We start from the raw sequence: 72,089 nt of genomic DNA on the forward strand, positions 1-72,089 counted from the left end.
TTGATCAAATACAATATAACGTGCACAAGAGAACAAAGGGGATGTAGATGTTCCCTGAAATTGGCAAATATCACAGCAGTCAACTCAGTAAGAGTTCATCCAGTACTTTGTGAATGTCCACAAGTCACCGTGACTACCAGCGGTATCACTGTCATGTTTTAATATTTATGTTTATATAGACTTTGACTGTTACATTCTATACAGCGCACCACCAATGCGATGTCAAAATATTCAATGTGACACTGTAGATATCAGGTTACAGATAAAACACCCTGTATTATTCAAACTCTAAATCCCAAGAGTTCGAATATTGGAGATGATAAACTTGACGTCTAAGATGTTGAATGTATCTTGCGTCAAATTACAAAATCAGACCAGCTTGTTAAACATAACCATAATAATTTATCATTAAAAAAATCACTCTTCATTAATTTTCAATGAAAAATGTACATCTCTGAACACGGTACTACCACTAGACTTGCAGGGCATTGTACAAAATCGACAGTCAAAAACTTTCTCCTTGGAGATATCGTTTGATCTCACACAAACATTGTCTCAGTGGAACACAGTTTTAGATGATAAATCTCTTTCAGTGTTTGACAATTATAGGGCATATCAGTTCGTTAAATTTCGATTCCAAACTTTTGCATTTTCACTGACACGAAAAGAAGAATCACACCCGACCCAGTGTTTCTTTCCACAAAAAAAAAATATTGCCAAAATATTTAAACGGTTTAGTCACTACATATTCCATTTGATAAGCATATCCAGAATTGCTACATCTTCGGCATCGTCCACGTTTTTATACTCTTCCTTGTTCCGGTTCACAAGTACTCGTTCAACTTTGTACGTACCGGTTTCAGTCTTGAGGAAGTCGACTACGTAAATACATATCCCTGTCCAACTTCGGTGCAGGTACAAGGTATGGCTGTTTTCTCCCATATAGATAAACCATTTATCTTCCATCTCCTCGGGAATGCAGCCGTATGAAATTTTCTCAAACTCTTCACTCGTAAACTCAGCATTGTAGTTTAGCGTCGAATGTTGGTCAGTCATGGGCTTGTTGTTCCACGTTCCTTTATGTGCTTTGACACGGTTATTCATTTTGATGATTTAGAACTTAGAAATTTAGATTTTCTTTCTGTGATTCTGTTGTCAAGCAAAAATACCTGTCCAAGGGTGTTGTCGAAGGCGGAAGTGATATGCAGATGGTACAGTACCGACCTGAAGTCGAATAAATTCTATTTTTAGAATTTTACGTCATACGTATCAGTGTATTTATTCGTTAAACGGTTAATATCAGCAACATTGCCAACCAACATTGCCTTTACTAGATTTACATGTGTTGTTTATTTTAACTATGTTTCGCGAAGTGTGCCAATGGGAATGTTCCGGACTCGACGACCGCAACACACTCCGGCGCACAAGCTGGGACTCGTCTCGCATCATTTACGCAAGCTCGCGAGCGCAAAGGGAGCCGGGAACCAGCTTATGGCCTGTCATCACTAAGCTTGGCGCAAGCGTGCCTGACGCGCCAGCCAATATAACCACTTAATCCTCCTATCACGTGACCGGACTTATTTTTCTTTGGCAAACAGACGCGCGTAATCTGAAATCAGAGCTGACTGTATTCATTGAACACACAACGTCGGCAAGTAAAGACACAGTATGTTTTCTCCTACCTTTTGAGTTATTTCCCCCTCTCTCTTGTAAAAAGTCCAAATATATTTTTTGTATATCAAAAGCTGTCCCTAACCCCCACTCCCTGAAAAGCAAAAGGTATCTCCTTACCTGTATGCCAATATACCTTGACATTGATAGATATAGCTAAGTATACCTTGTGATACCCTAGACGGACCTCTAGTCCTGAACTAGAACCAGAAAATTATGTACATAAATTAATTAAATACTTTATTATTCATGTAGGTGTTGCAACATATTTTAACACTGTCGTGACATGGTGATATGTGTGATAAGAGGATGCATTCAACTTCCAGGAGGATTCCATTTAAATGGCGGAGGTGAAATAGGCCTTAACTTTGCATTCAAGATTATTGTACACATGCATGCGTTCGTTCGTCACGCCGAAGACCCGGGTTCGATCCCTCACATGGGTACAATGTGTGAAGCCCATTTCTGGTGTCCCCAGCCTTTATATTGCTGGAATATTACTTCACTCACTCACTCACTCACTCAGTGACACCTACTTGTGTAGCAAGGTTCATGCATGTGTGTGTGCGAGGGAGCGTGCGTGCGTGCGTGCTTTTGTAATGTACAAGGCTAATGCCGGTTTGATAATGCTAAAAAGATTCGAGATACCAGGCCACAGTTTAACAGGAATAGGTTCTTCAGATACAGAAATATGGGTCCGAGCCGACCAGCTTCTATTTCCATTGATGTCGAGTGCCAGTCATTAAGGTGACTTCACGGAATTACTGTCCAGGTTCTACTATGTCCGACTTCCTGGCTGACTTCAACCACCGATCACGAGTTTCAAGGACCAGACCTGATTATTCCCAGGTCGGGTGCGTTTGTTGAGTATCAGTAAATCAAACAAACACACCAACCAATTGCAACCAGCCTGGTAGACTAACGCTTTGTCTCTGAATATAGAAAAATTTGATAGAAACAAACAATTCTTTTTCAATTGAAAAGGAGCCCCAGTGAGAAGGGAAATTCAGACCTGAACCTGAGAAAATCTAGACTTGCTTCATTTAGGGCTTTAGCATTGCAGAGAGTGCTAGGGAGAAGGGAAAATAATATGGTTCAAGGGCTGTGAGACTGACTACAGTCCGTTTGATTTCATTTGAGACCGATGACTTGCTAACTAACACAAAATCTAATAATTGCAACAAACCAAATTTTGCACAGTCACATGAAATCGACAGACCAATTCTGATGAATTGTCTCGTAATTTTGGACATCCGAATAAAAATAATGTTTTACAAACGATCATTATTTTGTTATCACTTTTTGCTATTTTATACGAGGGGGAACCACTTGCTGGGAGAACGGCCAGGTAATCAACAAGCGTGTGTAGTGAAATTTCAATTTCATACGTTCAGCTCGCAAACCTGGCTGTTCTACCAGCAAGAGGCCCCCCTCGTAACAAAATAGCAAAAAGTGAACTCGGGTCTTCGGCGTGACGAGCGAACGCTTTAACCACTAGGCTACCCCACCGCCCCTCTTTCTACGAGCAAAGATGAGCACATAGGTGACATTCCATTTATGGGATGGAGACTCCCGATGATCGACCGTTTCCAGTAAAATGATGCGTGTCGTTAGAGGCGACTGGGGTCTGGTCAAATGCGGTTGTTTGGTTGATCGCGACTCAGCGACGGGGGACGTTGTTCATATTTCAACCACTGGTTTCTTGGGTCCAATCTGGATTACATGCATTTTCATCCGGGTACATGACACGCAATCAACAGTCGCCAAACAATTCAGCATAGTCCATCTATAGTCGCCCCGGGGCGGTAGGGTAGGCTAGTGGTTAAAGCGTTCACTCGTCGCGTTGAAAACCCGGGTTCGATTCCCTACATGGGTACTATGTGTGGAGCCCATTTTCTGGTGTACCCCGCCGTGATATTGCTGGAATATTGCTAAAAGCGGCTTGAAACTTAACTCACTCACTAACGAATATACTCCGATATAGGGCTGCGCAATATAAACGGTTTACCGGTATTTACCGGTTCAGACATGAAAACGATACGTATTGCGATACGCTGATCGAAAACCGGTATTTTGACTTGCATTCGGAAATCGTCGTAACACTCGGAAATCTTAGGATATTTCCTTGTTTCATTTGTGCCAAATATTATTCACATTTTTATTTTATCATGATTAAAAGTTGTTATTAAAGCTTAATCAAGCATGGTGATTTTGTTGTGTTTTTTCTCTAAAAATCAAGCAGTAACTCGATTATATGTAGTGTTTTGTTTAAAAATATTTCATGCAATATATTGCAATACATATCGCAATACATGCTTTCGCATCGCAATATATCGCAATATGAATATTTGCTGCAATACCCACCCCTACTCCGAAACGTCTCGTCCCTCATATTAAAGATAAAGAAGTTGACATATGCTCACCACTGTCATATACAGAACTCCTCTCATAGGTCCTCAACATGGTGGGCTTAGGCTAAACTACACATATAATATCGACTTTCATCCACTCATTCATTCATTTATTAAACAGACCAACTGCGGTATTCAGGGGGACATACTTCACACCTGACGATTTTACGTCGACATTTTTTTGTAAAAATATTCCAAGCGAATTTAAATTTCACACTGACCCTGTCTGGTTCCAATAGCTTTATGAAGTAACTATGCACATTTGTAAGGTGTCTCCAGATATAACTGGTGCATATGAGCAGTCAAATGTCAGCCATACCGCTTCTATCGTTTTGTTGTACAGCTCACGTGCGTAGATATGTAGGTTTTGGTTCCCAGTACACGTGGTGACTTATATTAGATTACCGCAACGATACTATCGTTGACGTTGACGTATTAAGGTTGGATGTGTGAAGCAGGTGTTATACTATATATATACACACACAGAATGACGTACGCATATGATGCACACCAACCCATCTTTCGTTCTCGTTGACGTACATGCAATACATGTTATACACATCCTCCTTTGCCTTTCATATTTGTGGGTATAATGTGTGAAGCCCATGTTATTGCTGCAATATTGCTAAAAGCGGCGTAAAACATACTCACTCACTCATTTTGAATGACAAATAGGTTGCTATGACATCTGCATAGACTGTCTTGGGTACTACTATATTTTATAATGTGAGCTCCCACTGGACGCAATTGAAAAATGGTTTCAAAAATACAGCAGTGCATGTATATTTCCACTCGATAGAGAAAGACAGTAGCCAGGGGAACAACAATGCTATATTCTGAACCGGAGAAACGCTTAACGGCTGTTTTTAAAAGGGTAAGATTCAGAAGAATAATACATTTAGAAACACCTTTCACTTTGACACCACACCAAGATTAATAAGTAAATGATTAAAAATCACTTCACTATTTCATACAGCAATGAACTGTAGAAACTGTTAAAAAGCGACTGAAAAATACTATAATCATATTGTTTCTTATTTCAAGGTTCCTACGGACAATCATTAATAAAAAGAGTTATTTTCAATCAATATTTGCTTTCGTGGTCATGCAACCTTCAAATTAGCTCTTTCGGTCAGAGGTGATGATTTAGATTTTGATCCTTTCATGGCGCGTTTGGTTCATATTTATCCAATTCCAAGGTGATCCGGGTTAGAATTGGCCAATTAGAGGCGACTAACGGGATCGGGTGGTCACGCTCGCTGACTTGGTTGACACATGTCACTGTATCCCACCCCATGGCTTATAGATCGATGCTCATGCTGTTGATCACTGGATGACCTGGTCCAGACTCGATTATTTACAGACCGCCGCCATGTAGCTGGAATATTGTCGAGAGCGGCGCCAAGCTAAAAACCAACAACAACAATGCCAAGGAAACTATAATATCCTTACCACCTAATTTCGAGATACCCATAGATTCTTTCCGGACACTTGGTCAACGCATTAAAAATCTATATAAAACATCGGCACCCACTTTTGAGTAAAAACACAACAAAGGAATAGGAATCAGGTTTATGATTTCTGCACAGTAAGGTCATACAATAAATAGATGATATTATTTGAGTGCCCATGTCATACTATGTTTACGACGCTCCTGCCTAAATATCGGTATATTCCTCGCTCCCGCTCGGGAAATACCAACATTTAGGCACTCGTGTCGTAAACATAGTATGACATGGGCACTCAAACAATATCCTCTATTAAAAAAACATAAAGAAGGTTAAAATTAAGACCTTGTACTACTTTAACGTTATGTAAAACAAACCCAAAATGGGAGAAGAAATTATGATATGAAACATTAATCACGCCGCTATACATGTATTCAGTTGTTTGGAATGTAATACCCGTAACAACATATAACATCGGTCAAAAAAACTTCATTTTTTTGGTAAACGTGCAAGGGACTACTCCTAATAAATATGTATTGTTCAAAGCTAGCTTCAAAAGAAGCTCTGTAATTGAAGCTGGTTAGATGTTCCGTTCGCAGTAGGGACAACGGTTATTTCTGTTAAAAAGTAATTGGAAGAATGATAATGGATCATAAACAGTCTCTCCCAACAGTGTCTTTTGATAAACATATCAACACAAGACAATAAACTTTAACAAACATATGGCTTTTTTATGTCATCGTATTATCATTAAAGATAATATGTATTTGTTGTGTTTATTTTTGTAGCAACAGATGTCAATGTTTGTGATTTGATTTACATTTAGACAGGGAGCTGTCAGTTCGTTAAATTTCGCTTCCAAACTTTCGAATTTTTCACTCAAACAAAAAGAAGGATCCAAGCCGTCTAACAGTAATACCGTGGTCCTGTTTCTGCATTGAATTTCTCATCCGTTAGGTCAGTACAAAAACCGTTTGGTAATAATATCCAGTAATTTGATATCTTTTCGATCGTGAGCACGGCTATATTCATCCATGTTCCGGGTGGAAAGCACGTGTTGATCTTAGTACGTACCGCCTGTGCAGCTGTAGTTACTGGTTACTGTTTTCACAAACACCAATTCGAAAATTCAAATCTGTGGCTTACTTCAGCATGTTCAGTGCGGGTACAGGGTGTGACCGTTTTCCTTATATAGATAAACCATTTGTGTTCCGATCTTCTGCCCTGGTGTTTGGAGATATTATCTCAAACTCGTCATTAGTATAACATTATTGAATGTTCAGGTTTGGACTTGCTCTTCACCATTCTTTATGTCACAAAATGTGCTCAGATACGGTTATCAATTAATTTAATAAGGGACCGTTCATAATTTATGGCGGGTGGGTGGGGTGGTGTTTACATGATTTTTAAGGGGGTGTCACCCATTTTGTTCTGGGGAGGTAGGGGGGTCATCAATTTTGTACACATGTACTAGGAGGGGTCATCAATTTTGTACATAAAAATATTGAAAACTTATGCTTAAAAATTATGGGGAGGGGGGGTCATTGATTTTGTACATGATATGCAAGGGGGGGTCACTTACTTTGTACGTAAATTTTAGGGGGGTGTCATTCACATTGTACATGCTTCTGCATAAAAATCATCATCACCCCTTTGCCATAAATAATGAACGGTCCCTAATGTAGATTTTTTCTTTTGCGTCCTTATTTCAAGTATAGGACGTAAGTTATCTCATTCAGTGTCGATAAAGGTACAGTCAGATTGAATATACTCTATTATACAGAATTGATTGTCCCCGACTGATTCAGTATTACGTTCAAGATTGTTCACCTGCGGATAACAACTCGCAATCAGCCTTTTTTCAATTTTTTGATTGTGTGCGTCTAATATCCGGAAGATTTGTGTTGATTTTCTTAAACATATCTCTTACATTTATTGTGGTGTATACGTCTAATTATTCATATTTATACATGGTTTTTAAAGCTTTATGTTAAGGGATAACATACAGTAGGACATGTTTTCTATCATTGGCATTTGGAAATATATTTTCTAAGATTTAACTTGCTAGGTTTCCAATGTCTACTGATTAGCCATTGATTGACTGAAATAAACATCTGGTTCAAATCTTCAAATCAAACTTGAGCAAATCTCTCTTACAATACTATATTTCATATTACAAAACTATATCACTAAACAGCAAACCAAAGTGTTCAATTTATATAACCATGTGCAAATGCAGTATGTAGGTCATAATTTAATTAAAAGAATGAACTCAGAAGCTGTCAAATTGAGGCCCATGTAGATCCGTTTTTGGATTGATCTTCAGCAACCCATGCTTGCGTAAGAGGTGACTCAAGGGATTGGACGGTTATGCTCTCTGACTTGTTTGATGCATATCATTGTATACATAGATCGATGCTCATGATGTCAATCACTATTTGGTCCAGACTTGATTATTTACAGACTGTCATCATGTAGATAGAAAATTGCTGAATGGGACATTGAACAAAAAACAAATCTGTCAAACTGACATGGTCTCTTAAATGAAATTGTTCACTCTGGTAACTCTTGATACTTCTAAAAGTAGTGTAAAACCATACTACAGCTTTCAGCATGCCACCCCAGAATTTGATACTCAGAAGTAAACATTTGTGGATTTGTTTGTTCAAATCTATCAGAGAAACAAAGATATTTTCATATCAACAGTTGAAAGATGTATTATGTCTAAATTGACTTTGTAATCTGCATAGCATAGTAACAAAAAAATGATAAACATTTTATGCAAAGTGTTAATTTGTGTTTCAACCAGAACAGTATCTAGTAAATAATACTCAGTATTAAGGGTCAGTTACTAAAGAAATGCCTGGCAAGATATTGCTAAAATATTGCTAAAAGTAGCATAAACCATACCCACTCATCATTAGACATCCCGTCCATTTAGACATTAGGCTCAAAGAGCACAAAATACCGATGGTGAAATCAGATCTGAAGTCGGCCCTTTCTGAACACTTTGTGAACAATCCATCACACTCCATTGACTGGCAAGCAACAACCATCATAGCATCAAACATCCATGATTGGTGACGACGCAAGATTGCAGATTCTATCAGCATTAAAAGATTAGAGCCATAAATGAATAGAGATCAAGGAGTTTTCCTATCCAATGCCTGGCAAATTAAATAGACTCTATGGCTTAATCCACTATAACAGCACCATCCCTACTTTGTATTTGATCACTCTAATCACCCAAAATAAAGAAGAAGTTGACATCCATAATATTTTGTCTTATATATAATTAACGAATTGAGTCTGAACAGTGGGAAAGTATTTTGTAAGATGGAACATAATGTGATGATGTAATGTACAAAATATGGTTAAAAAAAGTTAGTGAACATGTTGAAGATGAAAAGTATATCCTGTTGGTCTGTGTTCTTTATTGAGTAATCAGTATTTTAGCATAGTGGAAAGGTCATTTTAACATTCAGTATTGTGAAAACTTGCATTTTCCAACATGCTTGAGAGCTAGGTGCTTACATATTATGTGGTTTGAATTTGAGAAAACAATGGATTGAAAAACTCTGATATTAAATTCATATCATGTATATTGATAGTGATGTGTTGGATGTAGAAATGCAGACCATCATCTAGATATTCATTTTTGTTTGTGAATTACAGGCTGGTTTCCATACAGCTAGGAAATAGAAATAACAAGCATTGTAATCATGAATAAAACCCCTATTTGTTCTGTGTCACAGGTTTAAAGAATCAGCCACGTAACAATGCCCAACCCACGTGTGTTCTTTGATATTAGCATTGGCGGCTCTGTTGGTAAGTTATCACATTGTAGTTTATATATGTTATGCAAGGATGACCTCAAGTTGACCACAGGAGATAATAATTTTAATATCATGATGTTAAGTTCTTGAAATGAGAGACTTAGCTATGAACTTACTATACATCCATGGGCTTAGGATTCAGTATATCCTTGGAATTAGCCTATACAAGTGCTAGTGCTACAAGATTATGAAACTTTAGACTAAGTGTTGAATTTTTAAATTATTAAGTTCAAAAAGTTTTATTTTTAGGTTGTATCAAATCGTATAAATAATGGCAGCATTCATCCCTAAACACATAGAGACTGCCTGCTCGCCAGTGGATCAATTCCCAATCATAAGAACCTGTGAAGGTCCGGGTTAGAATGAACCCATGTTTGTCGTAAGAGGCGACTAACGGGATCGGGTGGTCAGGCTCGCTGGCTTGGTTGACACATGGCATCGGTTCCCAATTGCGCAGATCAATGCTCAAGTTGTTGTTCACTGGATTGTCTGGCCCAGACTCGATTATTTACAGTCCGCTGCCATATAGCTGGAATATTGCTGAGTGCGGTGTAAAACTAAACTCACTCACTCACTCACTCACCCAATCATAAGAGTATAGGACATGTGATTCGTGTTTGGTAAATCACTAGGACATTGCAGTTTTCAGCTCTTCATCTAGTTTGTCTCATGGTCCCTATTATCATGATTGCCCGTTCATCCAGAGCTGGGGCGGTGGGGTAGCCTAGTGGTCAAAGCGTTGGCTCGTCACGCCGAAGACGGCGGGTTCAAATCCTCACATGGGTACAATGTGTGAAGCCCATTTCTGGTGTCCCCCGCCGTGATATTGCTGGAATATTGCTAAAAGCGGCGTAAAACCAAACTCAGTCAGTCAGTCAGTCATCCAGAGCTTATGGTACATCCGCCACCACTTGCCCCTTTCCGTAACCTCCAAGAAGACTTGTCCCCGTCTCGATGCTTGTTATGTGCAAAAATACGACAAACCAATCAGAACGTACATAATGGTTGCAGTGCTTTGATAAAAATAATCCTGACTACTTAAATTGTTTATGGCGTTATGTTATTGTTTTAAAAGTCATATTGAAAATACTAAGAAGGTAGCTAAGAGAATTGTGCTGTCTAATGTGAAGTTTTTGAGAAGAATCATGCGATTGACGGTGAGACACTGAGAGATTCAAATACACAAACATGCGTTTGTTAACCTAACGGCTTTCACTGGTCCAACTGAGCGTATTTCTGACGATCTTGCAGGCTTGTTATCGTGATTGTACGTGTGCTTCCCAAAAGAAATGTAATTATAAATCGCTATGAGTTTCAAAACAATAATATTATATCTGTATGTAACTAATCAACTTTAATCTTTAACATTGGCATATATTTCACATCTCTGGGAATATTTTAGTCTGACCTTCTTTTTAGTCATTCATATATTTTTCGAATTCATTTAAAATTCCACTCTGGGTATGATAGCAAGGTTACAAAAGTCATTTTTGAGTTTCTGCTTTGGGATTTAATGTAGCTGGTTTTTTATAAATTCTATTTGCATATTCAATAAAACGAATCCCATTTGTGAGCGAGTCGCTATTCGGCTTGTCCCAGAATAACACAAGTTGGTCACAAATTCTAAAGCCCCAAATGAAGCAAGTCTAGAGGTACACAAGATTCAGTATCTGAATCTCTCTGAGGCTCCTTTTCAATACAAATGGAGTTCTTCTGTTCTATCAAAAATCATATATAATAAATCATTAGCCTACTCTTCACTGTGCATTACACAGGATTAAAACTTCTATGTAAATGGTTATAATCGCAATGGTACATTGCAAGTATATGCCTGGGCCCAACACTTACAAATCGTCTACCTATAAAACCTTTTGACAAGATTTGGGTCAAACCAGCACATGTGTGTTTCTGGTTTCCCTACCTTCTCGAGAATCCTCTCGCCTTAAAAATCTATTTTCCCATTTTTCTCAAGTTAACGGTTTGACTGACAGACTGCAACAGTGCAAGTTACTCTTTTACTCGGATAAAGTGAAAAAATGATCCACCTACCCTGTTTTGGGGTGCAAAGCAAGTGAAAAGTGTAGACTTCTACAAAAGTACACTGGATAAAAACATGTAAAATGAACATATTAAGGCCATGATTCATGTTTACTGCATCCCAATATACCGGTACATTTGGAGATTTAGAATGCAATATGTCAAACACAGGTTTTAGGTTAGAATTGCTGATCTTTTGATGAGCCAGCACTTTTGAGATGGGATCCACCTGTACCCATGAATCTAGCTGTCCAGGTTACAGTCAGTAATTTCATACCACCTGCTGCTCTGTGGGGATTCTGCTTTATTTATTAAGTTCACCATTCTTGGGTGGCATGGGAGGCCCAGTCATCTGACTCTGAGGCCTGCAGTTGCATGACTTTTGCATGCCAGAAACCTAAGATAATGGATTTCATATCCTGGTTTCACCAGATTATGTTTTTAGGTTGGTTTAATTGACTATGAACTAAGTTACTGTGATGTTTACCATAGTGACCAGCAACAAATTTTTAATATAAGGGACCAGTGTTTGACCTTAACCCTGAAAAGCTGCAGGCCCTAAGGACCGAGAACCATGAAAAGTTGTGGGTCCTGATCAGAATGTGTAGGCCCTATGTTTAAGGTACAATATAAGTAATTCCCAGCAAACCGAAAATGTGATAACTAACAAACTGAGTAAATGAACTGAAAGCGATACCTTGTCACATTCGTGACCAACTCGTGTTATTCCAGGACAACCCAAATTGCCACTTGTGCCCCTCTGGAAGGATTTCATATTGGCGCATGAACATCAGAACTACTTTAAACAAGAACGATAACTCAATTCCTGTTTGATTCCAATGGTACTTAAAATCTCCGAAGCACTCCTACATTGTATTGCTGTTTTGGTTTTTATTTATTTATTTTAAAGAATTAAACCTCTTTGATGCAACTATAAGAAGGAGAAAAAAGTATGTGTTAAAGACATATGCTAATGTAATTATAACCAGCTGTTCACCTTATATTTCTAAACGGAGTTTAAGAATGACAAATGGGATTTGTTTTTTTGAATATGCAAAGGAAAAAAAAATACATCTACATTAAATCCTAAAACAGATACTCAAAAAATGGCTTGAAAATATATCTGAAATTGAACATTCGTGTAACCTTGCTGCCATACCCTGGTGGAATTTTATAATGAATATGCTAAAAAAAAATATGAATGACCCCCAAAAGTCAGACTAAAATATCCCCAGAGATGTGAAATATAACACCAATGTTAAAGATTAAAGTTAGTTATATATAGATATAATATTATTGTTTTGAAACTCGTAGCTATTTATAATTATATATTTCCTAACAATCTCCAAAACAAGCCCACAAGTTAGTAAGAAAAAAGCTTTATTGGATCCCATGAGAGCCGTTATGAAAACAAACGCATGTGCGTGTATTTGAATCCCTGACTGTCAATCGCATGATACTTACTAAAAAATTCACATTAGGCAGTACAATTCTGTTAGCTACATTCCTTGTACTTAAAATGTGATGATGTATATTTTTCATGATTTTTTAAACAATGAAATAATGCCATAAACAATTTAAGTACTCAGGATTATTTTTATCAAACAGGGTTCGATCTTTACACTTGCCCGCAAGCCCGAGGCGAGTAAAAATTAGTCGGGCAAATGGAAACAAACTTGCACTAGTCCGGCGGACTACTAGTTTTTTTTCAGTGATTATTCATCAAAACTGCAATTGAGATCATCCATTTTCAACTCTCTCCACCAGACTAGTGAATCCAATGTTGCAGAACTCATAAGATAACATCTACATCGTGTCAATTTATTCAAAACATCTTAGTGGTCCCTCGCTATAACTCTTGTTTTAGGTTGGAAAGAGCGTGCAAAACTGACAATTTTAGATATCCATTTCCACACCTTCTGTTCATTACAACTGGCCCCGATAGAGCATAACTATCTGATAAATTATAGCCTCGGACCAAATGCCCCTCATAACGCTTGGCAGTTTTAGTTATCCATTTCCACACTACTTATTTACTACTGGCCCGATGTAGTTTGTGCAATTGTGCAGTGTAAGTCAAGTGACATCTCGGCTCTCGAACTTCACGCTCGGACAAGATGTTTAATACTAAAATATATGCATGAAGTACTTTCCACAGGTCATAGCCTAGCACGATACGTCCACTAAGTTCCATTATATACGTTTAAGTGGTGATTTTTTGCGTAACACGTTCAGAATAACATGTTTAACCCAAAACTTTCATCTAAATCTCAAAAGTTTTCGTTTACGACGACGATATCCATTGCTGTAGTATTATTGGCTGCCTTAGGTCATGTGCATGATTTTGACCAATCACCATATTTATATGTTTAGAGCTTTCGAAGACCGGTTCGATTCCCCACGATACGTGATATTGCCATCAAATGAAACACTGTGCATGTTATTCATAGGAAGCTTCGAAAACGGAGGTATTTCCTGCTGTTGTGTCATGTTATTGAGCGTAGGCCATTGATATCGGGAAATAGACAACCATACATGTTATTTGAGAAATCTTTTTGTAATGATGTTTCAATTACGTAAAAATGAAAATATATAAGAAAACGATAGGCGAATAAATTGTCATGTTACAAACGTTTGTTTCTTCCATCGTGGTTTATCTGGACATTCTAAATGTGTAAGCTTGCATTTTCATTGAAAATTAACTTATATAAAATGTAGTTTTATTATTTGAATAATATGACAAAAAGTAGCTTTCATATTTATAAACAGTAGGATGAGACCTTTCAAATGGTGTATGACATGTAGTAGCAATAATGTTTTACAAGCTGATATTTTCCTTGATAAACACAGGCTTCATCAATGACCTCAGAGTCTCTGTCATCGCAGTAAAAAACTCTTGTTGACTGGCGTGGAAAGAGTTAAGAGTAAATTTAATCATTTATTACATACAACAATAAAGCAATGAAAGTTAATTTCATTATCAATGGACTACTTGTTTTGTTTGTGGGCTAGTGATAGTTTAAGGTTGAAGGCACTTTTAGGTTTAGTTCTATCTCTATCAAAGCGCGGCAATCATTACACGCATTCTGATTGGTTTGTCGTATTTTTGCACATAACAAGCATGGATAGGGGGAGGCATCTTCTTGCAGGTTATGGAAAGAGGCGAGTGGTAACAAAGGGCCTTGTCAGTGTATGGAGTTTGCAATGCATTCGGATAACTTGTTCAAGGTTAAAAGATCATAGCTCAGTAATCTAAATTGCTTCCTCTAAAATGATCGCCGTTTTACTTACAGACAACCGCTGCTGATGGAGATAAAAACTAGAAAGTACTGAATGATATTTTCTGAAAAATAATACTTTTAGTTATTGGAGATGAAAAAGCTCTCGGTCATAACGACCTGCAGAAAACAAAAGCTGTTGGGGGCTGGTGGTGGTGGTGATGATTGTAAGGTGGGATCACCATTTTGTTTTTGGGGGAATATCAATTTTGTACACATGTTCTAGGGACGGTCAGCAATTTTGAACATAAAATTATGACAAAGTTATGCTTAACATTATCTAGGGGTGGTGGGGGTAGTGTCATTGATTTTGTACTTGACATGCGGTTGGAGGGAGGGAGGGTTCACTTACATTGTAAATAAATTTGCGGGGGTTGGGGTGTTCACTCACATTGTACATGCTTCTCCATAAAAATCACCCCCAGCCATAAATTATGAACTGTCCCTAAGACAATGGATTTCAGGCATGGAACATTTTTGTCTTACAAATGTTTGTTCCCCTCCTTTGAACATGTATGAATACAATCACGCCGAAGACCCGGGTTCGAATCCCCACTTGGGTACAATGTGTGAAGCCCATTTCTGGTGTCCCCCGCTGTGATGTTGCTGGAATATTGCTAAAAGCGGCGTAAAACCAAACTCAGTCAGTCAGTATGAATACAAAAATACGAGTGAACTGTTGTTGGGATTGTAAGTTGAATTGTTACAATTTTCCTGTTTTTTATGAATGCATAAATGAATGTATTTCAGCGGGTCGTGTTACATTCGAGCTGTTCAAGGACAAGGTGCCTAAGACGGCGGAGAACTTTAGAGCTCTCTGCACTGGAGAAAAGGGGAAAACTAAGAATGGCAAGCCCCTCCACTATAAGGGATGCGTGTTCCACAGAGGTAACTTTACTGTCCAAACACCCTGGACAGTAAGCTCATATTATAAAGCCCATCTATAAGGAACATGCCCTGCTGATGTTTATTCTTACCATATTTGCCATATTAAGAAGTCCTGTGCTGCAGTAAACCCAGTCTCACAAGGCCCTCGAAGAATTGGTCTTCATCAACCCATGCTTGTAGTAAGAGGCAACTAACAGGTGGTCAGGCTTGCTGACTTGGTTGTCACATGTCATTGTATTGCAATTGCATAGATCAATGCTTGATTCGACTACACCTCCATTTTTTTCGCACACATCGTCATCCATTTGTGTCAGTATCGTTTAGCTGAGGGTCAAAATCGGGTTTCAATCGACTTGCAGAAATAACAATAAAGAATTGGTAGGTGTCATGAGTGATGATCGATAGGCCAAGCATCCATAATTATGTTTACATTAAATTTTAATCGAGATTGCATGCGATTGTACCATAGCGATCGGCAAAGCAGATGGGTGGGGTACACCGAAGTGTCCGGGCCTTGTCATAATATATCGTAAGCATTTCGAGTCTGGGATCATCTAAAAAAAATAATAACCTTTAGTCTTCGCAAAGGCACGAGGGCCTGTGTTATCAGTCTGTGATATGCTGTTTCTTTGTCCTCAGTCATCAAGGAATTCATGATCCAAGGTGGTGACTTCACGAAGGGAGATGGAACAGGAGGCGAAAGCATCTACGGGGAGACATTCAAGGATGAAAACTTCACTGACAAGGTGACTGTCTTCATTTAGGATGAGCAGGGATGCTGTTAGTTCACTTCAGCTGTTGAAACTGTAGACTGGGATAGACACAGCCTCGTGTCCGACCGCCCCAAGACAGGCTAGATTTCTGACGGACGGTTTAAATCTACAGCTAGTCAACCCGATGGTCCTGTAAAAAATTTAGATAACATGTTCCATACATCCTAGTACGTTCACCATATCTTAATTATTCATTAAGAAATTGAGTTATTTTCTTTGGAATGTCGGGTCTGGTTAAATTCACTTTGGGCTGGTAACATTTTGAACAGCACTGATGTCTGGCTGGGTTTTTACTTATTTTATACACTGACTTATATGCTCATGATGTCACTCACTTGATGGTCTGGTTTGGTCTTGATTATTAAGTGACTGTCATGTAGCTGACTGTCTAATACCATTTTTATGGAATATAAGACAAACCACAACGGCATGAAATATATTTTCATGATTTGAGCCATTGTGACATTGAAATAAATTTTATTCATGTTTCTAAGATGCCTAGCGGTTAGAACAATCGATAAAAAAATACATTATCAGACAATAAAGGTATAGTTTTTTGATGACGTAACAATTGAATGACGTTATCCCGTCACTGGGCCATTCTAGTGTGCCCCCTTGTAATCGAACCATTTTACATTACGTCACAATGTAAGCGACGTCACGATGCATGTCAGTTGTCATCGCCTCGTACGGCCTCCTACAGTAAACTACACCGTTGCATCCAGTTTCTTGGTTTGCTGTTGCTTCACGCAGCTAACATCACTGGTGGAAACATTACGTTTATGTTTTACGACGGTTAAAATGTGTCATTTCGACTCACAAGTTTTCAGCGACACGGTAGCGTTAAGTAATGTTTACATTCCCACAATGCAATTGTGGAATCTCGCTTTGATACTCAACTTCCTCTGGATGTACTGATCTAAACTTACGCTGGTAGTAGAAATGCAACGTTCATATTGCCCCATATGGTTTACGTTAATTACAGATGTACTTAAAATAATTCAGAGAAGATATTTAATTTGAACGTAAACCGTCATCAAACTGTTATCATTTGTTTTTTTTCTGGTAACGTTCGTCTTAACGTAGGGGACAGACACATCAATAGAACAGCCAGTTAGCCCTGTGCGAGGATTCTTAATTTAGGTCACCGACACCGTCGTTTGTTTTCTGCCTTAAATTAATCAGTAGTTATCTTAAGAAAATATTAAATTTGGCATCTTAGAAAGAAATATCTTCGGCTCTACCACCATGTATAGTGTAATAAAACACACTTTAAGCCCTGAACTATTATAGCGTTAAAGCACTTTCGGACGCAAGCGTCCTCGTGCTTTAACTATAATAGTTCAGGGCAAAAGTGTGTTTTATTACACTATACATGGTGGTAGAGTGAAGAGTATTTCTTAAATAATACCCGTGAAGGTCCGGGTTTCAATATTGATCTTCAGCAACCCATGCTTGTAAGAGGCGACTATTTGGGATCGGGTGGTCAGGCTCGCTAACTTGGTTGACATGTCATCGGTTCTTAATTGCGCAGATCGATGCTCATGCTGTTTGTCACTGGATTGTCTGGTCCAGACTCGATTAATTACATACCATCGCCATATAGCTGCAATATTACTGTGTGCGGCTTAAAACTAAACTCACTCACTCACTATTCATGTATAATCCCTTCCAACCGTATGTTACATAACATAAAACAAAAAACAACAACAGTGCTTTCTTTCTTTTTCGTTTGGAGCACCTACTTCACATTTTGAGAGAAAGATATCAGTAAACTAACTAATGAGAAACAGGCTGTAGAAATTCAGCAACACAATGTGTCATTCCTTTCAGCACACAAAACCAGGACTACTGAGCATGGCTAACTGCGGACCAAACACCAATGGCTCCCAATTTTTCATCACCACCGTTGTCACAAGCTGGTTGGATGGGAAGCATGTTGTCTTTGGCAAAGTGGTTGAGGGTATGGACATAGTCGAGAAGCTGGAGGCTGTGGACACTGACAGAGGGGATGCTCCCAAGAAGGTAATGTGGATGATACAGATCTACTTTCATTATGGACGGCCTTGATAGTACATTCTTCTTGGTCATGTTTTCAAATGGTGGAGGCAATGGGGGGAGCCTAGTGATTAAAGTGTTCACTCATCACGCTGAAGATCTGGGTTCGATTCCCATTCCTAGACATATTAATGTATACCTAAGCGAACGTTTTTTAGCAACCAGTGTTTTGTGTAATACAAGTTGTAGCAGTAGCAGTAGCATTCCACATTAGGTGGTACTCATGCCTTTCCAGTTTTAGCTGATAGAATTAAACTGTGTTCACTGCAGTGCTAGAGTTAGTTTATAGGTGGTATAAACCTACGCGGGACCCTACTGGAGTGATAGGCCTACAACTTACAATACATTTATCTTGCTGACATGTTTCAACATGTCATTGTAGAAGAATTGAATTGAAAACAGATAGAAACCACCTTATCAGTTGAGCTGAGGTTAACTTGTCCTGTGTGATTTGACTTTTTTTAACAGTGAGTAGCCCAGTGGTTAAAGCGTTCACTCGTCACGTCGAAGACCCGGGTTCGATTCCCCACATGGGTACATTGTGTGAAGCCCAATTCTGGTGTTCCCTGCTGTGTGATATTGCTGGAATATTGCTAAGAGCAGTGTTAAATTCAACTCACTCATGTTGACACATATGCAAGGTGCAGTTGAAAGATATATTGTACCAAACAGAAATACATGTACAGCTTGTGTGCTTTATAGCAGGCTATAAGGGGTTTATTTCCCTCCCAGGCGGGATCTGTTGTTTTGGTGTACCAGTCAGATTTCAACAATTGTCACTGTACCTAAGGTGAGGAAGATCGCTTGGCGATTATTCCCCTCGAATTAGCAGCTTTCCACGTGTATACAATCAACATTATTTAGCACACTGATAAATTCAGTGCATTGAATGTATTTCCACCATCAAAGTTTATCAGTGTGCTAAATAATGTTGATTGTGTACACACGTGGAAGGCTGCTAATACGAGGGGAAAAATCGCCAAGCGATCTTACCTGCCGCCATGTTGGGATGCGTTACCAGCATCACCTTAGGTACAGTGATTGTGACATGTAGGTTAGAAGAGTGGTCCTGCATTAAGCTTCATTACTTACCTTATTCACAGGGTGGAAGTGCTGTCACACGCGAAATGTGGAGTTGCCCCAAAAGCAACTCTATTTCCTCGCTGGACAGTGAAAGAAGAACATGTGGCGCAAGAGTAATGCTATGTTTTCCCTCGCATTTGCATAATTTTGCAAGTATATCAGGTTTTGCCATTTGGCAGACGGGTCTAGAAAGTTACAGATCTTTCTGTAATAGCCTGACACCCTCTATATTTATTACAATTGTGCGTTAAGCGAGGGCACCCTCCTGAGTGTCGAAAGAAAATGATCGTTTCAACACAAAATATGACATCCTCATCAGCAGACACACCTTTTTCTGCTGTCAGTTCTTAGATATAGTTATTTTCACAGTTTTTTTTTCACAGTTTAGGCTTTAATGCATTGGTAATTTTTCAGATTTCGTAAAAAAATCAAACTGTACGTTTTACATGGAGTTGTGTTGAAACTGTCCATTGCTTTGAATGTTTACGTTGAAGTAACTGTCCATGTAGTTGCATGGATTTTAGAGCATTAACTGTTGAAATCCCACAGTTGTTGATACCCTTTTCCACAGACTTGCCAATGGAAACGACAGTTGTTGTGATGGATCCCCTTAACATGCAGTCTGGGGGCAAATGAAGACTTGTAGAACTTGCCACACATGTGGCAGCAGTCAAACCAAAACATGAGTCTCATGAACCAATTCAGACAAAGACCTACTTTTCAGCCGATCTGAATTTTCTCGTGTGAAAGTGAAAAGAGACACTACAGACAACTCTGGTTACACTAAATTCCAATTCTATGTTTCATAAGAAATTGGTATTAACAAATGAATGTTAATTGTAAACTTTAATAAAATCGTATTTCTATATTTTATGGCTAGGTTTAGGCAGCATAACGTTAACTAAGACCAGAGACCACATAATAGATTATTATATGGTCTCTGCTAAGAGGTCACAGACTGCCCCTGTTTGATGAGGTCGTACAAATGTTTCATAATCCATCTGGCTCACTGGTTACACCTGTTATGTGTTCTTTGCGCTTATCAAGTGTATTTTTGTAACATACAATGTGATTGATATAATATCAAGTCTGTACAAGACCGCCAAACGTTTCTCTCGTGTCCGAGCCTCGTTTTGAGATTTCCGTTTGTCAGAGCACGTTGTACGACAGAGTGCAGATTAGAAGGAGAGTAGTGTCCAATATACAAGTTATTATATGTATCAAATAATACCGATTAATATTTATATATCCAGTTGAATGAGCTGGTCTTAAAATTCAGAACTGGTTATTGTATTAAGTTGCGTCCTATGACGGACCCCAGTCACCAGGAAACGAGACTGTTGTGAAATCAAACTTTGTGTCAAAAGTGTACAATCTTATTTTATAAGAAAGAAACTTTGACACATTTCTGAATACCAGAATGGTGTTTATCAAGCAACTTCAACACAGTTTTGACTGTCTTCGTAAGGAGGTCTGCAGATAAAATCGGCAAGTTCATTTTCACATTAAATTGTGTCATTTGTATATCTGCTTTATTTGTTTTACAACTGCCATTGACTTGTCCGTATCGCTGTTGGTGCTACCGGTGGGAATAAAGGAAGTCATTATTGTATTTTCTTTCGCACATTCAAAATTGGTTAGATGTCCCTTGGTTTTCAGATGCTTAGTGATGTGCTTTACCCGAATGTGCAATACTATTATCTGAATATGATAGAATGAACAATGTACATACTTTGGAATAACCTGGTCTTGGTTATTCCTGGGGTAGATGTATATTTGTTAATACACTTCTGATCGTACATGATTTTGTAAAATGTTTGAATCCTATGGCCCATATGAGCCCTATGAACGCTACGCCATGATGCCACTGGTTGGGAAGCAATCGGATAAGATGGGTAGAAACCGGGAAAATATGAGGGAACCCGACAATAAAGACCGGGAAAATCAGCCAATCAGATTACTTTGTATTTTCAAGACATCTACCGAAGTACTTGATCTATATCTATCATCCAATAAGCATACATTACGGTCACTCTTGTTTAGTTTCGGTTTGATGTCGTGTTTACGCTGGCAAGTAAAGCTTAAGTGAAATGAATGCATGTTTTTTTTAAACAAATTAATATGTGTTTTTATAGGTTTGCATCCAATAAATCCCAGTCAGGGTACAAACTGCAATGAGGGTGTACAATCGCACTTGAAGATAAAAAACCGTAATAAATACGCCAGGTAGGGAGTAACAAAACATTCTTCTTCACAACAAATATCTCAAGAATAACGTTTGATGACCTGACAGTTAAAACTAGAAACTGTCAACTCCTGGACAGTAAAATCACAATACAATGGACAGTTTGTTTGCTTAAGGTGAACAACTCCATATAAAATGTACAGATTGATTTTTCCACGATAATGGAAAAAGTAATGACGCATTAAAGCCTAAACTGCGATTGAAGACCTAAAATAACAATATCTAAGAAGTGACAGCAAAAAAACGGTGTGTCTGCTGATGAGGATGTCATATTTCATGTTGAAATGATCATTTTCCGCGATCTTGTTTCGTTACTCAGGAGGGTGCCCTCGCTTAACGCGCAATTGCAATAAATATAGAGGGTGTCAAGCAATTACAGAAAGATCTGTAACTTTCTAGATTCTTCTGCCAAATGGCAAAACCTGATATAATGCAAAATAATGCTATGCGAGCGTAAACTTACCATTACTCTTGCGCCATGCATTTCTGGTGTCCCCCGCCGTGATATTGCTGGAATATTGCTAAAAGCGGCGTAAAACCAAACTCAGTCAGTCAGTCAGTCTTGCGCCATGCGTTCTTCTTTCACTGTCTAGCGACGAAATGGAGTTGCTTTTTGGGAGGGCTTCCACCCTGTGTTATTTGTGACACGAATTGAACTGAATTATCATTTTAATCATATTTCTCTTTCCAAAGCTGCAGAGGATAGTTGTAATACTGCATTCTAGCTGTCTGGGCTTCAAATAATATCTTGTTGCTTTTGCAGCGCTGTCTGATTCATGATTGTGGAGAGGTGTAATGGTTAACATCATCAGAGGAGGAACAAGACCGTGCTGATCTTGTCGTTATCAAGTCTATCTAGATGTCGAAGAAGAATCACAAATCATGTTTTTAATATCACACTCACTGACCTATTTTTTGTTTTTTATACAAGCACTTATTATTTTGTTCTTCTTAGAAAATAAAATGGCTGAAACCTATCACAGTGTGATTGCATCATTTGGAAAGAATATGTGAGTGCACTGAGTCTGTGGTCCCTGGCAGTGTGTGCTTGTGGTACACACTTTCTAAATATATCTGTTGTCAGATTCAAGAACTTCATAGATTGGGGATCAGTATACACTTACTTTATGGGGGTTGTTGTTCATCAGTCATTTGTTTATCAGTGAGGGCGGTGTTGTAGCCTAGTGGTTAAACTATTCACTCCTCACGCACATGACCCGGGTTCGATTCCCCACATGCACAATGTGTGAAGCTCATTTCTTGAGTACCGCCATGACGGTGGACTATTGCTAAAAGCAGAGTAAAACTCACTCACTCTTGTAAGTCCGAGACATTTCTGTCAATGAATCTATAAGATTAATTGAACAACGAACAAACAAAACATTGAACGTTGGCATCAAGCTTTTACACTGTAAAGAGTTGCGTCCCTTGGCAGTGTATATAATGTTGCTGCCTTACGGTGGAATTTCAAAAGGAGTACGTTGAAAAATAATACTGCCCCAGAAAGGTCAGATTTATATATCCCTGGTGAGGTGAACTGTAAACAATGTTGAAAGGTTAAGTTGATTAGTTATATTGGTTTGAAACTCGGAGCTATTTATAATTATATTACATAAAAATTATTATCACTTCTTAACATATCATTATGGGTATAAAAGTTAATTGAACTTGGAAAACAAAATAGGTCAGAGCGTGTGCGACAACGCGACATGTCGGAAAGCGCACGTAAAATCTCTAAAGCAAGCCCGGAAGATTGTCGGAGAAAACGTTCAATGACTCATGTAAATAAATGGACGTGTATGTGTGTTTAACATTTTGAACTGTTAGTGGCCCTATCCTTGCCGAAAACATCTAATTAAAAGGCAAAATGACGATATATATTGTCATGATATTATAAACTATCACATACTGCCCTAACCGATTTAAGTACTCGGGATTATTTTGATCAAAGTACCCCAAACCTTACGTGTACTCAAAAGGAACGAATAGTGATGAATGGCATACACCTATGTGGTTTTCCAAAGCAACACACCAAGCAGTAACATGAACGTGTCAGTCATTCATATTCTTCTGTCGGGTGGGGTGGTTAAAGCGTTCGCTCGTCACGCCGAAGACCCGGGTTCGATTCCCCACATGGGTACAATGTGTGAAGCCCATTTCTAGTGTCCCCCTCAGCGATATTGCTGGAATATTGCTAAAAGCTAAACTCGCTCACTCAATCATCTGCCTTGTGTTGATCAGTGGGCAAAACTCAACCATTCAACAATTCCTGGTTTGCGATTTTATTAACCGTTTCACCCAGTCTAATTTTCATACAGGCAATTTGGAGAATAGATACATTCAGATACAAGGTTGCAAAGCGTCAAATATACAAATACAAGGAACCATTGCTTGCGTTATGATGCATACAAAGTCATTTTAGACACTGCTTGATCCGTGAAGATTCGGTTTGGAACTTATCTGCAGCAACCGATGCTTGTCTTAAGAGGCGGCTTACGGGATCGGGTGGTCAGGCTCGTTGAATTGGTTGACACATGTCGTCGTATCCCAGTTGAATAGATCGATGCTCATGCCATTGATCAGTCCAGATTGATTATTTACAGACCGCCGCCATATAGCTGGAATATTGCTGAGTGCAGCGTTGAACAACAGTCAAGACACTGCTGGAACTTCAGTTATATAGATACATATCCTGTTGATCCCTAAGACTTCGCATGACTTGGAAAATAGCAAGTTTGAACTGATACGACGCTCCAAGACCGTAGCAAATTTACAGACACATTACAATTTGGGATATCTGCATGTCGAAAACAAACATGTTCTCTTAATAATCATGACAGCTTGGTGATGTAGATGGTGCTATAGGAACATCGACGGATAGCTAATAGCAGAAAGAGCCAAAGGAGCCAAAGGAACACGTGATCTGCATACGTAACAATAGATTTCGACTGAACAGAAACACCACTGTTATAACTAACGTGCCCCAATATAGGACTTTGGAGACAGGATTAGGCTGCTATGACTGGGATATGCGCTCAATGGCAATCTTCAAATTGTGACAGTCAGTGAGTACGACAGCAGTGAGCGTAGCCCTTCATAGTCCATGTATCAGTTGCCTGCTCCATCACACATGTGTCCGTCCCATTGATAACTGCAAGCAGAAACGTTCCAGACATCAAACACCATTCGTGACCAACTCGTGTTATTCCGGGACAAGCCGAATTGCGACTTGCGATGACCATACACACTATTCTGATGAATGACGGTTACACAATTCGTGGCAACTCGTGTTATTCCGGGACAAGCCGAATTGCGACTTAAACGGTTACGGAAAGGGGCGAGTGGTGACGAATGACCATACACACTATTCGTGACCAACTCGTGTTAGTCTGGGACAAGCCGAATAGTGACTTGGAGGTTACGGAAATGGGCGAAATGGGTACAAATCATTAGTGACTCAGTCGTATTAATCCGGGATAAGCAAATAGTGAGTTGGAGGTTACGGAACGTGGCGAGTGGTGACGAATGCATACACATGTACCATAAACAGCGAGTCAAATTAAGTATATGCGTATAGTGGGTACAAAATCAGTTATTAGGCGTTAAGCTCGATGCCATAGGCCCAATTATGCGTAAAGTGGTTTGGTCAACGTCCAAAACTCAGCTGCCTATTGTGATTTAATCAGTTATTAGGCGTTATCCGACAACGGACCCATTTCGGATGTTAAAGAACAGAGGATGAAAGGTGGTCATCACAACAAACTTGTGCCAGGGTGGAGATACAGTGAAAATTCTTCAATCAAAGTCTTTTAAAGCATATCAAAACAATTATCTTGACCAAGAGCAGTCTTCAAGACTGGATATTTTTATTGTTTCCCAAAAGTCAACATTTGTAGCCCAAAGCGTTAAACCTAAAAAAATACTCGTGTTCCGGAAACTACCGAAAATTAAAGAGTAGAGGTAGGTGCCATCACGTGATCTGACGTCATAGCAGAATTGACCAGCAGTCGGTCGGTGCTTCAGTATAGTGTGTACTAGTCAGCTAGCGTTCTCCATGGCATCACCGCCCGTGAAGACCTGGGTTAGAATTGGTCTTCAGCAACCCATGCTTGTCTTAAGAGGCGACTAACGGGATCGGGTGGTCAGGCTCGGTGACTTGGTTGAGACATGTCATCGTATCCCAATTTCGTAGATTGCTACCCTTACATACATATCTACATAAAATTACCCCTAGTCTAGTAAACTGTCTACTTCGAGAGACAGTCATTTTTATGTGAAATGAGCAAGATTGAAGTATACTTTTGTCTGGCCCTATAACAGTTACACAAAACCCCAAATGAACAAACACAGATCCGCCCCCGATTGAACATGTATAGCCAATAAAACACACGTATGTGTATTCAATAAAACAAACACTTCCTTCGTTTTGTCATCTATCAATGAACAATAGTTTCCGAGGCCAAAACGTGTACAACATATATTCTATTATCGATGTCTGACATATCTATATTTAAAAGAGTTATGTTGACATTATGTTGAAAGGTGTTTGAGATGTACGTGGTTGTGAGTAATGACCATTTATATAAATTACCGGGCAACAAAGAAAGTTATCACTTTCAAAGTAATTGTATAAAAACGCCGGTACAGGTTTGAACCCAAACAGAAAACTTCGCCAAAACCCTACATGGTCCCGATAACAACGCAGCTGAAAGAAAACTTCGTACGAATCGTGCATTTTTCAAAACATGAAAGACGTTATTGTGGGACATTATGGTGGCTTCACGTCAGCTGGCAAGAACCTTCAACTGCAGTCAGTGTATCCTCCCATTTGCTACACAAGCCAGTTGTTACACCCCAATACACATAAGGTCACAGACCACTGCACACACCTATTACCTATTAGTGAAGAATGGGATAGCCCATACTCGTTACAGACATAGAAAGAAAAACGCAACACAATTGATTAGCACTTCATATAATTGCATTTTATATGCATTTGTTTGCAAATCCATGTATATGAAGTTCATCATTCTTCGATGTCTTTTATCATTTATTTCTAAACCACTGATTCAACTCAGCACATATATTTCACATAACAAGAGTCTCAACCAAGCTTAATCAGATGTCCAATGGCATCAAGGAAGTCAAGTGGGGTCCTGGTACCTTGGCGAAGCTGGTCCTTCAGGCTCTGGGTTCTGTTCTCCAACTCCCTGTACACTCGCTTTCTGGTAGGAGGAGCTGCACCGAAGTCGACCTGAAACAGCTTGGCTCGGTCTGCGGACTCGATCTTTCGGATGACGGTGATGAACCTGTAGATGTTCGGATGGTCGTGTGGCAAGGTCCGGTTTAGTCTGTTGTGGAAGCCCTCGAGATTGTTGTTAGTGCGCGGTCCTCTGGTTTGGTGGTGGTTCCACAGGTGCATTGGAAATCTGGCGTCGTCATCCATCCAGCTGGCAACTATGTAGTCATTGAAGTCCACTGAATGAGGGGTGTCAGGAGTTGAGTTCATGGATTCCAGCCAAGTGTCTTGCACCAGATCTATGGGAAGGAGTGGAAGTGCTGCAGCACGTCGAATCCACTTCTGAACACTGGGGTCATCCTTGTAGTCTGGCTAATCCCAAGTTTTGTGTCTTGCGCAATATGGCTTGAGTGAAATGAAAGAAACATTCCTTGATCTCGGCATTAGGGAACTCAGCTTCGACAGCCTGGATAGCTGCAAGTTCAAAGTCTTGAGGTCAGAGTAGAGGGCATGCATGCGGGTTGTCTCTTCTCTAGCTCTTTTCCTAAGACTGCCGATAAACTTAGCCCGAGTGACATTTTCTGGTGGATGACTGTGGTCAGAAACATTCCTGACAATATCTCCAACTGTTGTGCATTTGCCCTTGCAGGTGTTAACAATGCATCGCCAGTGCTGACAGGTCTGTCATGTTGCGGACTTGTTCTAGAGGAATCCTTCAAAAAGAACTTGTGATCTGCCTCGCTGCGATGTGACATACTCTTCTCTTTGTATACCAGTTATGGGTAATGTGCAAGGGTCATCCCGTGCCATTTATAGTAAATGATGTATTGTCTCAATATAATTGAGTTAACTCTACCAAATAGTTAATCCCGCCTTGAGAAGACTGACTGACTGAGTTGGTTTTACGCCGCTTTTAGCAATATTCCAGCAACATCACGGCGGAGGACACCAGAAATGGGCTTCACACAATGTACCCATGTGGGGATTCGAACCCGGGTCTTCGGCGTGACGAGCCAACGCTTTAACCACTAGGCTACCCCACCGCCCCGCCTTGAGAAGAAGAACTCATCTCCAGATAAAAACAACTGAATGTAAATATTAAATGCTAACTATAAAAACATCTTTAGTCAAACCAACATTTCTTGAGTAAAAAAAACATCAAAACTGCTTGCTCTTAATCCCTTTGATCCATTTGACAGTTAAGCTGCTTTGCTATAAATCCTTCTACTGAGCAGTGTGGGCTAGTCCATTATTGTTGTAGGTATAGCAGTAATTAACCCCCAACCTGACTGTGTAACAACTGGCATGTGTAACAAATGGGAGACAACCGCAGTCAGAACAGTCAAGTCAGTTAACATGCGACCCATAGCCTTTGAGATATTATGTGATGCGCGTGATTTACATGTGCATTCCAGTATGCATGGTAATGATCGTCTGACCAAAACGTGTTCTTGGTTTCAGGTGGCTCGTAATTAATGTTCATGTGTATAAGCATCATTACAGGACGAGGACAAACAGCAAGGGTCACACTCATCAACAACTACGTACACCCGTTGACATCGACACCCTATACTGACCTATACTGACATCAAAGTAGGTCAGTGGGTTTTATAACACCTTGTACAAATGCGAACTGAAACTATCATCCTCAATTTGCCATGTGATAGAAACACACAAACACATTCTTTGCGCTTTCTTTTTATCAGTGGTTACCCATGCGCAATAGGCAGTAACATGCTTACCGACAGGTGGCGCCAGCACGTACCTTCAATGATCGCTCCCAGCATGAACATACCGTACGTATTGTACGTATTGTACGTACTGTACACAAAGCCTTTACATCCGGTCATCACCTCTCCCGCACCACAGGTCAAGGTCAGTCTCCTTCCGTGTTCAACTTGTAAGGTCTTTACTTGGCAGGAAAGACTGGGACTAGTGCAGCAGATTATTTTTTGGTCTTGAACAAAATGATACAGAAATGCATTACTTTGACATTGCAGCGAGATCCACTTGAAGAGAATTTGAATAGGATCTTGATTGATTGATTTTGATGCATTTGCTACTTTGAAAGCAATGTTACATTTTCCGTTCACATTTTCAGGAACTAAACGTCTACTTCAAATCATGATCTTGATGCATGCGTTCTGAGTAACGTTCTCTTACCCATGTGGGGCGTTGGGGGTAGCCTAGTTGTTGAAGTGTTCGCTCATCATACCGAAGACCTGGGTTCGATTCCCCACATGGGTACAATGGATGAAGCGCATTCCGGGTGTCCCCATCGTGATATTGCTGGAATATTGCTATAAAGGGCGTAAAACTAAACTCACTCACTTACCCGTATATGTTGAGAACTGCATTTGACAAGACAGGTTTGCATGTATCTGCCCACAGTAACTGTACGTCGTACATGATAACGTGCAGTCTGCAAAATAATTAAAAGCAGCAGAAATTTGAGGCCTTACAATCGGTTTTCCAATGATTCCGAATGCTATTTTCCCGTACGATCGCTTCCGAGTAATACACATAGAGGACGCCATTATTTACAACAGTGAGTAAAACTGTCGCTGAAAATAACGTTTTTGTCAAGATATCATCTTGCGGAAATATAAGCTAACAGTAACCATGTTATCAGAAACCCCTAAGTATATATACTGCAGGTCAAATATCTGTGTTTTATGTAATTTCATCTTGCGTCGCCATTTTGTAAGTTTGTAAGTCCCGCCGAACCCTAAACAGTAGCCGTTGTCTGATTGGTTAAATCCGTTCGGCCGTCTCGGTTGCACGGTCATAGGTCGCTCAAAGATTAGCTGACGCGACCTTCTGTTAAGGTTTGTTAGACTCAGTATAGCTGTTTAACGAATAATACTCAGCCTAAGTTTACTTAGACTGCATTCGTAACCAACTGGTGTTATTTCGGGACAAGGAAGGTTAGAAAGGTGCGAGTGGTGAAGTCCATACAGTCCCTGCACCGCTTCCTTTGTCAAGCCCTTTCTGAAATGCTAAAGTCCTAAAAGTGTGTGGGTTGCGTTTCGTAGGAACATGTCTAGATTTTCCTCAGGTTCTGAATTTTCCATTTAATAGGTGCTCATTTTCAATCACAAATGGAATTGTTTCTGTTTCTATAACAATTAAAGCCTAGTGGTTAAATAAAGCTCGTCTACACTGAAGAACCGAGTTCGATTCCCCAAAAATGACTTTTAAAATATTTGTAAAGAACATTTCTGTTGTCCCCGTCTGGTGGAATTTCAAATATTAGCTGAAAACAATATGAATCCCCCAGGACACTCAAAGACGTTGCACCACTGGCTCCCTAGAGCATAGGATATAAACCCTCTGTTAAAGATTGTTGATTAGTTACATACAAATACATATTATTGTTTTGAAACTCGTAAAGGATTATAATGGACGTATAGTTGACAATTGGTCGAGACGCAACAGTGAACCAAAGCAGGTCCGATACAAGCCCGCATGACCATCATATGTTCACGTGTTTAATCAAACCATTACCCTTGCGCAGATTTACGATGTCAACAAACGCACGCGCACCTATTTGACATCAATTTTCACCGACAATCGCTTTAATCAGAGATTTTCTTATTTAAAAACTTCATATTTACCGAGAAAAGTTCTTGTAGCATACGTTCTTGGTCATGTTCAATATGACGATCCCTATATTTTGCATGATTCTTTCGCCAAGGTGACAGCTGGGTATGAAGCTGATGACAATTTACTCTGTATTAGTTTTTATCAATAGCACCGCGCTCATTCCATATGTTCAAGATTGGTTTGTTGTTTAAATTCGCACTCAGCAATATTCGAGATATATGTCGGACGAGTCTAAATAATCTTGGACCAGACAAAGTGATCAACAGCACGAGTATGGTGTACGAATGACATACGATGACATGTGTCAGCGAGCCTGACCACCGATCCCGTTAGACGCCAAAACAGTCACGACAAGCAACGTTTGCTGTCAACGCAATGATCTTGAGGGAAATATAAGTTCTCCTAAAAGTAACCATGTTCGTCAGAAAAGAGACATTTATCACAAATATGATCCACATATCTATTTTTCTTATTGACGTTCCTGTTTCCTTCGCCATTTTGTAAGTTCATTTTTAAGAAAACAAGTCCCGCCGAACCTGTAATACAGTATGTGACTCGTTAATTGATTGCTTAAATCCGTTAAGATATAAGTCTCAGTTGCACGGTCACAGGTCGCTCAAAGATGAACTGACGCGACCTTCTGTTAAAGGTCACATGCAACGTAAAACACAACTTTGCAGACTTACCGAAACAAATCGTCAAAAATGCAAATTCAACTTATAAAGTTGAAAAATAACGCGATGAAAAAAAACGCGCGAAATCGGAGTTCAAACGTTTCACTAATTTTCCCCCGACTTTTCCGGGGAAAACTGGTTTCAACAGCTGGGTTGCGCTCATAGCACGTGCGCAGTGAAATAGGTTCGCGCAGCTTGGAAGCGGGTTGTCCGGTGAATACTCGGTGAAGGCTTTGGTGTGAGCTATTGTTCTAATGTTTTGTTGATATCTCACAGGTGCGAGCTTTTTATATGTTATGACAGTAAATTAACTGTTTATATAATTTCATTTGTCTATTTCACCACACGTTCTTCTTACCGAGTCACTTTCTCAGTTCGATACTTAAAAGCAATGTCATTATTTAGCGTTGACAGAATTTCTAACTGTGATATAGATATGTCGTTGTCACAGACAAAACTCAATGTCTTGTTTTATTGACACCTGTGTGTCTGCCTGCCTGTCTGCTAATGACAATATTCAATACACAGCTGCTATCACTGACCACATGCAATTTGAACTTAACACCAATCAGGCTATACACCATAAACAAAATGCATTGATTTATGGCCCGAGTTCGGTCTCTGTCACATGATGTAATTACACAGACAGGCAGGTGTGATACTTGAACACATGACATGTTATGATGTCTGTTGATTGCAAAATGTTATACACCAAAAATGAGCATGTATTTACAAAACCCAACATCTCTATATATACACACACAATGAGCCGTGAGGGAATCTGCAAATGAACCAGCCGTTACACTTGAGTGCACACCCACCCGCTCTGACTGGGTTCGGTATCCCGGCTGCTTCGTTTCTTGGGAAGTAAACCCAAGTACACAATATTGCACTTTTGATTTGCGATTGTACGCTTATAATTTTGTTTATATGTTTTTTCATAACCAGCAATGTATATTATATGTCATGAATAAGTGATAATTGTGTTTTAATTATGTTTGATTTTTTGGTTGCATGTGACCTTAAAGGTTTGTTAGACTCCGTATAGCTGTGTAACGAATAATACTCAGCCTAAGTTTACTTAGACTGCATTCGTAACCAACTGGTGTTATTTCGGGACAAGGAAGGTTACGGAAAGGTGCGAGAGGGGTTACGAATGATTCTCGCCTAGTCTGTCCCACAGTCCCTGCACCGCTCTTCCTTTCCGTCAAGCCCTTTCTGAAATGCCAAAGTCCTAAAAGTGTGGGGTTGCGTTTCGTAGGAAGCATGTCTAGATTTTCCTCAGGTTCTGAATTTTCCATTTCATAGGTGCTCCTTTTCAATTGAAATAGAGTTTTCTGTTTCTATAAGAATTAAAGCCTAGTGGTTAAAGCGTTAGCTCGTCACACTGAAGAACCGAGTTCGATTCCCCACATGTGTACAATGTGTAAAGCCAATTTCTGTTGTCCCCCGTCGTGATATTGCTGGAATTTTGCTTAAAAAGGCTCTCCCCAGGACACTCAAACACCGTTGCACAACTGGCTCTCTAAAGCACAGGATGAAAACCCTCTGCGTGTTTGCACATATATAACATTTGTACATATATTGTATTGATGCATGCCTAAAGGTTTACAGTGGACGTATAGTTGACATTTCTAATTCGGACACAACAGTGAACCAAAGCAGGTCCGATACAATTCCCAATTATGACCATCATATGTTCACGTGTTTAATCAAACTTGACTTGACTTGCGTGGATTTACGACATGTATCAACTCTTGTACCAGCCACGTGCACCTTTCACGAACACCAGGTTTCACCGTTGCTCGCTTTAATCAGAGATTTTCTTGAGACTATTTAAATGGAATTGCCTTCATTTACCGAGAATCTGGAAGTTCTTGTAACATCTATCCATGGTCATGTATTCACACTGAAGATCCCTCTGTTTGCAGCATCTCGCCAAGGTGTCAGCTGGGTATGAAGCTGAAATGACAATTTACTCTGTATGTAGTGGACCTCTCAATATCAGTTTGTCATTCATATGACCAAGATTTGTTTGTTGTTTAAATCCGCACTCAGCAATATTCGAGATATATGGCGGCGGTCTCTAAATAATCGAGTTTGGACCAGACAATCCAGTGATCAACAGCATGAGTATCGATCTACGAGACTGGAATACGATGACATGTGTCAGCGAGCCTGACCACCCGATCCCGTTAGACGCCTCTCACGACAAGCATGGGTTGCTGAAACGCAATGACACTAAATGAGGTCAGTAATCGTTCTCCCAAGAGGAAAACAATTCGTCAGGAAAGAGACACTTATCACAAATATGATCCACAACAAAATATTGTTTCTTATTCAAGACGTTCCTGTTTCCTTCGTTTTGTAATTATCAGATTCATTTTAAGAAAACAATCACCCGCTCGAATCGATTACTGTAATAAATATTTGACTCGTTAATTGTTGCTGAAATGCTAAGATATAAGTAAAGTCTTTAAACAGCATTTAGAAGTGATACATATAAAGACTTTATGGTTGTCAACTTCTTTATTGTGTGGAACACGACGTTTCGGAGTAATAATATAGGTTCACATGCATAAATTCTCGCCTTACGAAGGCATTTACTTTCCTTCACATTTCATTCCAATGAGAATTTCTAAAATAATTATATGACAAATAATAATCTATGAAAAAACCAATGCGCATGGCTTTCCCAATCAGTGGAGAAATGATAATATGACAAATAATAACTTATGAAAAAACAACGGACCCAGTTTTTCTATCCCCGAACACTGAAGAGCGTTGCTAGAGGCGCTGGCGGCGATGTTCTGTCCGTAAGTGTATACTGTAGAAGTCTGAAATTGAACAACATTGTGTAAAGATGCACATCACAGCAGTGAACTCCTTTAAGACCATGGCATGGGACATTCCTTCTGAGGGTTTTAGTCCTCTGATTTAGAGAGTCAGTGGCGCATCCGTTCAAGGTGCCACACTGCTCCAGTGTTAGCCCTAGGAAGAGTGAGGGAGGTTAGGTTTTATCCGCTTTTAACAATATTCCAGCAATATTACGGCGGGGTACTCCAGAAATGATCTCACTGATGCCCACTGATCAACACAAGGCAGATGAATGAGTGAGCGAGTTTAGCTTGTAGCAATATTCCTGCAATATCGCTGCGGTGGACATTAGAAATGGGATTCACACATTGTATCCACTTGAGGAATCGAACCGGTTCTTGGGTGTGACGAGCGAACGCTTTAACCACTAAGCTCCCCCCACCTCCCCGATAGCTGTCAAAGACAATGAATGAGTGAATATTGGTAGACGCCACAACAGCAATATTGCAGCTATTTGCTGAGATCGAAGGCAGAGTACCTACTCCTATGGATGAACATCCCGCGAGAATCTCGTCGTCATCACACGTGACTGGATCAGGTGATCTGACGTTCCTGCACTGTAGGCTTGTCTGGTTTGACTCAGATACGTCTGTCCCTACCAGATAACGATTAGCTGAAGCATGAGAATACGATCATTTAAAAAAGAATGTCGTTTTGGGCGTCCACATTCCTGAAGGGTTAAAACTACCATTACTTGATAGTCAAGACATGAATAGGCTATACCGATGTCATCTTTCAGTGCTATGCAATTTGCAGATCATTCTGACTACATACAATCATCCTCTCAAAGCACTCACTGTCTGATGTTAACACCCCCCATTCCACAGAGACTGGCTCATCGGTCACTAATCAGAAGCAAAGATTTTTCCTTCCGGAAACCCACCGAAGAGTATCGTATCACAGTCCGAGGAATCCGATTTGTGTTTGTCGACTATCAGGTCAGTGTCCGACGTGTCGGGCGTCATCCGATGAGGCGAAATCGTCCGATGAAGGAACTAAGCTCAGAGCTTAGTTCGCCATCGGACGCTATTTCCGGTCGCAAATCGAGTCAGTGTCGGATGAATGTCGAGTCAGTCCGATGTATGTCAGATTCATGTTGTGCAACTATCGGACGTGTCCAACCGACGTCTGACGTTAATCTGATAAGTGTCCGATGATTAACAGTCATCGGACGCTCATCTAAATGCAATCTGCGGTCTGCCCAACGCGCCTGATAGTCGCCCATCACCAGTTCGATTCTTCTCGGAGGGTAACTTGATATTTAGCACCGTCCAATTGCTATCCGTTGTGACATGTAAGTAATCGCTCATTTACTCAACTGCCATCCGACACATATCGCATGGCAAGCAGTGACATCTGATGGCCGACGGACTACAAAAGGAGGGTCAGCCGACACTCAGTCCGCAGAGTTTCATCGGACACTACAGCACCAAGATCCTGAAGATGGGTCCAAGAAAGAATATTCGAGGACAGAAGGCAAAGAAGCAGCCTCCCATTCTCCTGGTATGATGTTGTGGTTGGCATCTCCTGTATCCAGCTGACCATGGTGAATGGCTGGGAATGGCTGCTGTATTGGGATCAGGTTGTGGAGGCAAACACCGGTTTCTACGATGTTACGCACAACGTCAGGTTGTTGCTGTTATGAAGACACTTCAATCTGGTTGCCAGTAGTCCGAAAGCGATTTCCACGACTCTTCGGCTCTACTTATGCGAGAGTTCTTTCTCGAGTAGGGCTTCACCATGTGGATTTGAAGAGCAAAGGCGTTATCCCCGATCATGAAGTATGGCAAGTTCTGGTTGTCATTGGTCATTGGCTCAGGTGGAAGAATCCTATGTGACCACTCTCCACTGTCTTTGAGCTCAGATGCATTGTATATCTGTGCATCAGACATGTATCCTTGCGGTGTCTATCGACAAGAACCGTTAGTTCGCATCAATTGCCATGAGGACCACTGAGAAGAAATGTATATTAGAGGCTGCCTGAGTTCTTCAGTTTCCTGAGTGCCACGTGCTCGCCATCAAGTGCCCCCATTACATGTGGAACGTTCCAACGCCTCTCGTATTCTTCAGCAATTGCATGCCATTCTTGTTCAGTGGTGGGACAGTGGATCACTTCATCAGCATACTCATCCACTATGGTTTGACAGACTTTGGGGATAAACTTGCAAATGGTTTCTCGAGCAACCCTGAAGCTGTATGACAGTGATGGATACCGATCGCCAGCTGCAACATGCCTTAGGGTACAGGCTAACTTGAGACCAGGTTCAAGGGCTCTCCTGCATTGATAACACCCTTCGGGAGTCTTGGTGCGAGTCTCTGGAGTAGTTCATCAAACGATTTTGGCGTAACTCTCAAGAAATTGAAGAATGCCGGCGTATCCTCCATTCTCAGATCATTCATGAGTTTGGTGTAGTGCCCATATAACAGCCTTCTATCAGCTTGCAGCCATGGTTGAACCCAACAACGACTTGGTCTTCTATGCCTTCTTCATCAGCCTTCTTCTCAGGACCCCAAGGGTCATTGCATCATGTTGCATAGTTTGTTGCTGCAGTATAAAAACAAAACCCAGGGCTGCAGCGTTGCGAGGAAGTTGATCCATGACTAGTACCGTCAGGAGGTGCAGCCCGCTTTTATACTCGACTGCCGATGTTGGCAACAAATCCGACCAGTATTGGGTCAGTGTCCGAATACAGTACGAATAGTAACCGATTTGTCGGATTGGCGTCAGGAGAGTGTTGGAAGTGTCAGATTAGTGCCAGGTCACCCTCGAATTACAATCCGACTGCAGTCGGACGCCGCTGATGATTATGGCGTACTGACATCAGGCCGCTACGAGTCTTTCATCCGATTAATCCGATCATTGTTGGATCTCTATCGGATTTTACGGGAAAAGGGGAAGCCAAAAAAGGAAGTCGGGTGAATTTTCATTGGAACTTATCGGAACGCTGAAACTTCGCAAAATTAGGATAAGATGGTCTTTAGATGAGGTTCCGATGGTCGGTGGAATGGGGGTGTAACCCACGCACGCACTCTCATTGGACAATTTAAGCATATACAGTCACATTCAACACAAGTCACTACTAAACGCAATTTATTCAAAGGCTCTTGACTGTCATTATTTCTTCCCAAACGTTAACCTCTTTTTCGAAAGCTGCATCCGTGCTTCAATAGAAGTTTAGTTATGCTTTATCTACGGGTCCTTCAGTCAAGACATGGCCCAACATCGCGGATGTCTTAACTGATGGGCCTATATTGCTTGCGTGCCAAAGCGAGTCGGGTTTAGCAATATTTCAGCAATATCACGGCGGGGGACACCAAAAATGGGCTCCACACATTGTATCCACGTTGGGAATGGGACCCGGGCTTTCACCGTGACGAGTTAACGTTTCAACCACTAGGCAATCCAATCGCCCCAAGTTTTATTCTGTAAATGTTTCAGTATATATTAGTCCAGGCCTTACCCTGACATGAAGGATAGGGGAGAGACCAGCTCCCGTCACCCTGGCACACCGCCTCCATATCCCCTGTTGGGTAAGGGTAGTACCCAAGGGCACACTCCAGCCTAGCTGCTGACTGGTACAACGTTGTGTTGAAGCTGGCCCTGTAGGCATCTGAGAACGCCGGTTCTCCGCAGTCCACAACTGTAAGACAAATCAGTCTTGTATGCTGTTTGTAGTGTGAGTGACTGTAGCTTTACGCCGCTTTTAGCAGTATCACGGCGGGGGACACCAGAAATGGGCTTCACGCATTGTACCCATTTTGGGACTCGAACCCGGGTCTTCGGGTTAACAACTTGGCTAAAGCGGAACACTTATCACATAGAGGAAATGTTCCAAATTGGATAAACAATGCTTACCTGCCGTGATAACATTGTTAGCTTACTTTGATAAATGTAACATCAAAATATATTACAACTTGAAATGTGTTATTTGAATTTATTAAGACAATAGGACAACTGTGATGCCGTAATGTTGCGTGAGAGAGAGAGAGAGAGAGAGAGAGAGCGAGAGCGAGAGAGAGAGAGAGAGAGAGTAAGACACGCAGTACACACTATGACACTGCAGGGCAGGTGGGGACCAGGTTCCATTGGCCTGACAGATACTGGTTCCGTCCTCAGACCCCGTATAGCCCTCCTTGCAACTGTACACAACGGTCGCCTGGTAGTTTGTATCTGCTGGCTGGTTGGACCTCATAGCCTCAATCTCGGGATGTGAGCCACAGTCTACAACTGATCACAATACATGTTTCTATGCCAATATAGCAAGTAAGATCTGGGTTATGTCAAGGCCCCATAAATGACAGCCATTGCATTCGGTGTATCCCGCTGTACTTCGGATAGCCATGGAGTAGGGATATTGCATGAATTCATGGCTAACCGGTAACTCCAGGGCATATATTGCATAACTGTTCATATAACGGACATATATATATAATAGTTAAGTTACGAAAGACCGTCGCAGAAATGTCAGGTTTGCGTATCAAATTATGGAAGAAGGCATGTACCATGATCAAGAAACGAACATACTTGTATAAGTACACTCTTATGCAATTTCAAGTAGTTAAGGTAGGTCTGTATTGTTGGGGGAGCAGATCTCTAGTCCTGTTTCATCTGACTTGACGAGCTGCGAACATTATATTATCATTTGTATCTGGCATGATGCTGAAGTTTGACTTGACTTATAGACAGGCATAAACTTTCATTTGAAGAAAAAAGGGAATGGAAACAGTTCTAACTGCGCTCCAAGGAATGTTTTGTCACGTGCACGAAAGTAGATCCAATAAGGAGTCTTGCCAGACTGGCCCCGATTTCTCAAAAACAAACTTAAGTCTGGGTTTTGATTTAAGTTAGATTTTTTACTCAAATCTGAGAAAAAAACATTTCCCAGAATGAACTGAAATTGATATTAAACTCAAAAATAGTAGATAATTTGAGTTCGGTGGATAGATTACTTAATTAAGTTGTTTGGGCTTTTTTATTTTAAAAATGCAGTTTAGTTAAAAATTCAGCTGTTTGAAGTTGTCAAACCCAGCTTGAAATTAGAGTAAAAACCTAAGAATGTTTCGAGAAATCAGGGCCAGGTCGAAGTCGAATGAGCAGCCTTGTCACGAACTGTAATCTTGATCCGTGCCACATTAACAATTCGAAATATTCTAATTATTGAACCTGTTCCCTATTCACGTTGCTAGCAATGTAACACTCGCCCAACTATAACTGATTTCTGTTAATGCTAGTTATCTAGTTAACTATAGTTAGATCCATCATGCTGAACACATTCTACTGATATGGTGGCACGGAGCATTAGGTGAAGCAGGGTCTGGAGGAATGTGTGTGTCACAACAAGTATTTGTTCTTACTTTCACATATGATCGAAGGGGCCTCCCACGTTCCGTCACTCTGACACATAACCCGTCCGTCTCCACCCGTAGCGTTGTAACCAACGTTACACGAGTACACAGCCTCGCTTTCATACAGAGTGGAGGTCACGTTGACGGTCATGTGAACGATCAACGTGGGCGCCTGGCAATCCTTCCCTGAAGCATAAAAATTGAGTTGAGTTGAGTTGGGTTTTGCGTCACATCGGCATTATTCCACCCATATAGTGACGAGAACAAGTTTGCATTAATAAACATTGTAAGTACATACTCGGAATGAGTTTAAATTTAAAAAAGCATATATTCATTACATTGTCATTTAAAAACCGAAAAGTCATAGCACCAAATTTAAAAGCAGGCAATTCGTTAGTCACATTACACAGTTATAATTTATGATACAGATCAACTTCCCTCAGGTAGTTCACTATCAGATGAGCGCTCACGCGGGAGAACAGATCTTTCAGATTTGTTGCATCATAATGTGAGTCCCTTGCAGACGACAAGCCCACACAGTCACGCAGAATATGCTTGATGGTGAAAACCTCATCGCAAGAGACACACATGGGGGGTCCATCCCCATCCGTCTTCAGCAGATAGTCATGTGTAAACCGACTGTGGCCAATACGACATCGTCGTAAAATTACCTCATCGCGTCTTGACTGACAACCCAAGTAGGTATAACCAATTGTTGGCTTCAATTCATACAGTTTATTTCTTCCTACTTGAGTGTTCCACCTCTTTTGCATGAGGTCCCGTGTATAGCTTTTGATAGTGGGTTTGAAATCACTGTATGGGATCAGCAGTGGAGATAAGGGCTTGTCAAGAGCTGCTTTAGCTGCAGCATCGGCTTTTGTGTTACCTGCTATGCCGACGTGACCCGGCAACCAGCAGAGGACGATGTCACATTGGCCAGTAGAAAGGTCGTTGTAAAGTTCTAAAATGTCCAGAATGATTGGGTGACTTGAAGTTGTATTTTGAAGTGCTTGAAGGCAAGATAATGAATCTATAAAAACGATGAAGTTTTTGGAGTGATTCTGCTGTTTAATGTAGGTCAATGCTGAGAAGATAGCTTTGGCCTCGGCAGTGAAAATGGAACTGTTGTTGGGAATCCTAGAGGAGACAGTCTTGGATCCAATGACTGTAGCACTGGCAACTTGGCCCTCATCCTTGGATCCGTCTGTGAAAATGGATCTATGGGTGTCATACTTGGAACGTAACTGGTTGTGTTCCTGCTGGAACACCAAAGGATTTGTTTCGGACCTTTTGAGTTTAGTGAGGGTAAGATCGACCTGTGGTTTCACCATCTGCCAGGGTGGTGAAGACAGGAGTCGGTAAGGTGCTATGATATTGAGATCAATTTTAGCTGCAGATATGTGTGGTTGAATTCTGATTCCAAGTCGTGGAACCAGGCTTGGCAGTTTAGGAAACAAGTTTTCATAGAGAGGGTTGAAAACACAACTGTATGCTGGATTGGACTGATTTGAACGTAATTTAGTGATATATTGCAGTGAAAGTTTAATGCAGCGTTGTTCAAGGGAAGGTTCGTTAGCCTCTGCATATAGACTGTCTACCGGAGTGGTCCTAAAAGCTCCCAGGCAGAGCCTCAGGCCTTGGTGGTGGATAGAATCTAATTTTTCTAAATTGCTTTTGCAGGCTCCACCATAAACAATGGGGCCGTAGTCTAGTTTAGAGCGAACCAAAGATCTGTACAAGTGAAGAAGGGTAGTCTGATCCCCTCCCCACTCTATATTTGAAACGACTTTTCGTAAGTCCAGAGCCTTCAAGCACTTGGTTTTTAAATATTTTATGTGTGGTAAGACTGTCAGGTGACGGTCGAATATGAGTCACAGGAATTTGGCCTCTTCTACTACCTTGATGGGAGTACCATCTAAAGATAGGTCTGGATCCTTGTGAGGTTTGTATTTACGACAAAAGTGAATACAATTTGTTTTGGATTTTGAAAACTTAAAGCCATTTTCATTGCCCCATTTTTGGATTTTGTTAAGGCAGAGTTGTAGCTGCCTTTCTATTGCGTGCATGCTCTTACCACGACATGAAATATTGAAATCGTCCACGAAAACGGACCCATCAACAAAACTGTTCAAGACGTTAGTGAGGCTGTTAATTTTGATGCTAAAAAGGGTGACAGACAGGATGCTGCCTTGAGGGACGCCCTGATCTTGGTGGAAATAATCAGACAATGTGGAACCTACCCGTACTTGAAATTGTCTGTTGTTTAAAAACTGAGATATGAACTGAGGTAATCTGCCCCTCAATCCAAATTCATGTAAATCTTTTAAGATACCATGTTTCCACGTTGCATCGTATGCTTTTTCTAAATCGAAAAAGATAGATACAGTATGTTGTTTGTTGACAATGGAATGTTTGATAAAAGATTCCAGACGCACCAGATGGTCAATGGTACTTTGGGTTTTTTCGGAAACCACATTGGAGGTCACTAAGGAGGTTATTGGTCTCCAAGTACCTGATTAATCGATTGTTGACCATGCACTCCATGGTTTTACATAAACAGATGAAATAGAATAATAATGTCCTTAATTAGATATTTCACATGACGCTACTGTCTGTAATACACAGGTTGATAATGCGCGTTTTCATTCTGTTAGAAATACCAGAACGGTCAGACTTCTTTAGTTATTTATTATTACAGAATTATCATAGAATTATATGTTCATAATCACACACTACTAAAAACAAATATGTACATTGGAAACATGCACTGGAATGGAAACGTCAATACTGAATATAAGTAAATATGACATATTTTATATAGCACTGAGACATTTGCCACTTTCCATTAATTGTAAAAATATAATAAAGTTTAAATGTTAGTTTTCGTGTTTGTTATTGATATTTGATATGAGAAACGATAAGAAAGACTGCAAGTTGCCAAGTTCATGTGCTGAAATAGAACCTCTCAATATACCTCAGTTATTTTATCTATCCACCGGTACGCAAGCTAAGAATTTTACATTTTTGTGTGTACACATGTAAGATAACATTTTTGAGTATTTAAAAATTCAAGCGTACTTGTACGCAATAGACTTAATAGGAATTGGGTTTTCACATAAATATTTGTTTAGTTTACTTAGATACGCAACTTATCTGTGCCTCTGTGCCAATATTATAATTAACTTCAACATAGTGCTGTTTATATGGGACCAGTTTATTTTAAACAATCCAAGGATTCCAACATCATTGACTCAACACCGGCGGTCTTGCAGTACTATGGCAAACGTCTTGCATCCTCCATGACAAGGTCAACAAATACCTTATTGAAAGTGTGAACCAATGACTTGTTTTCCTCTCACTTATATTTTACAAATGCCAGTCGTCCTGATCTCTAGCTACTCTGTTGCTGCAGCTAGAATCTATTGTGAGTAGTTCGATCACTTAATGGTCCTAAACTCTTTTTAAAGCCTGACAAAGACACTAATCTATCATGACATATGTCTAACCTGATGGTCTTCACGGTATGTTGTTACACTTAGTCAACCACGATCAGTTTCATAACACCAGGATCACTTTAGGCAATATGTCGATCTGATCATGTCTACTGTTTGTTAGTCGTACAGACCTGACATGCATTGTCTCGACATGTAACAGCTGCCACAGAGCAATATTTTCTCATCATTCTCTGATGTTACACGCCCTTTCAGTTAAATAAGTACCTCCTATTCCATACCGTAGGCGGAATACGTTTTATTAAAAGACATTCGTATTATATCTGTTTCCATTTATACCAAACGGTATTTGATTCTGGGGATAGTCAAGACTGGGTATTCTTTTGCACTGACGTTCTATATTCTATTGTGTGTTAGGGGATTGTGTTTTCTTCACGTTTTCATGACAATTATGTTCAATGTCGAAGATAACCATTATGATTCAAAGAATTTAAGCTACCACAATGGCCATAGGTAGAATTGAAGAGTTAAAAGGCTTTATTTGGATGTATCAATGTTTATTCGAACAATTTACGCCTGCATTAGTTTTGACATAATTCAATTTCAGTTAACATTTCATGTCGTATTCGAGTTTGGTTGGACCTAAACAAAACCTTACACGAATCACCAGAAATGACTATTCAACATTTGATAATATTTTTATTCTACAGTCGCTTGTTCAAAAGTATCTAAGGAAACCTGGTCATAGGTTTTATGCGTCATTTATTGATTTTCGCGAGGCTTTCGACTTAGTAGATCGAGATAAGTTACTGTATGTACTGTTAAGCAAAGGTGTTCATGGTAAGATCTTTAGGCTTTTCAGAGACATGTATAATAAGGTCAAAGCGTGCGTCCGAGTTGGTAGTAATAGGTCGGATATATTCAAAACTTCACATAGCGTCAGACAGGGGTGTATGTCAAGTCCGGTATTGTATATATTTTTAATAAATGAGTTAGTAGAGGAAATGCAAAATAGTGGTAAAAGAGCTTTATTTGTCAAATCGGAACTGGACGACATTTTACTGCTGCTCTTTGCCGATGATGTCACTTTGGTAGATGATTCTGTTGTAGAGCGAAAATTAGATTTCCTACATAAAATCATTTTGAAATGGGGTTTGGAGGTGAATTTAGATGTCTCAAATCATTGTCTTTAGGAATGGTTGTTATCTTAGAACTACAGAAAAATGGTTCTGTGATGGTCAGGAAATTAAAGTTGTTAGCTATTATAAGTATTTGGGTGTCATATTTTCCTGAAGGCTAGTGTGGTCTAAAGCTTGTGAAACAGCAATGAAAGCGAGCTTTCCTGTCAAACAGATGTTGATAAAGTATGACGCACCTCATGAAATGGCTAAGAACATATTTGACACGAAAATATCACCTATTTTGCTCTATGACGCCGAAATTTGGGGATATACATATAGAGCAGATACTGAAAAGCCTCAGGGCTTGTTCTTCAAGAAGTATTTAGGTTTAGGAAAATTTGTGTCTACAAAAGCTGTTTTAGGGGAGTTGGGCAGATATCAAATGTCTGTTAATTATTTTAGTCGTTGTATCAGGTACTGGTTTAGACTAGTGAGAATGAGTAGCTATAGGTATCCTCGAGCTTGTTATGAAATGCTTAAAGTCTTTGATGAAAATGGAAATGTCAACTGGGTCTCTCATGTTCGTTCACTATTGTTTAAATTTGGATTCTCTTTTGTGTGGATTACACAAGACTTTGGCGACGTAGATGTGTTTATGGCAACGTTTAAGCAACGCTGCAAGGATATCTGTTTCCAAACTAGGAGCAGTGATATTGGCAGTAGTTCCTTCTGAAAGTTTATTCATCGTGCAAGTCAGTTTTGGAAACAGAAGTGTATATATCTGCGTTTTACACTAAAAGAGACTTGAGGCGCATTTTATGTAAATTTCGTTGCCTATCGCACAAATTGGGTGTCCAACAGTTGCGTTTCAATAAAGACAATGTAGACGATACTATAGCAATATGTATCAAGTGTCATTTAGATGTCCTAGAAGATGAATACCACTTTCTATTAGTATGTCCATACTACCATACAAGTAGGATGCAGTTTATTCCTGGGTATTATCATATAAATACATCTGTATTTAAGTTTAAGCAGTTGTTATGCACAAAAAATATGAATGTTATTAAAAGTCTAGCAATCTATCTGAAGAGAGACCTACCTGTCTGACTGCTATATATTGATGCATTATATTTATGTATATGTATTGTATGCGCACAAACAAACAAACTTGTATTTTTTGTACTCTGGCCCATGAGGCCATTATGCGAAAATAAATTCTCTCTCGCTTGTCGTAACTAACGGGATCGGGTTGTCAGGCCCGCTGACTTGGTTGACACATGTGATCGTATCCCCATTGCGAAGATGTTGGTCACTGGATTGTCTGCTTCAGACTCGATTATTTACAGACCGCTGCAGTAAAAGCTGAATATTGCTGAGTGCGGCGTAAAACAACAAACAAACAAACAAGCACTTCAGGTGAGGTGGAATTGGGTTTAACGTCGTGCTTGAGAAAATTTTTGTCATATGACGACGTGCATGCGTGTGTATGAGTATGTGCGGCTGCTTGTACTAGCCCAGACTAAAGCTGGTTTTATAGTGCTAGCCCACTGAGATACCATGCCGCAGTGAACCATGAATACCCCACTCAGACACATTATTCTGACTCCAAGCCGACCAGTCCTTGTTGTACCCAATAATGCCGAGCGCCAGGCAGGGACCAACAAGTACCAAATTTAAACGTCTTTTGGTATGACGCGGTCGGGGATCGAACCCGCGACCTTCCGCTCTCCGGACGGACGCTCTAAGCACTGGCAATTCAGGGAGTGACGACATAGTTCTTACTTGTACAGTTCAAACTTGGTGTTTCCCAAGAGCCATTAGCCTGACACATACTGAAGCCCTCTCCACCAGCGGATTCAAACCCGGGGCTGCAGCTGTAGGTCACGAGACTGCCATATACCGTGGTGTTAGCGCCACCGTTCTCCATACCTTCCCAGTCTGGTAGCGTCCCACATTGAACCACTGCGTTAAAAGATGGTACATCGCTTGTAAATGATACTGTATCACAAGACGGTTGAATAGTCTTTCCAACAATCAACTACTAGTATTCCTTTATGTCGAGCAATATTTCAGCAGCCCCTACCTTTCCAGAACTCGAAATTTCGATTCTTTTCAAGTAAATTAATGCCTAATAATATCGATTGTTTTGTCGAAATTTTTAGTTATAAAAATAAAATGACAAGACAAATATTTAAATTACGAGTTACTGTAAAATAATCGAACTGACAATGAAAAGCTCGAAATAACATGATTCAAATAAAGAGAAAATAGTTGAAATAACAAGAAATAAATTGAAAGATACTACACATTTTATTTAAATTATTGAAGCAACGATAAAAAATTACAATTTTAATAATGTTGAAACGACGAAAACATATTTTAAATTACGAAAATATAATCAAAGTGGCAAGAAAAATATCGAAAACAGTATACTTGAACGTATAATCGAAACTAAGAGAAATTTCGGCATAAAAAATAATTTATTCTTCCAAAGCAGCACTACTATTCTTTCGAAATGTAGTGGGGTATGTTCTTTGTTCACATCACAGGCATCTCACCTTGACATTTGAGTGAAGGAACTGACCACGTCCCGTCTTCCTGACAGACACTCGTTCCCTCACCGTCAGTTCTGTTGTAGCCCACGTCACACCTGTAGCTCACCTGGTCCAGGTACAGGGTGGAGGTCACTGAAGTCACGTTCTGGTTGGACTGAGGTGGTGGATGGCCACAGTCCTTTCCTGAAGAAATGTGCCTTGTTATACATCAACTTGCATTTAAATAATACCAGACTTATAATACTCAGAAGGTTTCTAAAGCCATTTATCTAAAAAAAACTGTCAGCACGTAGCAAGATATAGTCTGTTTGCAGTGAAAACGTAACGATGAATTTCACTGTCAACTAAAAATGTAAATCAAATAAAGTGAACTTAAGATTGCGAATCCTCATAATTGTATCTTGCCATTTGAACATTTAAAACTCATAATTTTATTCAAATTAGGATAAAAGTTGTTTAACAAATGATCATAGTTTCAAATCTCTATGTCTGGTTTGTATTACAAGGGGGTAAGCGCAGTAGTTGGAACAGAGAAACAAATGCACGTGCGGTACGTGATGAACGTTAACTTAGACCAACCCTACTTGTTCTTGGTGTTTCATTTTATGTGCATACACCCTTTTAAACCAATAATAGCGATTTCAAACTTATGATCGTTTGTTAAACAACTTTTGTCCTAAACTGAATGAAATTCTCAGATTTAAATGTTCAAATGGCAAGGTAAAATTATGAAGACTCGCAATCTTTATTTCACTTTATTTGATTTATACTTTTGTTTAAAGTGGAATACATCGGTACGTTTTCACTGCAAACAGACTATACGTTGTCAGTCAAACTTCAAACAATCTAAACACAAACAAGACAAACTACATACTTGTGCAAGACAGTGTAGGGCGACTCCACACGCCGTCAGCATGACATTCACTGACACCGGTACCACCCACAGGTTCGAACCCAGTACTGCAGGTGTAGTTGGTCACACTCCTGTAGAGTGTTTGCTCTGATGAGGCAGCCATATCAGCAATATCCGGTGGTTTACCACAGTCGACGGCTGTAGTATATACATTATTGATTAGAATATCACTTATTTAAGGGCATGACAAGTTAACAAGTGCTGGGTGCTTTAAACTTCTTATTCATAACTTTTTATTAGAAACTTGTTAACCATCTACCAATTGTGTAAGTATTTCTTGCTCAAAACATGTGTACAAACATTTAATTAACAATTATTTTATATTCTTATGAAAAATGGAGTAGCATCATTGCATGTAAAATCAGAGGTCATTTTTGAACGTTTCAGTGCTACGAATATACAACTTCTTGTTTATCAACATAGACCTTATGCAACTTCTTGGTTCGGTGTATATTCTTACACTGCTATCAAGCTAAAAGGCGATATCAACTTCTTGTTTATCACATAGAGCGACGGTTCAGTGTATATTCTTACACTGCTATCAAGCTAAAGGCGATATCAACTTCTTGTTTATTACATAGAGCGATGGTTCGGTGTATATTCTTACACTGCTATCAAGCTAAAAGGCGATATCAACTTCTTGTTTATCACATAGAGCGACGGTTCGGTGTATATTCTTACACTGCTATCAAGCTAAAAGGCGATATCAACTTCCTGTTTATCACATAGAGCGATGGTTCGGTGTATATTCTTACACTGCTATCAAGCTAAAAGGCGATATCAACTTCTTGTTTATCACATAGAGCGACGGTTCGGTGTATATTCTTACACTGCTATCAAGCTAAAAGGCGATATCAACTTCTTGTTTATCACATAGAGCGACGGTTCGGTGTATATTCTTACACTGCTATCAAGCTAAAAGGCGATATCAACTTCTTGTTTATTACATAGAGCGATGGTTCGGTGTATATTCTTACACTGCTATCAAGCTAAAAGGCGATATCAACTTCCTGTTTATTACATAGAGCGATGGTTCGGTGTATATTCTTACACTGCTATCAAGCTAAAAGGCGATATCAACTTCCTGTTTATCACATAGAGCGATGGTTCGGTGTATATTCTTACACTGCTATCAAGCTAAAAGATCTGGTTTAGTTTTACGTTTTTAGCAATATTCCAGCAATATGACAGCGGGGGACACCAGAATTGGCTTCACAAATTGTACACTTGTGGGGAATCGAACCCGGGCCTTCGGACGAGCGAACGCTTTAACCACAAGGCTACCCCACCGCCCCTAAGTAAAAATGATAATCATGATAACCACCCAGGAAGAGCACAGCTTCAACTCACCACGGAGACATCATGGTGGACGCCATCTCACCTTGACACCTGAGTGTAGGGACTGACCACGTCCCGTCTTCCTGACAGACACTCGTGCCCTCGCCGTCAGTTCTGTTGTAGCCCACGTTACAGCTGTAGCTCACCTGGTCCAGGTACAGCGTGGAGGTCACTGAAGTCACGTTCTTGTTGGACTGAGGCGGAGGATGGCCACAGTTTACCCCTAAAGCATTTTGAAAATAAATTTAATTCTGCTTGAACCATTATTATTTATAACATATGACATAGATTAAGATTATAAGCATTCCTGAGTTCGATCCTCGAATTTCGATTATCCTACTTATTTGTTCAACTAATGAGAAGGTGTTTTTAACGTATACGTACACACCACAATACATGGCCTTGGTTTCCTGTTTTTGTTTATAATAGTTGATTTGGAATACTTTGTACCGAATTAGGGAGGCGCTGGAAATTGACGACTTACACATACAAGGAGATATTGAGAACGAGTGAGTGAGTTTAGTTTTACGCCGTCTATAGCAATATTCTAGCAATATCACAGCGGGGGACACCAGAAATGGGCTTCACACATTGAACCCATGTGGGAAATCGAACCCGGGTCTTCGGCGTGACGAGCGAACGCTTTAACCACTTGGCTACCCCACCGCCCCTATTGAGAAGGAACGTCTTACCCTGACATACAAGAGTCACAGCTGACCACCCAGCTCCATCGGTGCACTCACTGATACCTGATCCACCCTGGGGCAGGTAGCCCTCGTCACAGCTGTACTTGGCTTGACCCGTGGTCAGTGTCTCCAGGTCCATCTCAACCTTCATGCGGCTGACAACAGGCGGGGTGCTGCAGGCACCACCTGTTCCATGTCGCCATGTTGTAATTATGCAAAATATTCGATTTGATTTGAATAATGTTTAATGACAGCCCAATTCTGAATCTATGTGAGCCTACTTCTTTGTTCTGTGTCAAAAATATTGTTGACCCATGTCAATCAGATTTAAGGATGTCTCGAAATGTTGTGAAACAGTATACTGGAGTTATAATATTACATGTCATTATAACATTTGATGTTGTAAGTGGTCAAATGAAAACTTTGAAATACCTTCAACATCCCCCCTTAAACACACACCCACGCGCGCATGCACGCACGCACACGCACACGCACACGCACGCACACGCACACGCACACACACATACACACACACATCTTTATCTTATGGCGTCCCCTGGCGAAAATGTAATTTCCACGAGTGAAAATGCCATCTGTCTCCCACGCCCTCTTTCCCGGACCCAATAACATAGTTCAGACTGTATACCTTCAATACATATATGATCATCGGCCGCTGAAATCATGACGCAGATTTGATTGGCTTCACATGGACGAGTTCTGCACGAATTCTTCTTTGGCTGCAAATGAAACAGTACGGCATTATTGTCTAATGTATGTTCTTACGTAGATTCCAGAGAGGTTTGCTGCATATCTAATGTGTTGAGTTAGTCAAACGTGGGAGAACTGTTAAGTGATGCAAATATTATCTACTCGTCACGATATGGCTGAAGTATGGCCGATGTGACGTTAAATATTACTCACTCACTCATGTATTTATCTACTCGTCACCATATGGCTGAAGTCTTTGCCGATGTGACGTTAAATCTTACTCGCTCACTAACTCATGTATTTATCTACTCGTCACGATATGGCTGAAGTAAGGCCGATGTGACGTTAAATTTTACTCACTCACTTACTCATGTATTTATCTAACTCGTCACGACATGGCTGAAGTATGGCCGATGTAACGTTAAATCTAACTCACACACTCACTCACTCATGTATTTATCTACTCGTCACGATATGGCTCAAGTATGGCCGATGTGACTTTAAATTGTAGTCGCTCACTCATGTATTTATCTACTCGTCACGATATGGCTGAACTAGTCTGATGTGATGTGAAATTGAAACTCACTCACTCATATCTTAATCTACTCGTCACGATATTGCTGAAGTCTTTGCCGGTGTGACGTGAAATTGTAACTCACTCGCTCATGTATTTATCTACTCGTCACGATATGGCTGAAATATTCTGATGTGATGTGAAATTGAAACTCACTCACTCTCTTATATATTTATTTATTTGTCACGAGATGAGATAAGATAAGATACTTTCTTCATTATCACAAAGGGAAATGTTTTTGCATTTACAGTTCTCCAGTTTTTACATTCATAAAGCAGTTATATATAACATTACAAATGATAATCCTAAAACTATTTGTATCAAATAATATGGCTGAATTATTGCCGATGTGACGTGAAATTGTAACTCACTTACTCATATATTTATCTGTACGTCGCGATATGGCTGAAATATTGCCGATGTGAGGTGAAATTGTAAGTCACTTACTCATATATTTATCTGTACGTCGCGATATGGCTGAAATATTGCCGATGTGACGTGAAATTGAAACTCACTTACTTATATTATCTGTATGTCGCGATATGGCTGAAATATTGCCGATGTGACGTGAAATTGTAACTCACTTACTCATATATTTATTTGTACGTCGCGATATGGCTGAAATATTGCCAATGTAAGGTGAAATTGTAACTCACTCACTCATATATTTATCTGTACGTCGCGATATGGCTGAAATATTGCCGATGTGAGGTGAAATTGTAACTCACTTACTCATATATTTATCTGTACGTCGCGATATGGCTGAAATATTGCCGATGTGACGTGAAATTGAAACTCACTTACTTATATTATCTGTATGTCGCGATATGGCTGAAATATTGCCGATGTGACGTGAAATTGTAACTCACTTACTCATATATTTATCTGTACGTCGCGATATGGCTGAAATATTGCCGATGTGAGGTGAAATTGTAACTCACTCACTCATATATTTATCTGTACGTCGCGATATGGCTGAAATATTGCCAATGTGAGGTGAAATTGTAACTCACTCACTCATATATTTATCTGTACGTCGCGATATGGCTGAAATATTGCCAATGTGAGGTGAAATTGTAACTCACTTACTTATATTATCTCAGGGAGACTCTATAAGGGGGAGTGGTCACTCCTCGGAAAGCTCCTAAGCTATGCCTCGGCTCGTCACGTGACCAGTGCAGCCAATATGGCGGCAGCGTAGTTTTTAAGATTGAGCCCGGTTTATTTTCAACAGCTGATTACATACGCTGAGTGTTGTGACAACTGAAAACCTACATGTAGAAGATAAGTTACCTATTCTGTCACTTCATTTTAAGTCAAATACTTGTTATTAGTGTCAGTATAAGTACAGTAGCTTTGTAGTAAAGTTTCAAGTGGGCATGTTGTAGCTCACTGGCTTCAATTCTCAGTACACAGCGAAGAAAGACTAACTTATATCGCTAAAAACTTCTTTCACATATTCGTTTAATTTTTAGAAGGGAAATATACCTTTTGTTAAAAGGTGTTTGCAAGTAATAGTGATATTTTTATAACTAAAAACAATTGGTTAGGGTGTATTTGAGGTGTGTGAAAAATATGACATATCGCCGATCTGCCATTGAAATACTACAGGGCGTTGTTTGAGTGTTTCTAGTTAGTGTCCAAAAACATCTTTCACATACACCTTCAATTTTTATGAGGGGAATATACCATCAGGTGAAAGGTGTTTGCAAGTAATAGTGATAGTTTTATAATTTAAAAAAAATTGTTAGTGTGTATTTGAGGTGTTTAAAAAATATGACATATCGCCGATCTGCCATTGAAATACTTCAGGGCGTTGTTTGAGTGTTTCTAGTTAGTGTTCAAAAACATCTTTCACATACACCTTCAATTTTTATGAGGGGAATATACCATCAGGTGAAAGGTGTTTGCAAGTAATAGTGATAGTTTTATAATTTAAAAAAATTGTTAGTGTGTATTTGAGGTGTTTGAAAATATGACATATCGCCGATCTGCCATTGAAATACTACAGGGCGTTGTTTGAGTGTTTCTAGTTAGTGTTCAAAAACATCTTTCACATACACCTTCAATTTTTATGAGGGGAATATACCATCAGGTGAAAGGTGTTTGCAAGTAATAGTAATAGTTTTATAATTTAAAAAAAAAATGTTAGTGTGTATTTGAGGTGTGTGAAAAATATGACATATCGCCGATCTGCCATTGAAATACTACAGGGCGTTGTTTGAGTGTTTCTAGTTATTGTTCTAAAACATCTTTCACATACACCTTCAATTTTTATGAGGGGAATATACCATCAGGTGAAAGTTTTTTGCAAGTAATAGTGATAGTTATTTTTGTTTTTTTTTGTTAGTGTGTATTTGAGGTGTGTGCAAAATATGACATATCGCCGATCTGCCATTGAAATACTACAGGGCGTTGTTTGAGTGTTTCTAGTTAGTGTTCAAAAACATCTTTCACATACACCTTCAATTTTTATGAGGGGAATATACCATCAGGTGAAAGGTGTTTGCAAGTAATAGTAATAGTTTTATAATTTTAAAAAAAATGTTAGTGTGTATTTGAGGTGTTTGAAAAATATGACATATCGCCGATCTGCCATTGAAATACTACAGGGCGTTGTTTGAGTGTTTCTAGTTATTGTTCTAAAACATCTTTCACATACACCTTTAATTTTTATGAGGGGAATATACCATCAGGTGAAAGTTTTTTGCAAGTAATAGTGATAGTTTTTTTTGGTTTTTTGTTAGTGTGTATTTGAGGTGTGTGCAAAATATGACATATCGCCGATCTGTTCTGATACGCCATTGGTGCTTGTGATGCTTGAGTGTTATAGTTCTAAAACTTCTTTCTTTCTTGTTGATCTTAGTATTTGACCAAACTGGAAAGGTGTTTGCAAGGCTTTGTGATAGTTCTAAACTTTCTGTTCTTGAGGGGTCTGTGACAGTGTCAGTTAACATTCTGTCAATGCCCATGTCATTCCACACATGCAATAAGATATCTGAATTAGTTACTAATGTAAAAAAAATGTCTCAAAGTAGATTTTTTATAAAAAGGACAGCTGATGTTAACATGTGTTCTACCGATAGTTTTGCGTTCTTTAACATGTTTGGGGAGGGATGGCCGTGGTGTATCATTTATTCTTTCATTCATTCACATATGTTCTTTTTCTTTTGTTCTTTTTCTTAATTTCTTTCATTCATTCACATAAAATTCTTGCTCTTAATTCATTCATTCATTCATTGTAAAATTCCGACCTATACAATACACTGGCTGAAGTACTGTTAAACGCAGCCGAAGTTGCGCTGGGACCGAACCAAGTCACTGTGTGCGTTGGAGCATGACGAGGCACACGTTAATTAGTACAAATGGTAAAGAAAGCAAGCGAGTGACCTATCCCTGTTGTAGAGTATCCCTGATTATCTGTACGTCGCGATATGGCTGAAATATTGCCGATGTGACGTGGAATTGTAACTCACTCACTCATATATTTATCTGCACGTCGCGATATGGCTGAAATATTGCCGATGTGAGGTGAAATTTTAACTCACTTACTTATATTATCTGCACGTCGTGATATGGCTGAAATATTGCCGATGTGACGTGAAATTGTAACTCGCTCACTCAATCATATATTTATCAACTCGACACGACATAATTGGAATAATGCCTATTTGACGTTGAATTCTAACTCACTCACTCACTCACTCACTCAATCAATCATATATTTATGTACAACAGACTGGACCATATATACGCTTTCTAAATAGTTTTTATGAATATAATAAAAAAGAATAACAAGAGTACAACATTGCGGAAATATTCAATGCTAACAAAATGTAACAGAGAATACATACATCCTAAAGAGACATTTTGAAATTATCTTTTATTCCTGTGCTTAGACAGAGGTTAAGGAAAGTGTTTTGAGAGAAAAAAAGCAACTCAGATACGAATAAAAACGTTAATAAAGTAATTTTATTATATTTACCTGTCCACTTTTTCGCTGAAACATTCCATAAATGTACGATGGTGAGTTTGTTAAGTTTCGACCGTTGCTTGCAGCATGGAGGAGTTGACAGTTTCTGGTATAGACCTGATAGTTGACTGCCACGCACCACTCCATGCTGGCACACAGGTTACAGCACTGCTGGAACACCAACACCTTGGCTTCGAACTCTGGAACAATGTCCAGCTTTCTAGACTGTAGGACTTCACAGTTGTCATATTCTAGGCCATGGGATCCACATCGTCCACAAAGGAAACCCACCGATACCATCCACATCAACAACGTGGGATCACCTCCCATCTTGACGAGCGAACCTGTTCGAGTCTTGAAACCTCTGGCAAACTTTCTCCTCTTTGCTAATCGAAAATCGATGCCTCTATAACAACTTAACCGTACATACGTTGTCAAGTGAACTGTTGACTTTCATCCTGTCAAGAAATCAATTGAAACCTTCTTATAAAGTTAGGAATCAATACACCTTTGGCAATAATCACTTACCATACCAGAAGAAACACGGAAATGTAGGAGAACTGCGAATTTGTTGCGGTTGTTTAGATCGTTTCATATTACCATGGTAACATAGTCACAATCGACTTCAAAACCTTTGATTCGGGCTGATCTTGCCACATACATCGTCCATGCGTTTTGTTGAATTAACTTATACACATATTTGTTTAAAGAAATGCATTATCCTTTCAGTGGGTAGGTTACGTCACTTTGAACTGTTTTATTGTACAGCACATTCTTTAAAACAGCTTATCAGCTGTTGTGTAACTTGCAGCATAAATATGGTGCAAAGAAACCAATAACCATGCCTTGGGTGAATCTGTGATGCGAAATCAAAATCAAAGGTTTCTGGTATAATTATGAAGACGATCACCTCTGCACAGCGTATGGGCACACTCGTGTTTGTGGAACCATTGAAACATGTTGATCATCCAATAACACATACATAGTTAATTTCTTTTGATGCTGTGAGTTTTTCAACTTAATGTCATTCTATAATTACTGATGTTTACTCAGATAGGGAAGTATGAGTCAGCGGAAAGGTGGTGAGGCATGCACATGTTGTTAATCTCGTTGCCATGGAGATATTAAATACACGACAGCTATTTCATTATATGATATCTGACAAGACGTTTTGGTAGATGTACGAATGTTCTTCAAAGTAAAGAGACAGAAGCCAAGAAGGTCGAAAGAAGTACTGTGCTCACAGATCAGGGAGTACCTGGGGTTCAAACCCACCAGCAACCGGATCCTGGTGGCTGAGGGGCACACCTCTGGACAGCAGCTCCACATACAGTTTCTTCTAATACGTAGCAGAAGCGGTGGTGTAGCCTAGAGGTTAAAGCTTTCGTTGGTCATGCCGAAGACCTGTGTTCGACTCCCCACATGGGTACAATGTGTGAAGCCCATTTCTGGTGTCCCCAGCCGTGATATTGTTGGAATATTGCTAAAAACCGGCGTAAAACCAAACTCACTCTCTCACTCTAATACGTAGGTTAAATCACACAGACAACATACAGACTCATGAATGTGTCTAGGTCATCTGATCTGAGGGTTACAAACGTGTCAACATCTTACAACACGTGTGCAGGCCATGAACGAATATCTACTGTCCAGCCAATCGTCCTTGTTGACTGAATTACACGATTCTCGAGACTACTGCTGTTGCTGCTGCTGTCGTTGCTGTTGTTGCTGCTGTTGCTCATTATCAGCTGGACTTGTAAAACGTTTGACGATCTGGTAACTTTAGGTGGATTCCATAAATTAACTGAAGTTTCTTTGAGTGGCATATTAGAAGGTGGGAAGTACAATGTAGAGAAACTTTATGGATAACAGTTTCTTATTTCGCGAGTGTACTAACGAAATAAAGAAGTTGTCATTCAAGTTAATCAACTGAAGGTTTATCATAATGGGTTGAATTATGTGTTTCTATTAAAGATGAAGGCGGTACTAATATTAGATGAAGTGATACAAGAATATAGATATAGACCCAGAGACGAGTTTGCGGCGGGCTGACATCATTCAGAACATACAAGTGAACTTACACGTTTGGATGTCTACTTCTTGCCTCAGTGTTCTGTTACACTCATTTCACACAGATACAAGGAAACCTCCAGTTACGTTTCAATGTAGCGATGCTTTATATATATAATCGGTAAGTTATTTGAGGCCTGGGAACAAGTATATAGGGCAGATTTACTGGCCCTCGGGTCTTTGCGAGGATTAAAGATTTAAAAAAGAAACAATATATAAAAACTTTGAGATGACCCCCAACTCGAAATAAATCATGATGTATTGTACCGTGAAGCATTTCGAGTCGGGGGTGATCTCAAATGTGTTGTTTAAATCTTTAATCCTTGCAAAGACACTAGGGCCTGTGGGCAGAATGACTTCGTTGACATTTGACTTGGACAGAATGGGTAGATGACGAAATGCTAAAGAATTTATCGACAAAATGCATTCAAACACAAAATCCGTACAATACCTGAGGAAAAAGAAATCGAATATTCAGAACCGGTTCGTCATAACCAGTTTCGGGAAGATTCCATGTCCATATGTTAAGAGGTTAAGCTGTACTAAGAAACAAAACCGTAAAGTTTTGAGAGCCTGTTGAAATACAGATTGATCTAGTGCGTCGTTTATAGAGGACTTATGACATCCAGCGATTGTTTACTCGTTTCTGATACCAGCCAAGGTTAGTTTACTGGAAAACATGCGCTAGTCGATATCTTTATTGTCTCAAATCCGAATGAGATATTAAAAGACATGTTCTTTTTTATTACTTGAATAGAATACATGGCTCGTAAAACTCAAGCACCCAAGATGTCGTCTTTCTTTTCATTTATTGATTTTCTTTTTAAACGATTTTGGTTTTCTATGCAGATATTTTATTTATAACCTTTCCCTGTGTAGACTGTTATTGGACAGTATTATTCATGTATAAATGTATTGCAAGTGCATTGCCTTGTTTCTGTTGAGTCTCAAACTTGTTTCAACTTGAGATTCGCCACATAACAAGATATACTGAACCACAAAAGAAACGCCCCATTTCAAAACCAAACGCAAGATTTTGTTCATACAAAATCAGTGTTTTATGATGATTGTATCGTTTTATTAACATGTTTTTCAATCCAAATTGACAGTTATTACCAACATCAAAGTGTTTTCTTATGAAAAAGCATATCGACCAAACGCACCTAAAATGGCAGACATGGTAAAAAGGTTCCGTATGACATTCGTGAAAATGAAAATGCACGTGCATATCATGACAACCCTACCAATGAAAGCGAGTCCAAAACTCGCCTGAAATCATTTTTGTTTTGACACAATCACCATGCCACGACTTACAAAAGATTAGAGAAACCAAGTCTTGGGACGATTGCAAGTTGGCCAGACTGCACGAAGGGTAGCCAGTCATTTTAATGTTCATGCTAGGACAATCTACCGACTGCAGGAGTGGTATCAGGTCACTAACATCATCCAAGAGACGGAAACAGCAGGCCAGACTATTGGTACTCACAACAAACCCATCAGTGCCGATACAGTGCGTCGACGTTTGCGCGGGAGAAACCTCTGCTGTCACAGACCCTATCGTAGTCCTGTCCTCTCCACCAAAACCGACTGCAATGGGCAACTCAGCATCGAAATCGGGCGTTATCGACAATGGAGAACTGTGCTTTTTGCCTCATGAAAGCCGATATTGTGTTTCGACAGTCGATGGCAGAGTGAGAGTGTGGTGAAGGCGTGGGGAACTGTTTTCCAATAGAGTATTGTTGAAAGAGACTCATGGGGTGGTCCAAGCATCATGGTGTGGGGTGCAATCGGTCTGAACCAGTTAGTTGACACCGTGGTGGTCCAGAATGTGGGTCCAGGATGAGGAAATGACGTAACAGCTGGTCGCTATATTGACCAAGGCATAACACCCAACGTTGTAACACATTTTGGACAGTACAGAAATCACATCTTCCAGCAAGACAACGCTCGTGCCCACACTGCCAGAGTAACATTGGATTTCCTAAGACAACATGGCATCCAAACCCTACAATAGCCTGCACAGAAGTCTTGATTTGGGTCCAATAGAACACCTTTTGGACGAGATTCAAAGACGACTGAATGACCTCAACCCAAGGCCGACAACTGCTGCTGGACTCGATCAGGTGTTTCACAGAGTATGGACCCAAGTGCCTAAGGCCTTCATCAACGTGCTAATTCATTCCATGTACACTATTGTACAGACGAAGCAACTCTTTCATCGATGCCCATAGAATCCACAACATACTAACTTGAGGTATCTTAATGGTACCATTTTTGGTGATTTTCTTTGCGTGAACTCTTAATGTGATTCCCGAAAATGTGTTAACCATAATTGTCAAGTTTGAACTCAATCCTTCGCTTTGATTGTTCATCAGAGTGAATTAAAGTGTGTGCTTTTAAGAAACCGCTATCGGTGCGACATTTCTATTGTGGTTCAGTATATATACAGTATAAATACAAAAGAAATCAGAAATGAATGTCGGATTAAATAGTATGCAAACAATAAAGAGGAACAATATTTTCTATATCGACAAGGTCTATACTCCACCAGGTGCGACGTGTCGGTGTAGATGCTGTTGTGTATGGAGCAAGTGATATTTAAGAAATACACTTCGCTCTACCACCATGTATAGTGTAATAAAGCACACTTTCGCCCTGGACTATTATAACGTTAAAGCACTGTATTTCTTAAATATCGCTTGCTTCATACACAACAGCATCTACACCGACACGTCGCACCTACTGGAATAAGGACCTTGTCGATATAGAAAATATTGTTCCTATTGAAGCCAAATTTAATACTTTCTAAGGATAATTACGATTAATCTAATACAGAAAACAAACGACGGTGTCGGTGACCTAAATTAAGAATCCTCGCACAGGGCTAACTGGCGCGCTGTTCTATTGACGTGTCTGCCCCCCGACGTTAAGACGAACGTTACCGGAAAAAAACAAATGATAAACAGTTTGATGACGGTTTACGTTCGGATTAAATATCTTCTCTAAAATATTTTAATTATATCTGTGATTTACGTAAACCATATGGGGCAATATGAACGTTGCATTTCTGCAAGTTCAGATCAGTACATCCAGATGAAACTGTGTAGTCAAGCGACATTCCACGATTGCATTGTGGGAATGTAAACATTGCGAACGTTACCGTGTCGCTGAAAACTTGTGAGTCGAATTGAGACATTTTAACCGCCGGAAAACATAAACGTAATGTTTCCAACAGTGATGTTAGATGCGTGAAGCAACTGCAAACCAAGAAACTGGAGGCAACGGAGTAGTTACTGCAGGAGGCTGTACGAGACGATGACAACTGACATGCACCGTGACGTCGCTTACAATTGTGACGTAATGCAAAATTGTTCGATTACGAGGGGGCAGACTAGAATGGCGCAGTGACGCCAATACATTGTGACGTAATTAAAAAAGTGCACATTATCGTCTGATAAAGTACTGTCAGCGCCTTTGATCTTTCACCGAAGCATCTTAGAAACAACATTATGCACAAGAAGAATACATTACATGGATGATATTTGAGTTCATACAGTTGAAGAGGTTAAAGTATAGTGTGATGACATTACTGATAGTTGTTTTGATTACAGATAATGATTGAGGCCTGATGGACAAAGGGTGGGGAAGGGTATATCATTGATCGGCCTTGATTAGATGATGGTAAGCTGTAGGGATGTATATAATAACCTTGATCTCTGTTGATTGTAGGGTTGACTCGTTTGTTGTTGATTGACTCTAAGAGGTTTCTTATCCTGTAGTCTGGCCGGTTAGGTTCGAGGATGTTGATGTTGTTCCAAAGGATGATATGATACGGATTGACTTTGGTGTAGTCGGATATGGCTGATTTGGAGTCTTTTCTTCACAGATGTCTGATGTTTCTTGATTCTCATGTTTAGGTGAAATGTTCCGCCCCGTAAATCATACTCTCATACCGTCATACCAGCTTCTAAATACCGCTTAAAGAAGATGCTAAGAATAGACCAGAAGATAAATTCATGATGATGGTAACGCGACGTACAGATAAATAGGAACCAGTATTTCCTTAGGCAGCATAGTGTGGCGACACACTTTTCAATGACAGCGTCAAACGTCCCGTAATCCGATGATATCGTTTTTAACTATGGATATGTGTTGATAGATCACCGTCAAATAATGACGGGACCAGATGTTCACCAATATGTAAGCGTATCTTCTCCCATCGGTTGCGGTCATCACACGTGCAAGGCGTGTTAACTTCTCACCTGGAAACATCACTGGGACATATAGTACAGCACAAAACAGGCAATTGCATCGGACACAACTTTCTTCGCTGATGCGTTAAATTTGCAGCTGTCCTCGGCCACACGTCTACCACAAAACGTTTTGAAAGGATAGGGGCGGTGGGGTAGCCTAGTGGTTAAAGCGTTGGCTCGTCACGCCAAAGACCCGGGTTCGATTCCCCACATGGGCACAATGTGTTAAGCCCATTTCTGGTGTCCCCCCGCCGTGATATTGCTGGAATATTGCTAAAAGCGGCGTAAAACTGAACTCGGTCAGTCAGTCAGTCAGTCGTTTTGAAAGGCTGACTAAGGCACCAAATATAGTATCCCTGATCCGAACACATTTGAGCATGGGTCGTATGCTGCTATTTGAAATCTCAGTAAAAGATCAGGCTCCAATATACCTTACAAGGTATATACCAAACACTGGATCTGCTTCAACATTTCTCCACATAAAATGAAATTGCCTGCTGTACGTTCTTTCTGATACTTCCCTTTACTTGGAATCGTTATGCATATATAGAGAATACTAAACGATGTCCATTGTAATACCATATTTATGAAAAGAGTAATTGGTTTGGTATCTAACGAGCGAAAGCGAGTTAGATACCAATACCATTCACGAGTTTCATAAATATGGTATTACACGGTACATCGTTTAGTGTTTTATTTATTACTCACCCAACATTAGCAAAATATTACCGAGCAAAGTACTTCTTTCCTAAGAATTCAACGAGTGTGATGACTCTCAGCTTTCCACGAGTCAAGCAAGGCCTAATAAAATTGTGACAGAGGTATTAGCATTGTGACGTCATAACTGTAAACCAGTTTTACGTCATACGTACGGCACCACGTGATGTTATTATAAAATGTGTAAAATTATTAAACAGTGATATCTTCAACGGGAGAGTAATAAATTTGAATATGACCGGCGTTGCTGTTTCACTTGAGCTAACTCAGGTGTGTAAATCACTGGCATCTAACTGGCACCTATGACTATCGATATACTCGAATCTTAATTCAAACATCTTGGACAAGTTCCCTTGGTTACTTTCTGCCAATCCAAGAAAAACCCATGACATGTGTGTCTGGAAGAACAGATAGGAAAGATTGAAGCACAGTGAGAATGGGAATGCCTACTTCTTGCATAAACGTCCTCTCCCCAAATTTCACACAGATGTTTCCTATGACAGTTCGCATATTGTCTAAGAAAACCTCAGATGATGTTTATCAATACTTATCTGACAAATTGTTTTGAAACATATGGTATATTTGGGATTACACTTTCTCAGTAAAGTACAGATTCTAGTACTTTTGTTGGGTTGAGTCCATCAGGGATCCACACAAGAAGTTGTATATCCATAGGACTATCGTCCAAGTTCATTTCTGTCAGTAAATTCTTTGAGTGGCATTTGGAAGTTCGTGTGGCGAACAAGGGAGATAGTTCTACCGCATATAATGTAAGTTAAATGTAATAAAGAAGTTGTATATCCACAGAACTAGCCCGCTTGTCAGTTTGTGTCAGTGTGACCCGTCATCTCATTAAGTCGAAGGAAAACAGAAAGGATTGAGGCTAGTTACCTTTTATACAGAGGGACAGATTTCATTACACATACCGTAAAGCAATAGACACGTCTTATATACATATATAGTTACATATTGCCTTTCAATATACAGCCTATGTACAAGTATACATATTTAAAATGATAGACGTTTCAGGAACAGAAGAATTTGTTCTGCTACATATTTTCAGCTTTATCTTCGAGTGGAAGATATTTATGTACAGTCAAACAGCCTTGTGTCAGTAAGTCCCCTGAGGCCCTGCGTTTTTCTTCTTTAGTTATCATTCTGTGGTTGTGTCGAACTTCGGATTACTCGAAGTTTTACGTAGATCACTTCGACACAACGGGGTTTGACTGAACATAAACACAACATTAGTTTGATCACTTTTGCATATGAGTATCTGACAAGCACATCGAGCAGATATATAATAGATCCTTGTCCGATATTATATACGGTTATATAAGGTACGCCGATGACACAGCGTGGTCACGTGGTGTGGAGTAGTGTCAATGACGTCACACTCGAAGTTCCAGGTAGTTGAAGTCCACAAGAAATGCCGCCCCAAGAATGAGCATCTTGTCCTGGGCTGACAGCGGCGACAGGTCTAGAACACATGGAAACACATATGCACAATCCTGATATTATTTTATCTCATAGTTTAAAGTGTTTTCTTAAACCAAAGTATAATGAGTGGTCAAGATCAAAGTTTGTTTAAGAAAATTGTAAAAGTCATTTAGTGAATGAGAGAGCTGAATCAACTCCTCGGCTTAACGGGGTAAATAAAATACATTTCGCAAAATCGTAATTTTACACCACATCTGAGTGATTTTGGATCGGTAAACGAAGACATTGCAACGAACGTCTTATTCGACTGCGGGACATAACCTAACGCATGTTCATGCTCTGAATCATGGCGTGAATGAAGATTTTATGCCCCATACAACTTTTTGTTATTTCGTGTCAGCCTTTTGTATAGTTCATTGTGAACACTCCACAAGAAGACAGTTCAGAGACTGGCAATACAACACTCAAAATGTAACGTTCGGACGTCAAATGACAAGGTTACGATTGTGGACATAAGTATTTTGTGTGATTGGACTACATCAATTTGGACAATCAATAGTGCTTGTATGTCACATATAGAATACATGACACGATAACAATTACCATTATTCTTTATCACGACGTTTCAGAGATACTTCTTGCTCCTTCATCAGTGGTTATCCACAAAACGTGCCATGTACTCATGTTCTTCCAGCTTCTAGCTTCATATCACAGATAGGTTCACTCTGCGTTACTTACACTGGATCTTGAAGTCATTCAGGAATGCACATCTCGCTGTACAGGTCTCGTACGTTTTGGAAATAACCGCTACTTTCTCCTCAGATCGGTCGTACACCTGGAACCGTGCGTCAAGTCTATAACTATAAAACAGTCTGATATGTCTCTCAGTGAGATGATGGATGATGGCATGGATCACAAGACGAGCTTGAGCCAGAACATTCACAGAACATCTCTTGATTACCAAATCACGCGAGAACTGACTGAGGATCAGGCGGTTTCAATGTGTGATCTGGTTGAGTGTGTGACCACGTCGTGTTGGATCACGAGCTGGACCACGAGTTGAAAGACAAGTTGGACCACGTGTTGGATCATGCTTATTGCAGCTTTAAATGCGTATATTTAGATACTGCATTATAGGGGTGACTATTGAGGGGGAAACCACTATTGCGATAGCGATAGTCTATTGCGACCAACTATTGCAATACCATTTCAATAGTTTTTATTATCCTTGAATTGTCTCATTTGAAGTCATTTCACAAATGAATGTATAGTTTATAATAAATAAAAACAAGTTGAAGTAGTTTCAGTCTCTTTTGATAAGAAACTTGAAACCCAGATCAAGTAAACAGTTAACAGGTATTAAACAGGTGTGGATAACTCAAAATCAAAGTGAACGAATCTTTTACTTCCTGTATTTTGCGCTGCGCATTTATCAACGGAAGTCCATTACTAAACTATCGATAGTCACACATACTATCGATGCATCGATAATTTTTCGTTTCTACCATCGATTAATTGCTATCGGAGACTCAACAATTGCCATCCATCGATAGTTCGATGCATCGTTACAGCCCTACTGCATTGTACCGTCAAAGGTGGAAGCAGCATGGAAGCGCGTCTTCGGGTGAATCTCGGTACACGAAGTCCAGGGTACATGAATACAGAGACTCTTTCTAACGCATTTGTTTTATCAGGTGAACATGGCCTCATTCGGTGTTTTTGACAGAGTGTGATGGACACTCAACCAGGCATTGTGGTTTAAAGAGGGTTTATGAATGAATGAATGAATGAGACTTACATATAATCTGTTGCGTGATCCACAGCGACATGAGGACCAGGCCCCCCTCAACATGAAGCCTCCCTGCCCAGACAGAGAGATGTCAAACTCAGGCCGCCAACACGTCCAGCTGCAGACACATGTTCATGTTATTTCATATCAGATGGACTTCACTAAAAACAAAGACCCTGCATGAAGCACTGGACATGTGGAAGAGGAGTTCCGGTCTGGTTTCTACTCCCGCCAAAACTTCAAATGTTATACTTACGTCATGGCATTGTACATTGTAAATTGTATTAGCAGATAAGAAAACAAAATAAAATGGGAAACTAATATTATGTTTAAACATAAAAATCTTTTTTGAATCAAGATAGCATTGCAAGTTTGCACTTCAAGCCTGTGCGGCGTAAGCCAACTTGTAAAAGTCACCATGTATATGATATAAGTGTTCATTTATAATGTAATGTTTTGTGCAAAATCACATGTTTTGTTTTGTCTCGTACTTACTTCTCTGTGACCGATGCCAATACGACCCCTGGCGGTCGTTCTATGAACATTTCCTGTAAGTGACAACAACACAACCAACTGGCGCGGCACCGCCAGGGTCTGTCCAATCGCATCACGACGCTTCCATAGTTGTCCTTAATCTCCACTGTCATTGGTCGTTGATGGAGGCAGATCCGCCATTTTGTCTCACTTGCTGAACAAAACAAACAGTATTCAAAATGTTTGAAAACATAATTTGTTACTGTGACCGGAAATCATAAACAAGGATTCATCCCAAAGAAGTAAAGGACAATGGTTCAAGTCAGTTAAAAACAACTTTGTCTGTTAAGTCAAATTCGAGGGTGTACATATACAATACCATATTCACACGAAGCATATACATGTAAACATCTCAGTTTCACGCATGAGAGTCATCAATGCAGCTTTAGATTGATTTAGATGATCTACGTGTCCAGCTTTCATTTTCAGTTAACTCCAATATTTCTTGCGTTTAGGGGTTGGGGCCCCTGATGGGCTTCACACATTGTTGCACCCTTGTGAGGAGCCGCCGTGACGAGCCCATAATTCATATCTACTATGACGATATTTGAATCAGGTAGAAATAAATATGACGAATGAAAGATGTCATACATTATACAACATAACAAAAAAGAAACGCGTGTAGATAATCTTCAACCATTGCCGTAATATGACTTTGTTTAATCATTCCAAATACTCACATTCCTTTGCAAAGTAACAGGCTGCATCGTCAGCGTTACATATAGTGTAGGTGTTGTACCGCTCAAAACTAGTCTTCAAAAGGTAGCTGTAAATATATATCATAGTGAAAGCTAGTCTTCAGGAAGGTAGCTGTAAATATGTATTATAGACGTCAAAACAACTATTGTCCTCAACTAGTGGAAGGAGACATTTTGAATTGAGATATTGAGATACTTTTCACTGACCAAGCCATATGTGATGTTTTCGATTTAATGCTGAAACTAACAAATGATAAGCATTGAAAGACTGAAACCAGCCTAATGCCATTGGTATTGTTACGAGTTGATTCCCAAGTTGGAATTCAAATTATAAGCCAGGAGTCAGTAACTTCAGACCTAAAGTATGAAAACAGTAAAAAAACGCAAGATCAATAAATACATAACAAATCATATTGAAACACAGAGGATTAGGTTAGTGGCCATACAAGGCAATAGAAGTGACTCCAGGAAACAGAGTTGGAAGTCCGTGTTTTCCCACAGGTATCTTGTCCGGACTGGGGGCGCTGGATAAAGCTCAAGCCAGGTCATAGAGACATTAACCGGTTGGGATCGGCAGGGTAACGATGATGTCACAACTTTGTGTGTGTGTGCGCGCGCTTTTACGAGCGCTTCACGTATCTGGGTCTAACAAGCATCAGGCACAGACTTACACTGTATCCTGAACTGTTACCGTATTGCTTGATATTTGCATGAAATATACCCAATATCGTATCACATACATTTTCAGTGCCTGTGGATATATAGCAATGTATCTCCGGGTGTGTGTAAGATAGTCCTTACGGATATATACCACTGCATCCACGGATGTGTGTAAGATAGTCCTTTCGGATATATACCACTACATCCCCGGGTGTATAAGACACTGCCTATGGATATATAGCACTGTATCTCCGGGTGTGTGTAAGATAGTCCCTTAGGATATATACCACTGTATTTCCGGGTGTATAAGACACTGTCTATGGATATATAGCACTGTATCTCCGGGTGTGTGTAAGATAGTCCCTTCGGATATATACCACTGTATTTCCGGGTGTATAAGACACTGCCTATGGATATATAGCACTGTATCTCCTTTCGGATATATACCACTGCATTTCCGGGTGTGTAAGATAGTCCCTTCGGATATATACCACGGATGTATAGCACTTTCCGGGTGTATAAGACTGTACTGCCTATGGATATATAGCACTGTATTTCCGGGTGTGTGTAAGATAGTCCCTTCGGATATATACCACTGTATTTCCGGGTGTATAAGACACTGCCTATGGATATATAGCACTGTATCTCCGGGGGTGTAAGATAGTCCCTTCGGATATATACCACTGTATTTCCGGGTGTATAAGACACTGCCTATGGATATATAGCACTGTATCTCCGGGTGTGTGTAATTAGTCCTTTCGGATATATAACACTGTGTCTCCGGATGTGTGTAAGATAGTCCTTTCGGATATATAGCACTGTATTTCCGGCTGTGTGTAAGATAGTCCTTTCAGATATATCACTGTTTTCGGGTATATAGAAAATATCTTCTGATATTTCACTGCATCTCGGGGTGTATAAGATAGTCCTTTCGGATATATACCACTGCATCCCCGGGTGTATAAGAGAGTGCCTATGGATATATAGCACTGCATCCCGGGTGTGTATAAGACGATACCTTCAGATATGTAACACTGCATCCCGGGTGTATATAAGACGATACCTTCGGATATGTAACACTGCATCCCGGGTGTATATAAGACAATACCTTCGGATATGTAACACTGCATCCCGGGTGTATATAAGACAATACCTTCGGATATATACCACTGCATCCCGGGTGTATATAAGACAATACCTTCGGATATGTAACACTGCATCCCGGGTGTATATAAGACAATACCTTCGGATATGTAACACTGCATCCAAGGTGTATATAAGACGATACCTTCAGATATATACCACTGCATCCGGGGTGTATATAAGACAGTACCTTCGGATATGTAACACTGCATCCCGGGTGTATATAAGACAATACCTTTGGATATATACCACTGCATCCCGGGTGTATATACGACAATACCTTCGGATATGTAACACTGCATCCCGGGTGTATATAAGACAATACCTTCCGATATATAACACTGTGTCCCGGGTGTATATAAGACAATACCTTCGGATATATACCACTGTGTCCCCGCTGTATATAAGGATATATACCTTCGGTATGTAAGACAATATAAGATATATACCACTGTGTCCCGGGTGTATATAAGACAATACCTCCCGATATATACCACTGTGTCCCGGGTGTATATAAGACAATACCTTCGGATATATACCACTGTGTCCCGGGCGTATATAAGACGATACCTTCGGATATATACCACTGTGTCCCGGGTGTATATAAGACAATACCCTGGGATATACACCACTGTGTCCCGGATGTATATAAGACAATATTAGATATATACCACTGCATCCCGGGTGTATATAAGACAATATAAGATATATACCACTGTGTCCCGGGTGTATATAAGACAATATAAGATATATACCACTGTGTCCCGGGTGTATATAAGACAATATAAGATATATACCACTGTGTCCCGGGTGTATATAAGACAATATAAGATATATACCACTGTGTCCCGGGTGTATATAAGACAATATAAGATATATACCACTGTGTCCCGGATGAATATAAGACAATATAAGATATATACCACTGTGTCCCGGGTGTATATAAGACAATATAAGATATATACCACTGTGTCCCGGGTGTATATAAGACTATACCTTCGGCTTTATCTGTCTGTTATTTCTCTGTGTACATAATACTGTACATAGAAGAACAGCGGTGGATGAGAAAATAGAACCATTTATAAGACATAACCTCAAGTAGTACGAGGTACTTTAAGACAGCACCTGTACACATGACTTTACACATACAATATACTGAATCTTAATACATAGATGTGATACAGATTTTGTTTCGTGACATCTATTACAGTCTGCAGTTATAGCTACAGTCACAGACACACACGTACCGTCCAGTAAGTCCAACTGCTGGTATATCCTCAACTCATCCTGTCCCTCAAGGAAAGCAATGTCCCTGGGGGGTGGGTCTGGGTCCCGAGGGGATCTAGGGGTGCTCGGGGACCTGGGGTCTGTATATCGGGAAGGAGATGGCTGTGTGAGGATAGGTCTATCCATACTCCATTGTAGCTAGGTCTTATCTCTGACCTAGATATATAGACGCATGCCGTAAAACCTCTTAACCGTTGTCCAGTAGGAATCCTCTTGTTGACATCATACACTTTGTCTCTTACACATTACATGAAACAGATTTCACGAGCTTATAAACGAAAGGTACCCAGTGTCGGTAGATGCTTGCTAGTGGAGTTGCAAGACGTTAATGATAAATCAGAAAGTGGTTGAAGAATGTCAGTTTCCTCCAGTATACAGATGGCTGTCCGCTATGACTAAAGATTGACACTTTAAGATGTTTAGGATGGAGGTGTATGTTCAAGCATCAAGTCTCTGCATGGCATCGAAAATATTACAACAGGGGAGGTGATTGCATTCTGAATGAGTGTATGTGAGAGTGTGGAAGACGGCTATTCCAGATATGAAACACGGCGATTTAGTTGAGGTATTACTGGACACCTCGCACTCAGCTGACTGTATACACAAGCATGTGTCTACAGACACATCTCTATCTTGTTACGATATATCCTGAATGGGTGACTAGGATTAACACAACCTAGCAATGTCATCCATGTAATCCTGTATGCTGATTCTGCAGGTCACCTTCTTGTTTTATGAGTGTTTTAGTGATAAAATTACCATATGTATCTGAAGGTATGTGTAAAGTTTTGCTCATGTTAAAATCAAATTTATTTTGAATAGCACTTCGGAACGAGGATCGTTGCCCGCCACAGCTGACATTTTCACTCGTGGAGATTTCATTTTCGTCAGGTGACTATGAGATAAAGATGTAGTTATGGCTAAACACACACTCACACCCACACACAAGATATATATATATAAGACTATACCTTCGGATATATACCACTGTGTCCCGGTGTGTATAAGACTATACCTTCGGATATATACCACTGTGTCCCAGATTATATAATTATTATTATTATTTTATTGGTAACCGCTACAATCTCCCTGAAGAGTAACGAACGAAACATGTTGGAGAAAAAGGCATTCTGTCTTTATTTATCTATGTAATATATGCATATATATATACTTTTGCCTGGTTGTTTATCACTGTACATAAAGCGTTGTTAAACATACGCCATATATTTTAGGGACACTTCATCAGCGAAATCAAGATGAAAACAGTATACAGTGAGTTCAGTTGTGCGTAGTATAATGTTCCAACTAGCTTTATTATTGGCCAGCATATCCTTTGGTTGGGCGAAATGTAATGAATCATTGACAGCCAAAACCTCACCATGGCACCATTATCAACCCACACTTTTCCATGGCAACAATATTAGTCCTTATATATAACACCTTACATCATATATCTATACCGTGCAAAACAAAATATACCATAACATATTCGTACTTCGTTAGGATGAGAAAGCCACAATAACTCGGTGCGCCTAGTGGCTGCAAGAGTTGTATACTCCCCAGGGAGTTGAGATTGATACTACAATGTGCCGTTGAGATTGACATCCAATGATCGAGGGAAAAATTACCAGCGCATGCGTGAGCATGAACTAGTTGCCTGGATATGTGCTCTATTTAAATATCCTACGATAATAATAATAATATTCCTAGATATGGCACCACCCAAAATCAATACTGGTATGTCAACCAACGCTTGATAATATATAACGCCAACATCATCTGAAAACAACCAATATGTAATAACCAGTAACCTGTGGCCTATCAGTTCAGACAGGCAGATCCCCAGCAAGCCTGTCCTGAACCCCAAACAATGGGGGCAAGCACGGTACTTTACCGTATTAAGTGAATTAAGTAATTCATCATTGGGCGTTTATAGTGAGTTTACGAAAATCACGAAAAGAGGTTTGGGGGTGTTTATAGCCGTTGGAAATATATGCCATGAATCATAAGGGAAACTAATAAATCTCTGTATAGATACAGTCAGCTTGCAATACCGGCTGATGTCTATAACTATAACCTGTAAATCAATGCAAAACAAACCGTACACAAATACACGTAAAAGGGGGGAAACACGTCCACACTGGGGTTTGTATTACTCTAAAGTCAACAGTAGATAAGTATAACTGTTTAAGTTAGTGAAATGGAAATTACGCATTGACGTTAGTGGTCCCGATCTCAAATGAGTTCGAAAATTGATATACAGTGGAATCTGTCAAATCCGGACTCTGTGTAATCCGGTTTTATTGTTGTATTAAAATATTTGTACAGAGTTATGGCCCTTGCTCCATCCTTGACAAGTCCGTGCACACTGCGTGACTTTAGGACAAACTTTATATAAGAGATTTACAAATAGTGTCACAATTTCTTTCAACCACTTATGGCCCTTGATCATTGCTGCTTTACTGTTTTGATCATGATTTCTCCTTGAATGTAATTATATTTCTTTCCACATCTCTTACTTTCTATTTGTATGTGGAGGATTTCGTGTTGAGATGACGAGACGGCTTGACACGGCAACACACTTTTAGCATGCTTTCACATATTTAGCATGCTTTCACATATAAACGTGTTCCCATTAATCTAGGACGAGATATTTTGTAACTCAATCATTTAAAAATTCAGTTCTCTAACTTAAATGTATTTTAAGA

The 72,089-nt window shown here is 39.8% G+C and overlaps 3 protein-coding genes across 4 annotated transcripts in view; 1 reads left to right on the forward strand and 2 right to left on the reverse strand.

Moving 5' to 3' along the window:
* Positions 1 to 694: 694 nt before the first annotated feature.
* Positions 695 to 22,705, forward strand: LOC124253892 (peptidyl-prolyl cis-trans isomerase 7-like). 2 transcript variants are annotated; one of them, XM_046687774.1, is made up of 6 exons: positions 695 to 922; positions 9,286 to 9,358; positions 15,432 to 15,569; positions 16,209 to 16,315; positions 18,176 to 18,367; positions 22,492 to 22,705. In XM_046687774.1, the coding sequence occupies exons 2-6, from the start codon at positions 9,310 to 9,312 to the stop codon at positions 22,522 to 22,524; spliced, it is 519 nt and encodes a 172-aa protein (XP_046543730.1). In that variant the 5' UTR covers positions 695 to 922; positions 9,286 to 9,309; the 3' UTR covers positions 22,525 to 22,705. The 2 variants fall into 2 exon arrangements, with proteins under 2 accessions (XP_046543730.1, XP_046543798.1); XM_046687842.1 differs by lacking the exon at positions 695 to 922 and adding an exon at positions 6,352 to 6,487.
* Positions 22,706 to 62,710: 40,005 nt separating this feature from the next.
* Positions 62,711 to 69,518, reverse strand: LOC124254048 (phospholipid scramblase family member 5-like). Its single transcript, XM_046687939.1, has 6 exons — positions 69,342 to 69,518; positions 66,274 to 66,359; positions 65,555 to 65,747; positions 65,069 to 65,177; positions 64,009 to 64,105; positions 62,711 to 63,310 (listed from the first exon to the last, which is right to left on the reverse strand). Exons 3-6 carry the CDS (start codon positions 65,704 to 65,706, stop codon positions 63,222 to 63,224), a joined length of 447 nt encoding a protein of 148 aa, XP_046543895.1. The 5' UTR covers positions 65,707 to 65,747; positions 66,274 to 66,359; positions 69,342 to 69,518; the 3' UTR covers positions 62,711 to 63,221.
* A 976-nt stretch (positions 69,519 to 70,494) lies between these two features.
* The window catches only part of LOC124254132 (platelet endothelial aggregation receptor 1-like), an 8,444-nt gene continuing 6,849 nt past the window's right edge, over positions 70,495 to 72,089 (reverse strand). Inside the window, exon 6 of the mRNA XM_046688041.1 lies at positions 70,495 to 72,089. This exon is cut by the window's right edge and continues 210 nt beyond it. The gene's annotated coding sequence lies outside the window, so the exon portion shown is untranslated.

The sequence above is a fragment of the Haliotis rubra genome, unplaced genomic scaffold, assembly GCF_003918875.1.
Source record: "Haliotis rubra isolate DU_JTF1 unplaced genomic scaffold, ASM391887v1 Scf10, whole genome shotgun sequence".
Taxonomy (NCBI): domain Eukaryota; kingdom Metazoa; phylum Mollusca; class Gastropoda; order Lepetellida; family Haliotidae; genus Haliotis; species Haliotis rubra.

Excerpts from the sequence above, each read along its gene's own strand:
- LOC124253892 (XM_046687774.1), top strand. The coding sequence starts at position 9,310 with ATGCCCAACCCACGTGTGTTCTTTGATATTAGCATTGGCGGCTCTGTT. Across the intron at positions 15,570-16,208 it reads GGGATGCGTGTTCCACAGAG|TCATCAAGGAATTCATGATC; the intron begins GTAACTTTACTG and ends CTTTGTCCTCAG. Across the intron at positions 16,316-18,175 it reads ATGAAAACTTCACTGACAAG|CACACAAAACCAGGACTACT; the intron begins GTGACTGTCTTC and ends CATTCCTTTCAG.
- LOC124254048 (XM_046687939.1), bottom strand. The coding sequence starts at position 65,706 with ATGACAGTGGAGATTAAGGACAACTATGGAAGCGTCGTGATGCGATTG. Across the intron at positions 65,178-65,554 it reads TTGGCATCGGTCACAGAGAA|CTGGACGTGTTGGCGGCCTG; the intron begins GTAAGTACGAGA and ends ATGTGTCTGCAG. Across the intron at positions 64,106-65,068 it reads GATCACGCAACAGATTATAT|GTGTACGACCGATCTGAGGA; the intron begins GTAAGTCTCATT and ends GCACGGTTCCAG.